The 70,979-nt window shown below is 51.9% G+C and overlaps 1 protein-coding gene across 1 annotated transcript; it reads right to left on the reverse strand.

Moving 5' to 3' along the window:
• Positions 1–13,203: 13,203 nt before the first annotated feature.
• Positions 13,204–52,086, reverse strand: LOC143167961 (heparan sulfate glucosamine 3-O-sulfotransferase 3A1-like). Its single transcript, XM_076353952.1, has 2 exons — positions 51,512–52,086; positions 13,204–15,628 (listed from the first exon to the last, which is right to left on the reverse strand). Exons 1-2 carry the CDS (start codon positions 52,084–52,086, stop codon positions 15,010–15,012), a joined length of 1,194 nt encoding a protein of 397 aa, XP_076210067.1. The 3' UTR covers positions 13,204–15,009.
• Between the last annotated feature and the right edge of the window lie 18,893 nt (positions 52,087–70,979).

Below are 70,979 nucleotides of genomic sequence, written 5' to 3' on the forward strand. Positions count from 1 at the left end.
GACCTTCCCGGTGTGATGGAGCTTCCAGCCTCCACCTCCCTGGCTAGCAGGGCTGTGGCGGCTGAGCCGCATCCCTGGGTGCTGGCTCCGTGTCCTCCCTACCTCGCCAGTGCCACACTAAAAGAGGTCAGCAGGGAGTTGAGCGCTCTGCGATGATGGAGACCTCATGTTTGTTCTCCTGTCTTGCTGGCGAGCTGTGCATCTCCTGAGGAGCAGCGCAGGAGCAAGCAGCTGGTGGGAACCAAATTGTTGTACTGAAGTAATGACAATCTCTGGTGTATGAGCTCTGAGAAGCTCCTCTGTTATGTGCTCTGCCCCCAGAATGAGTAAATAAAAGCCTCCTCATTTATTTATGATGCAAATAGCAACTTGTGCATTCAGCTCTAGGATTTGTTGATTATTTATTTAGAGTCGCTTGTCTCAGAGGCATGGGCTGTTTATGTGCAGGAGGCATCTGTCTGGGTTTATTACCCACAAACAAACATTTTGCTTCTCGGGCCGTGGCTGCTAATGTTTTTGAAAGCCTGCTGTGGAAACGGAAATCCTTCCAGGGAGACACAGATCCCGTGGTCCTTCCTCTTCAGAGTCAATAGCAGCTCATGGTCCCACCAGCCCCTCTGAAAATCCCAGCTGCACCATATCCCGCTCCTATGGAGCAGTTGAACGCTGAGCTCCTTTGGGCATGAAGGTTTCTACTGTGATAGCACCAAAAAGTGATGGCTAAAATCTGGTTGCTGTAGGTCCTTGGCCTCAAAAAGCTAAAGGGAAGATGGGTAGGAGATGGATACAGGCAGACATGAAAACAGTAAGATAGTATTTGGCCTGATACACTAGTAATGGTTGCTTGGGACCTCCTTCCTCTCCACCCGCAATGGGAGACAGAGTGTCACTGTGTACCAGAAGTGTTGGATTTGTCTTGTTCCACAACCAGACACAAAAGGAAGCTTCACTGGGTTTCCGGAGACCTGGGGAGTGAATCGGTGTTCCTCTGTGACAATGTGTCTTTCAATACTCCTGGTTCTTCTCAGGTTGGAGGCTGATGAAATTTTAGCACTTGGCTTTAGGAAGCTAATGACACTTTTTTGATACACCCTTCTCAGGTCATCCCTTTGGCTTTGACAGTTGATGGAGCGCAAGTGCTTCTGCAGAGCGCGCCTCGTTAGTGATCCATGGCAGGGACCCGACCTCAGTTCCAAAGCTTTGGTGAGTACAATCCTGGACAGCATTTTCAATGAGTGCAAAGGCAAGGAGGGAAGGGCTTGTCCCAGCAGATGGACGAGCCCAGAAGGGTTAGATTATGACGAAGGAATTCCATCCATCCCCGCTGGTCGCAGTTGTGGCACCATCACGGGACTCCGGGAGGAAAGGCACCGGTGGCTGGCCCTGGCCCACTGCCATTATCTCATTATCCACCAAGTTCTTCCTTGCTGAAATGTTCTGTCTTTAATTACCCTGTGCAGGAATCTCTTCTTTGTAAAATGATGCCACAGTCAGAGTTTTAGAGGAGAGAGCTGATTTTTTGAGATTTCTTTTCAAAAAGCTGTATCTACCCTTTTATTTGACTGCCTGTCTTGCAGTCTTAGGGCCCATGGGCAGGAATTATGTTCTCAGTACTCCCATGGTCTGTTTTTGCGGGGTAAAATCATTTACATCCACTAAGTCTCAGAAATGTGAGGTAGAAGCAGAAGAACTAATTCATACTCCGTAGTACAGCTGGCCAACCTGCAACAGAGGACGATTAAGTCCAGACTTAGACGATCAAACTTAGGCACCTAAATGAGTGACCAAAGGCTCTGGTCCAAGCTCAGATCATTGTAGGTCTTGGATCTCTTCTCTTGCACTCTGAGAAAAGATTGCTGTTAAGCCAGATAGATTTTGCTTGGCTCCTTCACTCAGAGCAGGATTTCCAGGGCTTTCCAGGACTTCAGCCATTCTCATGGGTCTTCTCTGAATCTTCCTCCAGCTTTTCAGCCTACATCTCAAGGTGTGGCGCTGCCTAGGACCTTACAGGCAAGTTCCAACCTGAATTCTGGATACCTTGTGCAGGAAGCCACCCCAGTGGTTAGTGGCGAAAAGTCTTTTAGAGCTGGCAAAGTCTAGAAAAAGGGGGATATCTAGGAGCCCCTGGGCTTGGAGAAGGCATTTAAGGTTTGAAGTGGTGCAGCACTCCTGTAGCAAATAATCAGCGTGTGTCCTGGAGGGACAAAAGGGTCCGGATACAGATAAACAATGGAGTGGTAAATATTGTGCCTGCTCTGTGTGTGTGTGTGTGTGTGTGCCCAGATGTGTACACATCTGGAGTGATTTTGGGAGGTACTCAAATACCAAAGAAACCTACAGAGATGCACAAATGGGGCCTTGGTGACTATCAGTGTCTCACCCGAAACACAATATCAGCTAACGGGAAGGAGAGCTGGGGATGGGTCTCAGCTCTGCAGCGGGGCAGGACACAGCCTGCGGCTGTTTTCCGCGGGTGGCTGTGATGCACAGCCGGAAGACCCCTGCCCCGGTACCGCACTGGCCACTGGGGCTGGGGTGGGTTCTCCAGCCGCTTCGGTCAAGCCAGAGTGAATCTCATCGAGGGGCAGGGATGAGGAGGGGGTAATGAACTGTTTGGAGGGCCATGGATAGCAGCTTTCATCAGCTGTCATTTCCCATTACAACTGGCTCAACATAGAAACGCAGCGCAGGGCCCTGGGAGGAGAGGTTCCCCCTGCCTTCTGAGGCCCAGCCAGCTCCATCCACAGTCTCCTTTGGCTCTTTGGAGACTGAACCTTTCAGCTTGAAACTGCTACAGTGACTGCTAAAGGGCTGGCTGTACCCACCAGCTGCAGGACACTAGCTTGCCCTTCGCTTAACGGCATGGAGAGGGGGTCAGAGGTGACCAGGACCTTGCTGTGCTTGATGTGAGTTGATGTGGATGATGCGCAAATACAAACCCTTGCAGACTTGAAGGAGTTCTGCAGCACCTAACCTGAATGCAAGGATGCAAAGTGCATCAATCTTCAAACAAGACCTTATGTATAGAGAGCCTTCTACCAAAAGGGAGCAGAGAATTTGATGTAAAAACAGAAATATGCTTCAGTTGCCGTGGAATACAATATCCTCCTGAGCTGGCTTGCATTTCGCTTCACAAAGATCAGCTGTCCGCCGAACTATCAATACCTCCCAAACTTGGCTGCATTTCAGTGCTTGTGGGATGTAGTATAAAAAGAAAAGGAGGACGATCGAGTGTCTTTGTTTCCAATTGACCATGGTGCAAAGTGCCTAAATTGAAGCCTGAGGATGGAGCTACGCCCTCTGCGTATGGATGGTTGTAGGAGTTCTTGGTGTCATTTCTGGTTGGAGATGGGTGTGGTGGTGCTGGAAAGGAAGGTGAGCTTGGAAAAGGAGTTTCCGACAGGGAGTAGCCAAAGGAAACTGATTTATGCCAATAAATTGGAACTGGGATTACAAAGGCAGAGAATAATTCTTATGCTCTGAAGCTCATTCATTTGCTTAATTCTGGGTTCGGGTGGTTGGTACAGGAAAGGATGGTGGCCAAGGGCTGAGCACGGAAATCCCCAAAACCCATATCTGACAAAATTATTCACTTTTCTTAATGAAGCAGTGTGTGCGGGCAGCTCTGAGCAAGCAATATGCCAAGCGTGATGGCTGGTGCTCGCCAGTGCCCAGAGACGCTGTGGGTGTGCGTGGCGGGAGAAGGGCTGGGAGGAAGGAGGGGGTGGAAAAGCCGCATTGCTCCAAAACCAAGGTGGGGCTAGAGCAGAGAAGGGGTGCGAAGGACAAATAACACTTCTGCAAGAGCGAGCCTTATAGAAACCGCTGCTGCACTCCAGTTCCTTGGTGTCTCCCCACCTGCAGCTCCCTTGAACCTTCCCTTTCATCCCTTCAATCTTTATTTCATTTGATTAATAAAAAACTTCTTTCCTTCTCTCAGCAGAGATACTGGAGCACAGCCCACGGGTTGGGAGTGGAGGGAGGGAATAGCTGCAGCTTGGCTTCTCCTCTCTGACCAGCAGCCAGCTCCCTATCTCGGGATGGATCCAGCAGGAGCACGGGAGCTCGCATCCAAGAAGCCCCGGTGCTCTGCCAGGGCCACACAGGTAGCAAAGAGCCTGATAGAAAGTTAAGTGCAACATCTGGGAGTCTTTTCTTTCTGTTGCCTCCCCTGTGTTTCAGAGCAGTAACTCTCTGATGTGCATGGAGGGCTTGCCAAAGCTCAAAATGCTCCAGTCTCCCACACAAACACCTCTGTGTGTGCACAAACGTGCTCCTGTGTCTGTCTAGGAAATCTGGATCAGAGGACAACCATATTCTGGAGTAATATGTTGCCTGTGAGACCCTGAGGTCCTTTGTAGGTGAACAAGTAGTAGGTTGTTCTGTTTGGCTCTTTGTTCAGCCTCGGTGCTGCCGCCCCAGGGCAGAATGGGCCGGGGACTACCGATTCTTCCTTCTCCTGCTTCTCCTGCATCCTCCCCTAAGAGTCTAAAACTGCAGCTAGTAGATAAAGGAAGACGAGCCAAAATACTCCTGTGAGAAGGAAATGGATCCAGGCAAGGGGGAATTGGTCTCCCTTGCTGTTCATCAGTGATGCCCCACAGACTGCCAATTATTTGTTTTCCCATCTGCATCCCGGATGGTCTCGGGCAGCGGACAGCTTTGCAAGGAATGGGAATCTGCACTCAGGCTCTCCCCATGAGCCCTTACCTAGCAGCATGGCTCTGATCTGGAAACAGTCAGCATCGCTAAAGGGCTGTGCAGTCTTAACAGGTTGGTTGTGATGGTTTTTCCTGGTGTGTGAACAAGCTACTGATGGCCTTGGTGGGATGGAGACAAGCAGAAACCTTCCTGATAGCCAGTGCTCAGGCAGGGAAGCAGGATGCTGCTGGGAAGCAAAAGGGAAAACAGAGCCTGGGGGAGAGGAAGAAAAAGGCCAAGGCAGGCTCAAGATACGGAGCATGTTTAGGGCAACAGAGTTGGCCATCATGGTCGAGGATAGACGGGTTGGTTTCCTGAGCCCATAGAGCCCCATTCCCATAACTGGGCATTTTGGGCCATATTTACCCCCTACATAGCAGCAGAAAATGATTTAGTTCCCACTTGTTCTGTTTTGGAAATCAAGTACCTTAATAGGAGCCACAAGCTTGGAGAAGGGGTTTAACTCTTATTTTCTTGTCCAAAGGCTGGTCTGGTGATAAAAGTGTGGAATGAACCTTCCTTAGTCTGGCGGGGACAGGGCTGCCTCGTGCAGGGCTTCCCTTGCTGCCTGCTGGGCGATTTGCAGCACTGCGGGTGCCCAATTCTGTTGTCTTTTGGGACATTCAGGAAAAGAAGTGCAGAATCCGTTCTTTGTGCATTCAGAGGGCAAGGATTTGATGCCAAGGACGGGTTCATACAAAACTTGGCTTCAGTTTTGGTGATGGTCTCTGAATTCTACTCTCGTGAAACCATTGGTAACAGTGAGTCTCTGCCACTGGGCAAACGCAGCCATGGATTTCACGAGTGGATTTGAGGCAAACAGTCGCAAACCTCTATCTGGATGCTGCACCGTTTGGTGTTTGCTTTTCTTACTGGTGCTATTCCTGTTCCTGGTCTTACTTTGCATTATTTTTCCCGGTCTTTGGTGGCTGTACTTAGGAATCATTACAGAGATGTATACAAAATTTTAAGAAGTCCAATATTTTCAGGAATGCAATCACAAAGTAGAATTTGGTGATTGGAAAGTGTTAACACTAAATACTGGTTCAGGAAATGAGCACGTGCCTCAGGTCTGATGCATTTCAGGAGGGGCAGTTAAGCATCTAAGATGCACCCAGTAACGTTTGTTAGTAACTATCTCCAACTTCTTCGTTCCTGAGAGATGTGTTATCCAGCCTGGGAATGGGAGTACTGCCGCGTGACTTGACTGAGTAATCACTGATACCAACAAATAGTTTAAGTAGATAATTTCCTAGCAACAGAACTAGCAAATTATATTTCTGTGAGCCATCCAGCTGAGAGACAGTGACAAAAGTGAAAAAACTTATGTCAGGAATTAATTGTGAGCAGAGGAGGAGTCCAGTGTCAGTGATGCAGGAAAGACACAAGAAAAGGAAAAAAAAAAACCCTACAGGAAGATATAATTTAAACATCCACAGAAGACATGCAAATGCAGCCATTTGCTCGATGAGGGGCCTCTGGATTTTTCCTAATGAACTCTAATGCAAAGAGGAAATTAAAGAACTCTGTTTTCCACTCTGCCCAGTTGCAAAGCGTCTGCACGGGGAGCGGTGGCCAGTGCCAGGGAGGAACACTGTAGTGCACGCTGACGGGGGAAGGATTGGGCCAAGGGGGAAAGTTTCTGCTCTCAGGCTGACAAACGGTACCTGTCGGGATTTTTTTTTTTTTGACAGAGTATTGTTGTTTGTTAAACAAAGCAAACAACTAATTCAACAAAACTGAAACTTTAAGCAGGAGAAGATCAGCCTGGATAAACATCTTGACCAAGTGTTCTTCTTTTTTCTTTTTCTGAAAGGGTCTTCCAAGATGGTCCAATATCTGAGACCATTTCTTTTTTGAAATAGAAACATCCGGTTTTCTAGTCCATAATACTTTTAATTTTGAATTGTAAGCGAAGTATAGCATGACTGGGGCTTCTTTGCTGAAGGTTTGGGAGAATTGAAACCAAATGTTTAAAAATTATCTATCCAAAATGCTTGGCTTGACGGAACTCAAACAACTGTTGTTTTTTAAAAGCTATAAACAATATTGAAATTCTGACTGTTTATCCCCATATGACTTGAGAATTGTTTACAATTTTTAGACATTTTTCAGGAACTGAAAACCTGTTCCTCATGTATATTTATGCTGGCAGCTGCTATCTAAAGGACAGCTCAGCTCCTCGAAAAGTAGAAGCATATGACAATTTTCCCTTTAGTAAAGCTGGTAAAATACGGGGTGTCAAACCAGGATGAATTCCCCCGGCCAGTTTGGCCAGCCGGGCAGCGGTTGTGTCCGGGCAGGCTCCTCTGTGGCATTTCCCTCCGGAGCGCCGGTGCTGAGGGTCCGACGTGCACCGCGAACCCCACGCTCTCCCCACGAGCTCCCCGGCTCCGGGCCGCATTGTGTCTGAGATTGAAATGTGAGACTTTGACTTTGGATGGGCATTCCCGTGCTGCCTGGAAAACGAGCCGCAGCTTCTGTTTGACTGAGGCAGGATCCGCACCCGGGATCTGGCCACGCAGGGGTGCGGGGTGCTGCGGCCAGGGCTGGGCTCCGGCTGGAGACCGGTCAGCTCTTCCATTAATAAGCTTTTCTGAGGCAGTGAAAGCTCAGATTTGATCCTGGTGGCAGATGTGGTGATGTGTACGGGCAGCCCATTACTACACCAGCAGCATCTTCCAGGCACCTCTTACATGAGTGTCTGCTCCGGATGACACGGCTTGTGCCAGACGGGGCAGCTGCGGACCAGGGAGAGCTCGTATGGCACCTCTTGCTCACCGAGACATACAGGGGCAATATCCAATTTATATGGGCAGAGCTGGCCGTGTCCTGAGCCCCAGCCCTGCCAGCAACTCACATGGGTAGCCATACAGATAATTTCTTTATTTAACCTTGAATCTTCTCATTGTGGAAAACGGAGGAGTTTGGTCTCAGGCCAATACTGGTTTTGAGTTACAGGGAACCACAGTGGCTTTTTTTTTAAATCATGGTGTCGTGATGCCGTTGGTTATATCTTTATAATTCCCATGGCAGGTGGCTAGAGATGTGTCTGTGGGATAGGATGTGCCCCTGAACTGTGGTCCTTGGACTGTGGCTTCACTTTGGACAACAGACCCTGACTGAGCTTAGCAGACAGGCTCTTTTGGTCAGAAGAGCTGATTAAAACAACAAGTAGGAAATGGCTCCTGGCAATCGAGCAAATCCTGTGATGCTGCGGAACTGATAATGTGCTTGGAGGGCCCCGGCTGGATGCTCTCCTCTGCCTCCACCAGCCCTGCCCAGCCCTGCGCCTTGCTGGATCCTGCCCTGATTGCAGGGGGAGCCTGCGGTCAAAGCACAAACCCTTTTGCACACCCTGATGCTGTGGGTCCCGGGAAGCCGCTGAGGCTGTTTTTTCACCAGCAAAGTCCCGGTGAGCTGCAGACAAGGCAGTGTGCAGCTGCAGGCGTGTGGAGGGGCAGGTAATTAGATTCGTGACTGTGTTTGCCCTGTCGATACGATGCATTTGGCTGCTTTCCTCTGTGCTCTTAAACTTGTCCTTCTCGGGAGAATTTTTTCACTCCGTTGCCATCTGTTCTGTGCCCAGCCATGGGGGGTCTCCAGCAGTGAGCAGTATAGAAAATCTATTGATTCTGTTCCATAAGCCCTGTACAAGGGAAGGTAAGTGCTCCCCAGCCAATACCTCTCAGTCATTTCCTTTAGATGTTGCTCACATGCCCTAAATCACAGCTGTTGGTGAAAGAACAAAAGAAATGAGTTGGAGAAACTGTGGTCGAGCGGGTCTAATCCTGTCTACAACATCACCATTGCCCGGGCGTTAATGGAGGAACTCACAGAGGCCAGATGCTGGTGTGTCTGTGAAGAAGGACCCTCCGTTACCAGGACTGTTCTGAGTTGGAGGAGAGGAAATAGCAAAGAGGTTTGGCAAGGGAGATGTACTTGTGGCTGATAAGCTGTGTTTGAAGTTCCTCTGCTGCACTGAGGACCTCGAGTAACACTCACACCAGTGAATTTGGCCTCCAGAAATTACACAGTTGTCTTAAGAACCGTGAGATGATTATTACCATTATTATTCCTATTTAACGATACTGAAATGCAGGTGCTGAGTCTTTCTTGAAGAGCTCTGCTTGGCTCCCAGCAGCTTTCGCCATGAGCCGGGCTGTCCCTAGGGCATTTCTTGGTCATCAGATTTGGAAGGTCTCTGGCTGAGCGGTGCGCTTGAGGCTCGGCACGGTGTTGGCCTTCGCTAGCAACTTCACACCCGGATAGACAATGCATCCAAAGCTGCATTCACACGGTGCGGTACTGAGCCTGAGGGCAGCGTCGGACCTGAATTAATGAGAGCTTTCCCCCATGGAGCAATGAGCTGCGCTGCCTCCGGGACGGAGCGAGCTTGAGCGGCGCGCCAGCCCCTGCGCAGCGGTGTGGACAGGCGTAAGATGAAGGATGTGTAATTTTTTTCAAAAGCTATGGCTGGCCAATGTCTTAGGTAATAAATGCTATGAATTGAGGAATGCAGCCGCCTTATTGCCTGGCAGAGGGGAATTCATTCTGCACATTGGCTTCTCCAGAGTTTTCCGCCCAGGCGTCGTTGACTCCTTACCACCACATAGATATTTCTGTATTTCAGCAAAATTCCCCACTTCTAATCTGGATAGTCCTTGCTGGGTGGAGTGCAAAACCCACATTGTTAACTCCGGATAACAGTAATTAAAAGAAAATAAAATCAAAGGTGCTCAGAAAAGAAATGGAACATTTTTCTGTGGAAGCCAAAAGATTATATTAAACTTCAGCGGTTTAATAAAATATTATGAAGTTTGGGAGCATATTTTCCCTGGGACTTAATCTGTTTATACATCTAAAAAAGTAAATAGAATATCACTTTACCTGACCACACAGAAAACCTGATATACGGGGGCTGCTCCGCTGTATATATTTCTTGGTGAATTGTTTCCACCTTGGGTTTCACGCAATGCACCGTGAGTTGGGTCCGTTCCTCTCCTACCGGGTTGGGGGAAAGCAGGAATTCATCAAACTCGGTGGCGAAACGCTGTGGACGTGGCAGGGCCAGAGACGGCTGAGGGAGTGAATGGCAGGGGGAAGCCGCGAAGACCTGACTTTTCAAGGTTTTTTGCAATCTAAAGAAAGGAGTATGACATTCAGCTTGCCGGAGAAACATGCCAATGACGCCGCTGGGGAGTTCACAGCAGGCAGAGCCCCCCCCAGCTGTCGCGGAGTGCGTTAGGTTTAGGAGACTAAAATCAGACACAAGTGGGTAATTCTGTGTTTTCCCCTCTTTTATAAACCTGCCCACTCTTTCCAGGTTGCTGCCACCAGCAAAAAGAGAGCACAGCCTCTCAGTACCCGTAAACTTTATTAAATGTGTGCTTTTTCATTCTTAAATTAAATTAAAATCAGTCTGTTTCATACTGGAATAGCACCAAAGGGAGAAGGATGACAGTATCACCAAGCAGGGAGAAGAGAAAACCCAGAAACCATTATATAAGAACAAGATTTTTTTTTAATGGTTAAGAAAATGGGCAATTTTTTTTTTTTTTTCCTAAACTGGAGACCTAACATTGTGTATGCTAGTGTGTATGCGGGAGAACCGAGGAGGCTAAGGATCAGTGTTAGTCAAAATAACTGCATGCAAGGTAGGAACGGCCAAATCTTTGCTGGAAATTTAACTTCTTAGTGCTGTACCCCAAAGACCACCCCGAATACCATGTAAAGGAGTCTCATACACTGATCTCCGTGGCACAGTGGTGTTTTTAACTGTGTAAATTACTGGGTAGCAGCATTTCCTTAGGTGTTGATTAAATTCCCCACAGCACGAAATCAGCATCAACTACAGCGTGGACGCAGCAGCCACCGCGGTCCTTGCCCTTCCAGAAATCGCACAGATGCGAATCACCGCAGCAGAGGGGCCGGTTTTTGTCTTGCCAAACTGCACTGGTAAAGAAAAACCCGTTTCTCTGAAATTTTCCAGGTGTGGCCGGTTGAAGCAGGGTGCAAAGAGCCTTCCCACAGTTTGGGTTTGGCTGAAAGCTGCCGCTGCAGCGGGCTATAGGCAGGTCTCATGTTCAGCTGAGACTTTCTGAATTGGGCTCTACAAGCTTGTGCCAAAGCATGTCACTACTATCAGTGGAAAAAAACCCTGATTTTTGCAGAATAAGTGCAATACTTGTGCTCAGCACCCCTGTACCCAAAGCTCATAGAGGTTGCTGTGCACCAGGGCTGCAGTGCCCCGTTTGTGGGGCTGAGCTCGGCAAGGTGCTGTGCAGACCCGCAGCAGACCCACTGCCTGTTGACCAAGGGGCACCCGTGCAGTGCTGCAAATGGGGGGGTGAAGGAGATGTGTCTGTCTGCTCAAAGTTCATAGGATCATAGAATAGTTTGGGTTGGAAGGGACCTCTAAAGGCCATCTAGTCCAACCCCCCTGCCGTGGGCAGGGACATCTTCAACTAGATCAGGTTGCTCGGAGCCCCGTCCAACCTGACCTTGAACGTTTCCAGGGATGGGGCATCCACCACCTCTCTGGGCAACCTGGGCCAGTGTCTCACCACCCTCAGTGTAAAAAATTTCTTCCTTATGATGAATTTGGCACTTGACGTTGATAGGATGCTATAAACCTTTAAAAAAAGGTTTTTTTTTTTCCTCTTAAAACAGATGTTCTAAAATCTAAATGTTGCATGGCATGTAAGACTAAGCTTCATCAGTGCCTAATGGCACATTTGATTATTGAAACCAGAAGAATTTTAATACACCTAATCAGTTTCTCATCGTTAATGTATTGATTTTCCTGCTTCGAAAAAAAAATCAAACTCTATAGGTCACTTTCTTTTTTATTTATAGCTACTTTTGCTTTCCCCTTCTAATACACATGCTCAATACTGTAGGCCTAGGCGGGGGTGCAGTTTTCAATAGTTTACTTCCAATTTTTCTTAGGTTAAGATAATCTAAACTTCATGGCTGGATTTTAAAATAAGCCTAAAGAGTTTAAAGGCTTAAATGTAATTAGAGTTCAAAGCAATTTGATTGCATGACCTCTTTTTAAAAGCCATTGTTCGTACGTGGAGGGATTTTCAAAAATACTTATGGCCCAGATCAAAAAAATCAATTACAGTCTCAGATCCCTAAATAGTTTTACTAGGTGTGCATCGAGGGATCCGGACCCTCAGAAATTCGTGGAAGTAAAGCATTCAAGCACTTTTGGGAAAGTATGCTTATGTAGCTGAGTTCAATGTGCTGGGAAGAGTTCTTTAAAGGCACGTATGATAGTTAGGCTTGTGTACACAGCGAAGCTATACTGATTTAATGACAGTGACTTGGTGGCGGTTGTAGAAACTCATTTGTATGAAGGTGCTTTATATTGCTATAGCTAGTTCAATACGGGAAGAACAATCTGTAGCACTATAAAGCTGCTTTATACTAGTCTAAATGTGACCGTATGAGAGACAATAGCAATATAATTATATTGATTTTTTAAAATCATACTCTTAAGTGGTATTTATACTTGTCAAAGGCATGTACAGATTAGCCCAACCTTAAGTCTCCTTGAAATACCAAAGAAACTACATGCTTAAATCTTCTTTTCAGCTTGGAAAACCTCAGATTTTCTGCCTCGGTAGTGTTGGCACTGTTCAGTTGTGCCCGTGAGCAAGTGACGCCTTGTCCTCGCTGCCAGCTTGGCTTTTGCACTTGGATGGAAGAGGACAGTGCAGGAGGGATGGTGGCCATCTCCCATTCCTGCCCCAACAAGCCTTGCTGTTAGAAAGGTTTTCCCAATAATTAACCCCCATCCTTTTGGCTACACCTTAAGCCCATTCCCCTTTGATCTGGCCAGCACGGGCAGAGAGCAGATTGCTCCCCTCGTCTCCAGTGGCACTTTGGGGAGACCGCTACCAAGAGCCCAACACTCTTCCAGCTTCTTCTGATTTGGGAGCTTTGAGCTCCAGCAATGAGCTGCAGAGATGCTGGGAGGGACCATGACCCCATGAAGCCAAAGCTGCTTGACCATCTCTGATTTTCTCATGTCATCTCTTGCATGAACGTTGAGGGGCTGATCAAAGGCAGGTGAGAGAAAGGGCTGTTGGGGGTCTGTGGGATCCCTCATCTGCCTTTCTGCTGTAAGGTGTTTGCAGAAGGCAATTATGTAAAACGTTTACCCAGATGTGGCACAGGACGTTGCCAAAAAGGGGCTTAAAATGGGACACACTGGAACAAGAATGCTGGGAAGGGGGTGAAGGTATCAGTGGAGGCAGCAAGGGTGGCACCGCGCCGTGCCAGGCCAGGACAGACTGCTGAGCACAGCCCGGCTTTGGTGCCGCCAGCCCATCGCCACCGCTCCACCAGCCGGGGCACGGAAACCTGAGCTCAGGTAAGGCTTTGGGGCGACAGTGGTGGGAGAAAGTCCTGGGGCCTCACAACACTAATGAAATTATTTTAATTGCCTTGGGAAATGGGCCTTGCATGCAAAACCAGGTGGGTTTTTGTCTTCAGGGGATAGGAAGGTCCCAGGACACTGCATCCTCGGGAATGGAGGGAGGCGTGTAGGGATGGGTAGGAAGGAGGAGGCTCAGGTCAGCCAGGCGGGAATGTGGCTCAACCCCTGCAGTGGAACTTGCTGCCATGAAGTTGAGCAGGTACCAAGCTGTTCTCCTAACCTGCCAAGCAGGACAGCCTAAGGAGAAGATGACTCCCTCTTGGGTTAAACTGTAATTTCAGATACAATTCTCTTTGGACTCCTTGAAATCTCTGCTCTGCTGTGATTTTATTAAGATCTTGGCCGGTGTGCAGGCAGCCAGCAAGCTTGGTCCCCAGGCTTCTTCCTAACCAGATCCCCCACTTTGTTTTACCCCATCAGGGGCTTTTTAAAGTTAGACTCAGGAGAGGGAGCATCATCGTGTTGTGTTTATACAGCACCAAGCGATAATTAGGTGCTCCGATAGTCCAGAAAATGTTGCAGATAAAGAGCCAGCAGGTAAATGAGCCCATGGTAATACAAGATCCTGCTTCACTAATAGATTTCTGTTGCCGAGACATTTCTACCAGCCAAAAAAGGTGATAAGGATCAAAGCAAAGAATTTAAAGCTCCAGGTTACTGCAAACAGGAGATTCGTTTTGCCTGACAATTTTTAAAGCCCTGCAGAACTAATGCTCTTGCTCCTGCTTCCCCCTCGGTTTTCCTTTAGGAAAGGACAAGAAAACTTCCGTCATCTTCTCCTCATTCTCTCCCCTTTCTGGACGTGATTTTTGTTCATTTTTTTTTCCCAAACAACCCTTTCTCCACTGTTTTAAGACTGGCCCAACTTAAAACATTCTTCATTATGGCTTAAATAGCATCCACCAGACACTGTGAACTTGCTTCCTACATACGAGTGGTGGGATGGTGGGTCCCCCATCACCTTCAAGACAGGTGTACCATGAGCATCATCTCAGGGTGGACCTTCCTTGGCCATCACCCAAATCCCTTCAGATGGGCCCCCCTGGGAAAAGCGCTCTGCTGTCAGCGTAGCAAAAGGGGTGCACGTTGCTGGCAATGGGGAACACTGGTTTAGAGCCAACTCCTGTGAATGAGGCCTTTTGACTACCTGGCAGTTTTCATCATAGAGTCAAAAGAATCATTTCTTTCCTTTCACTTTTGGCTACCAAAATTGTTTTGTCTCAAAACAAAACAAAGGAATATTGGTTTTGGCTTCTATAAGATGAAAAATAAGTTTGGTTGATGAAAAGAGCTTGATTTAGAGGGGGGCAAGAGTCAAACAAAAATTGCATAAATTAAAAAAATTTCACCAAAGGTTTCATGCAGTAAAAAAATCCCCTAAGGTAAGGTTTTGAAAGCCAAATTAGATATTAAGCCTCTTTTGTTTCATTGTCAAAAGTGATGAGGGCTGGTCTAAAATGGCATTTGCAAGCCAAAATCTGGCTGACCTTCCAGTAAGGCTCTGAGCTCCCTCAAGCACCCCTGTCACTTCTGGAGGTGGACATGAGGACATCTAAAACTTTGCACCTGCTTTTTTCTTACAGAGACAGTGCTAAACCTTGGGCCCATTGAAGGAAGCAGCCAAGCTGCAGGTGATGTCCATAGGACCAGGTTGCTGTTCACAGCCTCCTTTTCTGGTCAGACACATCACCTCACCTCTGAGAGAAGAAAGAAAACAAAGCAGTGTCAGAAGAAAAAAAGAACAAACCATGTTTCAGCACAACTATTTTTTTTTTCTGTATTTCCCCCCTCTCTACTGATACGTAAAAAAAATATATATTATATTATATTTTCCTTTTCTTAAATTATTTTTTTCAGCCTCAGTCCCAGCCAAAGTCCTGCCCCGTCATCTGGTAGAACTTCATGTTGAAGGGCCGGTAGAAGTCCCGCAGTCTCTGCACCACCTCCTGGTCTATGTCGGGGTGGGTCCTGCCTTTCGTCTTCCCCAGGCAGTGGGGTTTGCTGCTGCCTTCCGCCTTCTTCAGGCACGGGAACCCCTTGGTTTTGTTGAAGTAGAAGTGTTTGTCGGTGATGATCCTCTTGAGGCCCAGAAAGTCCTGGACCCTGCCCAGCTCCCCCGCGGGGTCGCTGATCAGCCTCTCCCCGCTGACGAAGAGGATCTGCCCGATGGGGAAGTAGAGGAGCCAGTTCTCCAGGTGCTTGGCGTAGATGCCAATCTGGATGGCGCTCCACGAGGTGTCGATCAGGCCCGTAGTCCTGTTTTTGAAGGTCAGGCTCTCAAAGGTGGGGATATCAGGCTTCTTGGAGAGCGTCTGGGTGTAGTCCGAGATGGCTCTGGTCACGGGGTCCCGCACCACCACGATGAGCTTGGTGCCCTTGGACATGGAGGAGATGCGGGCTGGGGCCTCCTTGGTGACAAAGTAGCTGGGGGTCTTCTCCATGGTGATCTGCCCCTCCAGGGTCCTGGGCATGAGGTCCCTGAGAGAGGAGGAGAGAGGGACACGTTAGCGCCGAATGCCCCTGGGCAGGGTTGGGGGAGCTGAGCGCAGGCAGTGCTCCGGGGATGTCCCGGGCACCGAAGGCAGGATGCTCCTGAGCCTCACGCCTCCAGCCCAGCTTGCTTTCCCCCTTGCGCAGACAGTCAGGAGGCTCCGATTCAGCAAAGCATCTAAACACACTCCTGATTTCCCACTTCCTTTGGCTGCCTATTTACCTAGAATTAGACCTAAACTTATTTTGCCTATTCAAGGCCTCTAAGGGGCTTCTTGAGGGGGATCCTGCCTCCCTTCTTGCAATGGCACTGTAAGAACAGAGCACATCTCTATAGTCCTAATGTCCTACCCCTTTAAATTCCTCCCTGCCCACACTGGGGTTTCCTGCACATTGGCTTAAATTCCCTGGAATAACAGTGAATTTCTGGAGTAACAACACTCCCTTCCTGCAGGGCACAGGGGATTTTTCAAGGGCCAGGATGTAAGTCTCCATCTTTTGGTATTTTCAAGGTGGCAGCAAGCTGATGTCACATAAAAATGTGCAATATCAGCCCCCTGACCCCAGCGATTTCCTTCTTCCACCCAAAGAAATCCTACACTCAGGCTGCTTCGGGAAGCTCTCCCAGCTGGGAACGGGAAGGGGCTTGGGGCTCGTGCCAGGGTGCATCCTGCTCCATGGTCCCCTTGAGAGTTCAAAGCCCTCCTGGGCCAGGCCTTGGGTATGATTTGCTAAAGGACTGCAGGATTTGGCCGCAGGATAACCTGAGCTCCTCCGTGTTAAAGGCGGCAAGCCAGGAAGGTGTAGGAGCCATATGAGCGGCCGTTTGTCTGCTCCTCCTGGGTGCTCCCAGCTCCTCTCCTCGTTCCCCCTTGCCTGCCACACCACGTCCCATCCCCTCACATTCATATCACCCCCGGACAGCAGCGAGCATCTGCAAAACACCAGTGATTCACACCATCACCATGTGGTTACACAAACCCATCCCTCCTTCCAGGCTCTCAGCAGAGTTTTCCTCTCTGCAGCTTGGTCTCCTGCCAACGGTCCGGTCCTTCCCCGGGGGAATGGGAGATGGATGGGAGGTGGCGGCAGCGTTGGCGAGGTTCACCGCTGTGCCACCAGCAGTTCTCATGGCAACTGCGGCCCCGGGTCCCGAGGAGCAGGGACCTGCATCCCCCTCACGCCCTGACCCCTCGTCTTTGACCTCGCCACGGTTGCGACACCCACGTGCTGTGATGAACTGCTCCCTGCCTGCGTTACTGTTACCGTCTTGCAGCAGCAACATCTGGTTTGCAAACCTGTGCAATATGCCAGCAAAATTAAACTCATCTATCAAAAAAGCAACAATGAAAAGCCAACAACAGCTAAAACACCAATAACAACCAAACCCCAGGCTGAGTCGTTATGTTACAAATGAGGCAGCGAGGACTGACCCTTCCTAAAGCAATTCTTTCCATTTGCAACCACATTACATAGAGGCTGAGCAAAGATACGGTCCTAGAGAAGCAAAATGTTTGCTGGTCTTTGCTGAGGCTTTCTGTTCGGGGGAAAAATCCCTGAATTAGGGACATTCAGGCTGGAGAAGAAACAAGCTGAGGGGTATGAGAGAGCTCTCGCACATCCTGAAGGCTGTGAAGACATAAAGGTAATCACTGCTGACGCTAAGGATGGAGATGGGTTGAAAACCAGCACGAGGACGGCCTTTGCCGAGCAGACACATAATTCTACAGTGGGATTTGCCATCACCTGACGCTGCAAAGGCCAAAAGCGTAAATGGTTCAGAAACAGGCTGGCCAAATTCACGGTGGATAAAATGAGTTGGTGGCAATGAAATGTGAGAGTCCCAGAGCCACTTCAGCCACAGGGAGTCCCCAACCCCAATTGCCCACAGCTGGGAGGAGATAATGGGAGAAGGAGCCCTACAAACCACCAGCTTTTGCACACTCTTCTGTAGATACCTGATACCAGCCACCATCTGGAAGAAAGCACTGGCCTGGACGGCTCTTTGCTCTGGCCCAGTGCAGCTGTTCGTATGGTTTTTTGCTCAGGGCAGTCTCGTGAATCATCTTTTCCCCCCGTGCGCACCAAGCCCACATTTCTCAGGTGTTGTTGCCCTCTGGTTTGGAAACCCTGCAAGGACTGAGTCATCTGGAAGCACCTGAACCCCTGAAAGGGCGCAGGAACCAGGTTGTAACCCCCCCCACACTTCCCCACCACCTGCCGGCTCAGTCCCCAGCTGATCCCTGCCCCTATAACAACTGCAATTTGCTGTTGAGCAAGAGCAGCAGCCGCTGAAGCAGCAGCGGGGTGAGGGCAGCAGGAAGGCGAGCTGACTTCTGTTTGTGTTTTGATAAGGGTTGAAATCTCCGCTGTGTCTTCCCAAGGAGGACAGTAACCCCTTTCGTGGCGAGGCTGCAACACAAAAGCTTTCTTCGGTGCCCAGGAATGAGCACGCACCTCCACTGCCAGGGCCGGCGGGCAGGGACACGCCAGGAGCCACGGGGAATGTGCTACCACAGCTTTTGGGAGATTCATTAATTACAAAGGGCATCTTTCATGGACGTAAACAGTTGCCTGGAGGCCTCCCTGGACTAATGGCATCTGGGTTTTATTGCAAAAGAGCCACTTGAAAAGACAAGAACCACAAAAATGTTTTTGGCAAGAGCAGCCACCAGTGGGCCCTGCCAGAATAAATGGATTCTGTTATTTTAATTTTAGTAGAGCTCGGGGCTTTATTTAATTACATAATAGGGGAGGAAGACTTTCCTCAAAGGGAGCATTTCGGCTATGCATGCATATTCATATCTGGCCTTTTCTAGGTCTGTACTTTCTTCCCAGCAGCGGTGTCCGAGACGGCCGTTCCTGTGTCTGACCAAAGCCCCTGGAGGTAGCTCACGGGGCTGCTGCTCACGGGGGGGTTGTGGCCCCTTCCCCACCCCAATGGGCTTTGGGGGACTTCACTTTGGTAATGCAATGGTTTGGATTTGTCTTCCCTCAGAGCCGCTGCAGCAAACCCTCCAGCACCCGGCCAGGGTGGGAGAGGCGCAGCTGCAGGGTCGGCTGCCTCGGAGGGCCGGGCTGGGGGGGTGATGCTGTGCAAGGGCTGAGCACCAGGTGGTTACAGGTCCCAGCGACGCACGCGGTGCTGCTCTGGGATTTCCTGATGCACCCTGGTGTGCCGGTCCTTGACGTCGGCACTTTAGTGCTGGGGTCCCATAAGGACGTCCCAGTAACAGTCTCCCAACCCTCAGACACTCCTGGTGTGGGAACTGATCTTTGGTGTCATGTTTGTTATGGCTTTTATATCTCCTTATTGACGGTACAATGATGCCTTTAAAAAGCTTGACTTTAAGTTTCCCAGGGCAAGCAGGGTATTGGCTCAAGCCCGGAGATCAGAGTCCACAGAGAGGCCACCCGATCTCAAGTCCCTGTTCTTAGCAAGAGCACAACTCTGGGGAAGAAAGCATCACTTTATGTCAAGAAACCAGAATAACATATCGGGCTCCCTCCTTACAAGACTGAGCATCCAAGGGTTGAGTCTTTCCGGAAATTCAGCTTGGAGGAATGGATGCAATGATACGTGCTGGTGGTGTTTGCCACCAGCCCACACTGGGTACCCCCCCAGCTCCATCAGGGGATGGGAAATGGGTTAAAGCAGCTGTTTTGCCTCAGCCAACTTGTGCTGCTGTCCCACCAACTCAAAGCAGCAAGAGAAGCTGGTGATTAGTGAGAAAACAAGCATTGGTGGTTCCAGAAATGAGATTTTTGGGAGGGGACAGCCTGTTTCATGTAGGAGAGGCAGCCCCGTGCCGCTGTGTTTCCTGCAGAGGTGGGAGGTGCTCCTGGTGTTGGGTCCAGAAAACTCAAGGTGAGCTTGCTGTGTGACGTCCACCTGCTGCTTTGCTCCCAGCTGGACCAAGCCATGTCCTGCTCAGGACCTCCTGGGCTCCTTCACAGCATGCAAGGCATTAAAAGCAGTGTGGATGGACTTGCTGCAAGGCTTTCCCACATAAATCTAGTCCAGCTCTCTCCCGGAGGGAGGCTGAAGTCAGCAGATAAGGGCAGCTCTTCACCAGGCCTCACACCATCGCAACCCAGAGCGATAAATAAAGCTGCTGTGGTTACAGCGATCAGCCCCATGTGCTCTCCGGCCTCTAGTAAAACCTGCCCCAGTCACGTGCTAAGGGCAGGACTCATCTCTTTTTAACCCCAGGTGAGTGCCTTCTCCCTGGCAGTCCTAGTACGACACTTTTTAAGTAATCAGCCTATCAATCAGAGCTGGGGGGATTGAAACAATCATCCAGAACAAGGTGTGCCAGCCTGATGCCATAGAGAGGAAGGATGGCTGTGCTGCCAGGGGCAGCACTGCCCTGCATCGAGGCAGCGCCTCAGCTGCGTGGTCTTGCACACCCTTCTCCATCTGAGTGCACGGCCAGATCTACCTCAAGCTCATCTGCAGCAGAAAAGTGAGTTTCTGCACTGCCTGAAATGGCAATTGCAATATAACTGGGCCAAACTGAGGTTTGGCCCAGCACAGGCGTGTGCTGCTTCATGCAGCAATGCAGCTCCTCGGTGCCGGAGCAGGGAACAACCCAAGGCAAATGAGCAGCGAAGGAGAAAGATCAGTCCCCTGCTCACCAAATGCTGATGTCCTGGTCCCAGCACCAGCAAACTGGGGGTGGCTGAGATGTGGGCACACGCTCAGCCCATTCCTGGGGCAGTCACAGCTTCGCTCGGTGCAGGAGGGGCGAGCAGAGCGGGTAAGCAAGTACCCCAGCAAACACGGCAGATGTATTGCCTGAAAGTGCAAAACCACCATCAACCAAGACCTGAGATGTAGAAACACCCGCAGCCGGGGCATCTGCATGGCAGTGACAGCTTGGGGACATTGCTCGTGTCCCTGGACCCCTCCAGCATGCTGCTGGGCTGACTTAGTGCTCTCCCCACGTGTTTGCAGCAGCACAGAGGCAGCGAAGGAGGAGCTGCCGCTGCAGAGCCTCCTCTGGCATGTCGATGTTTACCCTTATCTTTGGCCGCATTCCCACTGACCTGGCCACAGCCCCGAAAGGGCACGCAGGCCAGGAACTATCCGCTGGATAAAGGATGGGAATGAAGCAGAAACGTGAAGCCGGAGTTTCGCACAGCCTGTTTACACAGAGCTGGGCCTTCCCAAAGGTACAAAGACATGAAGACGCTGGTGATTTTAGCTATCAGGACCTTTCCGTTAACCCCACTGCAACTTGCAGGCTGTGTATGAGACACAGCAGATGCAGAAGGGCGTTGCTTACCCCCACCCTGCACCCCAAGACACCTTCCCCGGACAGCCTGGGCTGAGGAGCACCTTGCTCCAGCCTCCAGGTGCCTTTACCATCTGAGCCACAAGTCTAAACTACAGGTCCAAGCAGTGGGATACACACAAAGAAATGGTGGGGAAGGAAAGCCCCCGGGGAAGATATTAGAGAATCCAAGAGGGCTCACCGGGACGTTTCCATGGCTCTAGGTGAGCTGCCACTGAATGGGATAATAAACACCTTAGAGCAATCTTCAAAGAAGAAACCTGCTCTCCGTTACTTTTTGCCTTGCTCAGCTTAAACCAGATGCAGTTTGCTCTTGCTCCAGAGTCAACGGCCAGGGTTTGGCTGGGGTTTGGAGCACCCCAGCCCACAGCAGCGGTGGGAAAGGAAGTCTCTTGTGATGGCAAGTGTTGTTATTAAGGAAGTGCCACCGAAGAGGTCATCGCAGGAAAAACCATATCAAAGAAATGCTGCTCTTTCCGAAAGAGCCCAACAGCTCTGCAGTCAGCTGCGGGACCTTGCATCCCACGGAAGAGCCCTTCTGGAAAGGAAGAGCCAAATCTGCTCCCAGAAAAGTAACACGGGGTCACGGGGAGGATCGGACACTCTCCCACCAGCAACCACCCGTCCCGAGTCCTGCCTTTGCACCACGAAGCAACAGCATGGTTAAAAATGAAATTGGCTTGTTCGTGCAAAATTATCTGGTCTTTGTGTATGGGAGGAAGAAGAGAAGGAGGAGAAAAAAATACATTCCTTTCATCTCTGGGAGCCAGCACTATTCAAGGCTTGAGGGGAACCCCCCTCCATCAACCACCCGAAAAACCAAGCAGCAAATGAGATGGGCGCTGGCACTCTCGTGCCCTTTAGTCCCACTTGATGGCATTGTCTGCCCCTCTCACTTGTGTGCTGCCTTCTGTATGTCAAGCGTTAAGTGACTGTTACAGATGCTATGGCAAGGCTAGAAGAATGGAGCAGAGAGGGAAGATTAACTGTCTGAGGGGGCTTATTTCACCTCTCACTTCTCCATAGAAATGCTGCCAGAATTTCTGTCTCTGGGACAGGGCACAAGTGTGGACGTAACACAGCTGGCAGTCCTGGGGGAACTATGGAGCCTTCTCCAGCATGAAGCTATTGAACAAGGAGGATGGGGAAACTGAGGCACAGCAAGCACCGCGGCTTGATGCAGCCTCATGCCCCCGAAGCGGTGTGCATTGCTCCCTGTGCTACTGCAGCCACCAGCAAGTTGCCTTCTCCTCCCCCCACCCCCCATTTCTCTTTTTCTTGCAGATCGTTTTAAGCAGCGACTCTGCAACAGAGATTTCTAAAAAAAATCAAAACCTGCTATCACAAGTGGTTGCTTTTCCCCCACCCTCGAGCCCACACTCCCAGAAGTACCATTACAGTGTGTACAGGAGATGATTGAAAAGAAAGATGCTCTGGCAAGAATGATAACGTGATGTAACCAGTAGCATGTATGCATATATAAATTAAAAACTGCTGGCTAAAGAGACGAATGTGTCCCTCCTGTGAGGCCGGTGTCTCAGCCCAGGGGCTGTGCTGCCCTGGCAGCTCTAGCAAGGCTCTAAATTTGCTTTGATGAGCTGTGAGGGCATGTCGGAGTTAGTTGAGCCTCCTGCTTTGCCCTCCTTTAGATGTCAGGTGAAATCAATAAATGGAAAGATGCATTTCAAGAATCTGTTAAAAATTTTTAAAAAACCTCCAAGAAAAGCTGTGGGACTGAGGAAGCTGAAAGGAAAGTGGCAAAAGATCAGAGAGGTCTGGATGGAAAAAAAGAAAATCACTCATTGCATTGCTGGATGTAAAATCCAGTCCAACTGACGTTACATCAAAGGGAGACTCTTGCCATTGGTTTTAATGGAGGATGGACTGGGCTGAGGTTGGAGCAAAGTCAGAGGCAGGAATGGCCCTGGGAGGGGATAACGAAGACCGCGGGTGTCTCCCATCCCTACCCATCCTCTGGGTAAAGATAACACTCAGGAAGATCTAACTGTTATTTGGGGGGATCTACAACACAACTGTCATCTTCCAGAGGACACCTGCACCCTCGCGAAGCAACTGCAGTGGGGTCAGGGGCCTTGGGTTTTCTTCTGGCTCTGCTCTTCTGTCCCCACTGAACCACTGCAAACCATGCAGGATGAGTGCATCACCTGCTGGGATAACCGTGGTTCTGTTCCCTTGGCCGTGGTCGGAAAGGTGGCAGGACTGCTTCATTTCTACAAGGGGTAAACGGTCCCTGGGTTATTTGCCCCCCGAGATGTGCTGAGGAGCCTCCTGCCACCTTGGCTCAGCGAGGTCCCTCCCAGGACACAGGTTTTTTACTATCCCCAAGACTCCAGAGGGATTTAAAATCAAAGCATGCATGAAAACAGGGCCTTGTTGTGTTGAGCTGTGCTGGGATGAAAGGGCAGTTCTCAAAGCACACGGGGCGTATCATCACTTTTAGGCACTTAGAAAATACCCCCAAAACCAGACCTGGTGGCAGGCAGCCGGCCCTGAGTGCAGGCACCTTCACCTGCACTGGAGCCCGGGCTGCAGGGACGGTCACTGCTGGGTGCTGCAGGCACAGCCCTGGCCGCAGGCATCGCTGCAGGGAATAAACGTGGCACACCGTTAATATGCCACCTTCCTGAATAAAATGCTCTCACAGAGGCAGGGCCTGTCCTCCCCCCCGGCCCCCAAATCAGCCTGCTCTGTGCTTGCTGCTGGTGCACAGTTAGCGTTGTCGGGAGTTCCCGAGCTCGTCCTTATGGTGGATGCCGGCGTTTATTTGAGCAAGTCTTGGTATTCATGTATCTCATTACATTTGCAGCCGGTAGCATCTGTTTCCACGCTGTATCTGTCAAGCAGCATCTTATCAGCGGAGCTGCCTTCCCGTCCCTCCCTCCTCTCCTTTCAGCTAAGCTCCCTCTGAAGTTTAGGAGACGGCTGACAGCCCGACACGGGATGCAGCCAGCACCCAAGGTGCAAACCTCTGCCTAAACTGCAGCCCGCAGAGACACAGAGACCCCCGGGCGTATGCCCTGTCCCCATCCAAACCCCCAGCAGCAGCCAAAGCCAAGCGTCCCAGCCGCAAGGCAGGGCCTGTCCGGGGCAGGGTGAGACAGAGGGATGAGGCAGGCGGCCGTGCCCATCTGGGCATCTATGCCATGCCATCAGGCATCCGGGCAAAGGTGTCTACGAGCAAGTCCAACCCAGGGGCTGTGCCAGGCTCTCGGGGGGTCCTCAGCAGACCCCTCCCCCCCCCCCCCCCCCCCCCCCCCCCCCCCGAGTTGCACCCCTGTTGCATGCTGAGCACCATGGGCAGCTCTGCTCCCTGCCACCAGCGGGTTTAACCACTTCAGCGTTTAAGAAAAACCACTCCAGCAATCTCACTGCCTCCAAAACAGGGACTTGGACGCTAAGCTGTCAGTGCCATGTCCATGGGAGCAACAGCCGGTGTCACCCCGTCCCAAGGTCACAGCCAGGAAGCCTTCTCCTTCCTGAGGAGCTGGGAAACCCATCAAAGACAGGCCGTGGAGAAAGTGGCTTGCTTGCATGGGCCGTTGCTGATACCTCTGCAGGTAGATACTCTCCTTCCGGATCTCGGGGCCGTGACCTTGCTCGGGAAGAGCAGGAACAATCCCTGGCCAAGGGCAGGGCGGCTGCCGCCCCGCGGACCCGGGGCCGAGGTGACCCGGCAGGAAGCGGCAGTGTCCCCAAGATAAGGGGTTCATTCTGCCCCCGAGAGCCACCCATACGAGCAGGCACGCGTGTAACTTCACGTCGGCTTCCCCGGCTCCGGAGCGATGGGGCTGTGGGGTGTTTCGAAGGGGCAGGGGAGCATTTGCACACAAAGATGAGCTGCACGGGAGCCTTTGCTCAACAGCACTGTCCCCCTGCTGTGCTTTCAGTGCTTGGCTCCTGCCTTGCTGCCCCCCCGCCCAGGGAAGGGAGATTGCACTGATCAGAGCTAATTACAATGTACAAGCCTTCTGCCTAATTGTTCTGATTATTGACAGGCAGAGCTGCTGCTTTGAGGGCAGCAGGTAAGCGGGGAGCCCTGTGCTCAGGCAGGCGGCCGGTGGCCTCCTGGCTCCTAGCGAAGGCGATGCCGGTGGCGAGAGGCAAAGCCGCTGTCCTGGCATCCCATGACTGGTCTGGGAGAAGGAACCGTGCCGAGAGGCTCCTGAAAATCTGCTGTGCTGGGAGGCACATCTGGACATCTCCCGGAGACCGCCAGTGCCTAAGTGCTATCGACAAGCAGAAACTCTCTGATGCCATTAGCCGTGCAAGCCATTGATTTTCTTTGCTGGAACAAGAAACTCATTGGAGCTGAGGCAATCATGGGTGGCACCGCCGCTTCCTCCAGGCTGACCAGCTGGGATTTGGAAAAGGGGCGGTTTTTAGTTGTTTTCTTTCCAATGGCTAAAAAGCCAAGTCATTGTGGCACATTTCTGCATCCGTCTGGGAGGATTCTGGGTCCTGCCCAGTGGCGTCGCTGGTAAATCCCAGCTGGCAAATCCCAGCTATGGAGCCCTTGGCCATAGACCCCTTCACCATGTCTCTGTCCTTTGTATGGGAATGGAGGCACCACAGGCACCATCTAAAGGAGCTTTCTCTGCTGGGCTTGGGGATGGCTTCATCAGCCATCTCTGCCGCCGAGGAGTCCTGCAGCGGTTCCCCTTTGGCCTGGACACAAGCCTGCTCTTTAACCCAGCCTTAGAGCTCCTCTCAAGGCACTCCCAGCAGCTTTAGTGAGTGCAGTTTTGGGGTATGCCATGCACCGGGGAGCACAAACCCTGCCCTTCCTCAGCAGGCCTGGACCCAGCGCTCATCCCAGCGCTCATCACCTCCGGCACTGACATGTATTTTTTTGATCCCTCATGTTTTTACATCTCAGTGGTCTCTCCAGCACCTGGTGAAAGCCTAACCCCGGCAGCGGTCGGGGGTCCAAGTGTAGGGCATGAGCCGTTTATCAAATCCCTGCAGCACCAGCTAATTCTTACAAGGGAGTAAAATCAGGGCCACAGTGATTTCATCATATTTACAACGTAGCTCCCAAATGAAAAGTGATTCCTCATTTCCCGGATGGATTTGCTTGGGTAAATTCAGTCTTGAGGTGGCTGGTTCTGTTGGCTTTTTGGTGCTGTTTTTTGTTGTAACTGTGGTGCCTCTTAATGAAAATGGACACGAGTTCTGCTCTCTTCTACAGATGCCTCTATCATTCTGCAACCTGCTGATTCCCCTCGATGCTGTATTATGCAAAAGGAGGATTTTCCAGCTGAGACAATGGGCACGATCCTTTTACAGCCTTGCACCCTGCCTTTCTCCCTTGCAAGTGCACGAAGTGCAAACCAAGAGCTCCCAGTCCCACTCCCACTGCGCGGGGGAGTAAGTCACCGCTGGAGGCGGGTGGCAGAGGACAGTCAGTGCACAGCTGGAGATGAATCCTATGAACCCAGCACTCACCCAAAGCAGCAGGTTTGCTGAAAAGTGCATGGCCATTTACCCACTGCACAGCTGCGCTGTGGGGAGGGAGCTCACAACCTCCTCCCATCACACAGAAGGATGCGGAAGAGCCACAGCCTTCGTAGGGACCGGCGTGGCCTTCAGCCTTGACCTCACCCTCCTCAACTGGGATGTTAAAATAACCAGTTTTGGGACCTGCATCGCAATTCTGAACGTGCACCGCATTTTTTGTTCATATTAAAGCTGTGCCTGTATGGGCTGATCTTTATCCCCGGCTAGTACGTGAACGGAGCAGGAGATGGCACGTGCTCTGAAAAGCTTACAGAGTAAAGAGAAAAGACTGAGAGACGAGAAAAAAAATGGCATAAGTGACCCAGCATCTGATATAATTAAACCTCAAGCCTTTTCTTCTTCCCTAAGGGCACCCCTGAAGTCTTACACATGTATATCCCCCCAAACATCCTCCCAGGCTCTGCTGGGTGGCCTCGGAGGGACCAGAGCTGCACCTTCCCCTACCTTGTCCCGGGTGAACCCTCCTGATGGGCTCAGCCTTGGGGTGCCAGGGCAGAGGGGTTTGTACGAGGGCGAACACGGAAAAACCTCAACCCCCAAACCTGCAACCATCTCTCTCACTCAAGGATCTTCAAGACCACACATTTCAGCCCTGACTAAGCAAATCACCTTAAAGAGGAAGGTTAAAGAACTGTTTATTATTGGAAATGTCTCCCTCTCTAGGACTCATTTTTTGATAAATTAGCTTCAGCTTCATTACTTCATGATATATTTCCCTTGACATTTAATTATACTTACCCCAAACACATTAAGCCAATCAGTCTGAACAGCTTCTTATTAATATGCAAATTTCTCCTTTGAAAAGCCATGAATCTGTGAAAAATCTCTTTAGGCTTCAATTAGGCCCATTTGGGAAGTTGGGAACCCCTCGAAATGCCATCCTGGTCCGAGGCCGGAGGGGACTGGGGGGGCCGGGGGGCCAGTGCCTGGTTTTGGGATGGGAGAAAGGGATGCTGCCATCCACTAAAGCACCTTCAGGGGCCTGGAGCCATGAAGATGGGAGGCTGAACCCTACAAACCAACATGGTGTTGGCGGCTCGTTGCCATCCCAGCCCTTCTCCGTGGGAGCTGATGTTTCTCCTCTCCACCAGCCCTGGAGATACGGTGATCCTCTGCTGCGGACCACAAAGCCTTCTCGCTGCAGGGGAGCTTCATGTGGGAGCTGCAGAGGATGCAGTGAGATCTCAGCCCAGTTTTTAGCAAAACAAACAGGAATCCGGTTCCCCTGGCGCCATGGGCAAACGGGACGTGATTTGCATTTAGGCAAATAAATTGAACCACACAATTAACCATCTGCCCTGGAACAGCTTTAGGTTTTGCTTTAAAGCATCACTTCCAGCCTCCCTCTGTTCTCTTATCCGTCTGAACACCACAGGATTTTCTACTCAGAAACCAACGGGGAATAAACTCATTGAATCATTCCTATAAGTAATTGGAGACAACCATCAGCATAGGTACTACAGCCCCGGTGGCCTTTGGCCTCCCGGATGTGTTTCCCGTGGATTACACCAATGGGCAAACCGCAAAACTGCTTCAAACCCTTCGAGTCTCCAGTTCCCACCAAAAGCCTTTACTTGCTAAAACGAGATGATTTCCTGGGAGCCGCTGAGTGCCACAACATCGTCTCGAGAAAAAGTTACTCATTTCATCTTACTTAAAAAGAGGTTGTAGCTTTTAAAAAAATACGATTTGGTGTATTTTTTTTTTATCCCCTACAGTTAGACATTAAGATTGGAAATAGTCTGCAATCAGTGCACTATATAAATAGTCCAATTTTGGGAAACAGCTCTCATGAGCAATAAAGAAACCCAATTTATGCACTATAATAAAAATATCTCTTTTAGCATATAAATCAAACCAAAGTGAACAGATAAAGAAAAATAAACTCAACCCCCCTGGTTTTTGCCCGAGAGCACAGGCAGCCGGCCCTGGGGAAGGGCTTGCCTGCCCTATATAAATATATGCAAGAGCAAATCTGTTAAAAATTGTAGCCACCACTTTGTTTTCTAAAGGTCCCAGTTTATCCTTTGGCAGAAGAAGGAGGGCTGGGAAGAGGTCGGCGAGAAACACAATCCTTTCCTGTATAAACAGCATAGCCTGTGCTGATTTTAAGTGCATCATATGGCATATATTTTATGTGTGTATATATAGACAGAGAAAGAGAGATTTTTCAAGCCAGCCAGAGACATAAAGTGATCTTATATCATCTAACACCAACAATCTTACTTGGGCTTCTGGCAGTTTTCCTTGCAGTCGCCCCTGCCACCCGCCCTGCCACTTCCCCCACGGGCTGCCGGTGTGCGCTGCTGCCTGCCCCCATTATTTTTCACAAAGGCATATAAATCACTGTGGAAACTCTTATTATCTTATTTTCCCTCTGCTTCCCTCTTGTCTGTTTTGAGAAAAATTAATGCATTTGTCTCCAGAAAAATGTGCAGTCTCTATAATTCAGTTTTAAAACAAGCACAACTAGCAAATGGATAGACCTCGGTTAGGAGACTCATTTTTCATGCGAGTAATTGAACCCTTCCCTTCGATTTTTCCTTTGGGTGTTAAAGACAACTGATGCCTTCCTGGAATTTGCTGAGGTCTAAGAAAGGTGGAAAGACAGACAGACAGACAGAAAGAAAAAGCAGAAGAGAGAAAGAAAGAGACAGACAGAGAGAAAGGAAAAGAAAGAAGAAGAAGAGGAAAAGAGAAAAGAAAGAAGAGAGAGAAGAGAGAGAAGAGAAGAGAAGAGAAGAGAAGAGAAGAGAAGAGAAGAGAAGAGAAGAGAAGAGAAGAGAAGAGAAGAGAAGAGAAGAGAAGAGAAGAGAAGAGAAGAGAAAAGAAAAAAGAGAAGGAAGGAAGGAGAAGGAAAGAAGGAAAAAGAAGAAATGGAGAAAGGGAGGAAAGAAGAAGGAAAAAAGGGAAGTCTGAAGCACATCTCAAAGCATTGGCTGCCTCCGTAGAGGGAACTTTGGGGAGCCCCCAGGAGAGTGTCCCGGCTGGGATTTTTCCAAAAGCCGGCAGTGCTTTGGTTTGGAAGGCTCCTTGCCGCCTGGGCTGGTGAGGAAAGCCATCCCCATCATGTACCCCGACAGCCTCTGCCTTAACTTGGCCCTGCGCCCCCCGCTCAGCCGCCTGCAAACCTGGGGACTTGTTAGCCCCGTCGTGTCCTGCAAGCACCCCAAGCCGCAGATGCGGCGTAGGGGGGAGCACCCTGCACGGTTAATGCCAGCGGTTTCATCCTGATGCCTCTTTCTGCATCCAAAACTCAGGGACTCTCTGCTGCTTCCCCCACACCGCTAACGGCACCCACCCCTAAATGGGAATGCAAACCAACACAGCTCTCCGGACAAAGCCCCTCAGACAGCGACGTGTTTTTCCAAACCACAAAAAACCACAGCCAGATTTAAAATAATCCCCATCCCTTGTGCTGCGGGGCTCCTGTGCGGAGCAAGAGTCTCCCCCTAAGAGCAATATGTACGACGGGGGCTCCCAAACAAAACGATGCACATCCCCACCACAGCCCCCGGACCGCATCCTGATCTCTTATCAGCTCCCAGGCCCGATTCACCACTCATGCAGAGGAAGAATAATTCCAGAAAAGCCACAATCAAGTGAGCGCTCAGGCCAGCGAAGTCTATTGTTCCTTTGTCTCTCACTATATTATCTCTGTCCCCTGGGAGCTACATTATTGCCTGCAATATATAATGTGATTTGCTTGTTTTCCGTGTCTGCCTCATTTTTCTCAGGCACACACACACACACACCTTCAGCCATGCACACTCACAGTAATGCATGCGTTCTTCCCATGGAAGAAAAGAAGGATGGGAGAGGAGCTAGGGCAGGAACCGGAGCAGGAGAGAGGGGCGGTGGTTGAGAAGCTGCAGGCAACGTGAAGGGGAACGAAATATTGTCTGGAAATTGGAAGTACACATAAAACCACTGAATGGAGGTGACTGGGGAAAAAAAGGTGTTCCTCCTTCCCTCTGGAGAAATCCCGCCAGATCTCAGAGATCAAAAATCAGGACCTAGTGAGTGCAGGAACTAAATTAGTTAAACTAAGGAAGCTGAAGCCCAAGGTAGGGAGATAATATCCAAAAAAGGCAGTGGACACAGCAGGCTGAGACCCACTTGGGCCACACAACCACTTTTGGGGAGTTTCAGACACCCTGGCAGGTTAACAGCCCAACTGCTGGGGTTTGTTGGGAGGGGGGAGAAGGACTTTCTCCCTTCTCTGCAGAGATAAAGGGATCCGTCCTCTAAGATATTGTTGTGGAGTCCTAAATGATTCAACAGCGATTATTAAGTTTGGAAAAACACTGTGACATGCCCTATACTGCTGGAGATGCTTCATGTATAGTGTTGTGTGTGCGTGTGCGTGCACATCAACGGGGAGCTTTATGAAAGAGCCAGATGCCTCAAAGGACCCTGCTTTTGAGAACAGAGGTTGTTTCTTAAATTATGCTGAGAAGTGACTTCTTCATATATCACTCCACATTTCCTCCTGCTGCAAGGCCAAAAAATCCTCTATCTGTATTACAAAAAAGGGAGCCTGACCTCAGGCTGTGATCTAAAATATATGGAGTCACACAAGTTTACCCTTGCAGTCATTCTTCATCCTTCCCGTGCCAATTCTTTGTCCTTTTGCTAAATGAAACCTTAATGGCTGGGAAAGGGCTGCCTACTTTCATTCCTGGAGCAAAGCACTCAAGTGCAAAGAGGGCAAAAGTCTCCAGAAAATAGAAAGCTTAAAAAGATTCCTCCTAGCCTAATTTGCAAGTTCTGGGCAAGGCAGGGGCTAGTGCCAAAGAAACTGCACTGAGCAATCGCACCCTGGCCTCCTCCAGCCCCGCAGTCTATTAAGGGATTTTAGCCACAGCTCACAAGGTCACGCATTAAGAGCTCTTTTCTGTGCTTAGCTATTCCACCTCCTCCCAGGGAATGCATCACTGTCTCACCCGGTATCAAACAGAGTCATCTGACATATTTCAGGAAGTTTTAGTAGATAGCAGATCTAAATTTCGTGAGTAAATTGTACAGCAAGCGGAGGAAGAAGAAGTCCCAGCGTCCAGCTCAGGTCCGGCTGGTCCGTACGTTTGTACCGTGCTCACCTTCACGTCACTGCGCAGGGGAGGCAGGGGGGACGCGGAGGCTGTTGCCTGGGGATTAGCGTGACACCAAGGTTTCTAAGAGTGAGTCCAGCTCATTAATGTAAAACAAAAAAAAAAAAGAAAGAAAGAAAAGTGCTCTCCAGAATATGAATGGATGAAAAAAAAAACCCAATTAGTGACTTCAGCTTCGTGAGTCAACTTGAGTCATTTGGATCCAGGCCAATAAAGCCTCATCTTCCTCACTCAGCACCAAACTGGCACGGGCTGGGTGTTTCAGATCGGCTCCTGAGGATGACCCCCAGTCTCTCGTTTTCCAGGGCTGCCCTGCTTAGCAAGACCAACCCTCCTTCCCCTTTCATTTCTCAGCATCCACAGAGGAGAAAACCCAGTCTGGGCGTGCTCCCTCTTTCATCGCGCTCCCCCAGGAAAATGTAGGAAAATGCAGGAAAAACAGGCTAAGCCCATGCTGACACCATGGCCCAGCACTGCACCGCAACAGTCGGGCATCGCCCCGTGGTTGGGGCACGGGGTGTCACCTTGCAGGCCAGCAGCACCGCCGGGACCATCGTTTCATCCCAATATGGAGAGCCACGCACGGAGGGGCTTTGAAAAGTGGTTCTGTGTCTTGGGAGCCCAGGTCTCCCTGAGAAGCAGCGAGACGTCTGCTCTTAAGCCACTTTGGAAAGCCCAGACAGGACCCCTGGCATGAAGATTTTGAAGTGTGATCAAAGAGACTTGCAGAGATAGCAAGGAGGATTAATGCTTTTGCAAAAGCACAGTGAAAGCTTCTTAGTTATTCCAGTGGGGCTTTTTTCAAAGGGGCCTAAGGGAGTTAGGCACTTAAATCTCACTCGGATCCTTTCTTTAGTTTGCAAATCCTGCGCTGGAGTAGTGCAGAAGTGTGACCCCTGAAGCATTACTTTCCGAGCGTGTCTGCTTGAGTGAAAGGCTGAATTGATTCTGGCTGTGTTGGTGGCCTCCTGCAGCTGCTCCTTCTCCGTATCGGAGGGAGCGAGCTTGCCGGTGGAAACAGTTGAGGGTACAATGTATTTAAAGAGACAAATATGGGACCAACAATCCACTGAACCCTTGTGGGCTGCGTGTTCAAGGGAAATCGCTGAGAGCGGCTCCGGGTCTGATTCCTTCCACACGGGTTAATTCTGGACATAACGTGCTGGAGGATGCTACCTGTGGCAGATTCAGACTGCGAGAGCAACCTCCAGCTGGGCGAGCAGCGTCACTAGTCCTGTCCGTTGGGTTTCACCACGATCTCTAAGAAAGCTGTGGGAATCACTTATTTCATGAGTTTGGTTATTTTTCACTGTTCATGTCTCCCTGTACTTTTTTCCTCCATTGCCAGCCTTTTACAGTTAAAAAACGTAGAAAGAAGACCCGTGGGGTTTTGTTCCCCAGACGGTTGCATGTTCACGGTGTCTTAATCATTCCCACCACCATTGCTAATGCTGTCGTGGAGGGTTACAGCTCCAGGAAAGCAATATGTGGAAGCCGGAAAAAAGGCACAAACAATAAACAAAGAACCTGTTCTCATGCAAATGTTCCTCACAACAACAATAATAATAATAATAATAATAAAAAAGAAAAGGGCAGATGAGAAACGCACACCATGGTCCGGCCGCGGTGAATGCTTTCCAAGCCTTCTGGACGGGTCCCCTGGCTTTCATTTCATCTCCCCCATCACCGCAAACTGGACAGGGAGCCCCATCCGCTGAGCCCCCGGCACAATGCGAACGGGTTTGGTATTGTTGGGAAACATGGCACACATGTGACGTGCTATTGTCCCTAATTTGATTAATGAAGCGATCACGCTAACGGGGCATTCCACACCCCCCAGCACCTTGTTACTAACCCACGCCAGGAACTTCTCATCAGAGCATTAATTCCCCCGTACTTGCCTTTCCCAACCTTGTCAGGTAATTGTTTATGAAAAGATGAATGTATACAATAATACTGGGTGAAGGGAGCTGATGTATGTGGTGTTAATGAATGAAATAATCAGTTTGGTAATAACTGGCATGTGTATTTGTCAAAAGGGAACCAGCAGGACATTAGCATTCTGCAGCCACCGAACCTTTATCTCCCGGGCTTGTGTTTGACAACCGCCCCCAGATAGTCCATGAATAAAATACAGAGTAGTACCCAGACATAATTAAACTGCCAATGTGGATGTACCTAAATGAACTTGATATCTTAATGACACTAGATAGCATGCGAATAATGAAGGCGGCATGAAAGGGATGTGCATAATGAACACAGACATCCCTGCTGTCGCTGAGGAGCCGCCTGTAGGGACCGTCCTCGCCAACGGTGGCTCCTGGTCCTCCTCGTTAGCACGCGGGGCATCGCCTGCGCTGCCACGCCGCGCCAAAGGGACCCGTGCCGTGGCCATGGGGCTCATCCATGCCAGCACTGAGGACAGAGTGCTGCCCCTGTGGGGGCAAGGGCTGGCGTCCTGCAGCGCTGGCCGGGCTGTGGCCGTGTAGGACAGGGCGGCGTGCGGGGACAGGGCTCTCAGACCTGCCTGCTGGCACATCTCACCCTCCCTCCTCCAGAAATCCCTCCTTTGCCCCATCTCTCTGCACCAAATCCTCACCGGTCCTCCTGCATCTGCTCCTCCAGAGACCTCTGGCATACTGTTGTGCAGCACAGACGTGATTTTTAGGAGCACTTAATATGATTAAATTACCAGACATCTTCCTTTTTAATTTTTTTTCAGCATGGAGATTGTTTTCCAGCGGAGAAACCACTCCCTGGGGACCGGCTGCTCAGAGGAGCCCAACCACCAGATAGGGAACATGTCCCAAGATAACTCAGCAGCACGTGCAGAGCCGCAACACCTCCTCATCCCCATTATCCACGGACATCAAGCCAGATGCGTCCTCCTCCAGCACCCATGGGTGCAATCCTCCCTCTGGAGGATGCCGGGCACTCCCGACAGGCACCCAGCTGTCCCTACAGAGCCACCCGGCATTACACTGCCGCTCGCGGGCGTTTGCTCCCGAGAGGCAGGTTTCAGCCTCCTCCTTTGGGGAGGCACCGCGCTGGGTTCACACGCCACGCCGCTCAGAAGGTAATTGCCACTTATTGCTCTAATTGCTCCAATTTTAGCAGCAAATGAGCGATGTACAGTAAGTATCAGTCTTATTAAAGAAATAATAATGGGAAATTAGAGCACGCACTACAGGGAAGGAACACTCCCCTGGTTACACAGGATACAGCTGTGCTGGCATTTGACGGCAGCAGAGTCCCTGCCTGCTGCTGATATAACTCCAACATATTTGAATACAATAAGTTCAGTGTGTAGGAAAGCAACTGGCTCAATACGGCTCGGCTTGCTCCGTAATGACTGAATCGACTGGTGGCTCAGAAATTGCTGCGAAGCCAGCGTGGGAAATGTGAACTGGAACAGGTCCTATCTCCCTCTAAAAAGGAGATAAGGAAAAACCGCTTAATGAAAATGAAAAAGTACAGCAGGTTTGGGGGAAAACATCTTAAAAACCAGCAGACAACACAGCCCGGACCACCACAGGGAGAGCCAACACAGAGAGCAACCTGCTGGGGGTTGCACAGCAAGTCATGACACATGATGAAGTATTGAGATGGGTTAAAAAACAGACTCATTTAGGTTGGAAAAAAACTTTAAGATCATTGAGTCCAACAACTCCTGCTTGGGCCAGAGAAAGGGGAAAGGCGGCACTGGTGTGGCCCAGCCTGCCCAGGTGTCCCAGGGATGTGACAGGAGGGACCTGGGCACGTTCTCACCACCAACATGTCTTCAGCAATGACAGCTACCGTTAGAAAGATGCCAGAGAGATGCAGCCAAAGAGCCCTGGGTCCCAACCAGGTGAAACCTTCAACTTACTGCACCCTGCCCATTTACCCCCCCTGAATATTTGGCCCTGACTGCCAGTTATTTAACCATTGCCTTCCTTCCCAGGAAAGACATCCCCGTGGTGCACCCTCATTAGACAGTAATGGTGATTTCATTAGATTAAATAACTCTGATGATCCCCAGAGACCAACAGCACTTTAAACATAGAGCCTCGGAGTTAGAATTACTGTTATTTAACGTTGATTAGATTACGAGGCAAATCCAATTTTTCCCCTAAACATGATGGCTATGATTTGCCTAGCAGGAGATGTTAAGGACGGCATTCCTGGAAATCTGTGCTGGGGGGGGACACCATGCCTGAATCAGCAATGTCGGGGTGACCCACGGGCTTGTGTCTGAAAGTCACTGCGGAGAGCGTGAATGGGGCCCAGGGGGTGTCCCCATTGTCCCTGCCCTCATTTTGCTCCAAAGCCGAGGGGTCAGGTGGACCTGTATCTGCCGTGTCAGCTTATCGCCCCCTCCAGCAGGAATATCACCAGGAAATAATTGGGCCTCTTTGACCCATGGCCCTGCTGCGGCTGAGGCCGTTAATCACTCCCTAAAGCTCCCTCCCGACTCTTTTTCCCCCGGGAGCCCCATGGCCCACAGCTCCCAGCAAGGGATGTGCCTCTTGGCTGCAGCTCTGCCCACCACCGGTCTGCCGGGAATGCCTGCAGGGAGAGGAGGGAGGGAGAGCGTCCGGGTCTCTCCCTTCTCCTCATCCCCAGGATCCCATTGGAATCCGTTTTACAGCTCTGGGGACCTGAGGGCTTGGAGTGGGCTGGGAAAGGTCTGTCAGGGCAGGAGAGGGACCATCTCAGGGTCTCCACTCCTAAGCACAGGGGTGCAGTAAGTGCCCCCTCGCTGAGGACAACGCAGTAACGGGTTATCTTTCAGTGCACGGTGCACTTTGCTTCCAAGCCCTTTCCTAGGGTATGCCATGCATTTAATGCCTGGCTTAGGAGATGAGCCAGGACAGAGCTTCCTTTGGACCCCTTGGCTGATGTATCTTTGGGAAGCCAAGGGGTCAAACAACTCCTAAATGCATTCCCCACATTGGGCAGAGCCACCTGTGGATCCAGGGATGCCGGGCAACCCCAGCAGCCGCAGGCAGGCAAGAGCACAGCCCACTCAGACAGACAGACAGACAGACTCCCACGAAAGCAAGCTCAGCTGCCAGTGCAAAAATGACTAGTCTGATAAATTTGGCTTTATACCGAGGATGTGTAAGGAAAAGGGGAGGCTCCACGAAGAGCTGGCTCCCAGCAACCAAGGTGACCATGAAGGTGACCATGAGCAGAGGCCAGATCCACCAGGACACCCACCCTGGGCTGACCATGGGCTATTCAGCAGAAGCTCCCAGGGATGGAGGGGAGAAGAAGGATGCATGCCCCATCCATGCTGAAACACCCAGTGGGCTCCAGTGTGGGTCCGGACTCCTCCATCCCACTCACCGCTGGATGTCCCCAGTGGGGTGATGGCCAAAAAAGCCCCTGGGAACGGCCAGGGTTGAGCATGGCTCTGCAGGTCACCCAGGCTTGGGCTCCTTCATCTAGGTGTGGCCTTACACCAGCTTTTACAATGCTGCTGGATTTAGCCAACAAAGCCAAGGGCTGCTTTCAGGGCTTTAATAAAATCCAGAGCCGCTCATAATTTTAAGTCAGATTTACTCCAGAGGAAACACACCCAAATTCCTTCCTCGCCTCTGCGATCACCACCCCGATGCCTTTCCCATCTATCCTCCCAGGGTTATAAGTGACCGAGCCCAGGCAGCTTCCGAGTGAGAGTGGGGCTCTGGGGTGAGAGCCGAGAAAGCAGCAGAAGCATGTGCTGGGGAGATGCTTATATTGTCCAAAAATAAATAATAATTTAAAAATCCAGTGCTGCAACAGCATATTTCTCATGTACCAAAGAATCCAGAGGTACACTAGGAAACCAGAGGTTTTATGTCTGGCCTGGGAAGGCTGGTGGGTCCCAATGGATACATCAAGCCCATGGCTTCTCCTCTTAGCTACTGCAGGAAACTGCCTGCGATGCCAGTGCCTGGCTCCGGTGGCTGGGGAGGCGAGCTGCTGCCCCACTGCACCACCCGGCAGAAGCAGGCAGTGATGGGGAAGCACCAATTTCTTCCTCCCAGCTCTGTCTTGGGGCAGGCTGGAAGGGAGGGCAATTGTCCCAAAACAGAGGTGCAGGGATGGATACATCAGAAATGGGGACACATCCAGGCATCAGCTGCAACCCGGCAGTTCGCTGTCACTAGGCCAAATAACTCAATTGCAATTAGGAAGCAACGAGCAGATGAAGCCTATAAAACTCCGAGGCGCAGCCCCCTTGAAGACCCGCAGCTCACGGCTTGGCTCGCTGACCTGGCCGCATCGCGCCGCAGAGGCAGCAGGTCCCCACGATGTGACAGAGGGCCACGACCCCCCGCGCAGGCAGGGCAGAGCTCAACCTGTCCAAGTGCCAAACAAAGCGGCTCCGGCGCCTTGGCGGGCTTCACCGCCGGCGCTGACCCCGACCCGTGGCACTGGAGCCAGTCAAACTCAATTAAATGCTGTGCGCTGCATCTGGGTCAGGCCATGAAGTCCTTCCCCCCCTTGTCTAAGCCCCTTTGGAGGCTCCCGGGCTAACCGCTTGCGTGTCCTACTAAATTCTTTCTTTCTGAGGCTCTTCCAGAAGATTTACTGCTGCTGGAAGGGAGAGCCAGGAGCAAGCAGGCGGAGCGGCATCACGACTCGTTACGAAGGCAGCTCTGGGGGCTTGAGCGCCTCTGCCCCAAGCCCAGCTGAGCGGGGATCACACTGCGTGCATGCGGAAACAACATTTAAACCTGATGTGACTTTCCGTCTGACCCTCTGTGCATCCTCTGCATCTGCCCGTGGTCGGAGAGAACGCAACCCAGAGAGGGCGACGCTGGAGGGACAGATCCTGGTCCTCACCAACTGCAGGAAAGCCAAGTCCCAGCCCCGCTAGGTGCACCTTTAGCAATGACCTTAGTATTTTGTGAGTGAGCTCATCAGCATAACCCCATTTCACACATGGGGAAACTGAGGCAGGGGACATAACAGGCCCTTGCTCACCACTGCCCAGCCAGGCTGAGTGTGTCCCAAAGCCTCCTCAGCTGCCCTGGACATGACACAGGAGACAAGCAGCACATGCTGTCTGTGCCATGGCAATGCCCATGCTGTCCCCGGGAGCTCAGCTCTCCTGTCACCGCAGGTGCACAACAAAATCCCATCCTCTGCCCTAAGGAGGGTCCAGCCCAAGCCAGACCCTGCTACGCTTGGGAACAGCGAGGTGGGAACCGGCCATCCTAGCTCAAACAAGGAGCAGCTGGACAAGAAACCCCTTGGTGTTTGGTGTGAGGCATTTAATGGCCAGGCTTTCGTACCTTCACCTCTTTGCTATGAAATGGAGAGAGTGCTCCTGGCAAGCTGGCATTCCTGGTCTCCTTGGAAAGACAACTGTCGGCAGAAAGTCTTCCTCGCGGCAGCCCCTGCACGCAGCTCTGCGCTCCCCCCTCCCCTCCAGCCTGCCCCGCGCCTGCTCCCCAGGACGACACCCCCCTTTGCTACGCGACCTCATGCCACAGGAAGCAGGACCAGGAGATGCAGCCATCCCCGCTGCATCTCTCCTGGGGCACATATCGCCTTCCAGCCATCCAAATCCACGGATGGGGTGGGTTTTTCTGTGCTTGCTCAAAAACCTCTGGCAGCCCTTTAAACCCAGGCAGGTTTGCACAGGGCAGAGGAGCAGGGCTCACGCCCTCCATCCAGGCAGCAAAGCCCTCCAGCAGACGGGCAGAAATGAAGAGCCGGGGCGGCAGTCGGACCTTAAACCACTCCAAATGTTTGCAAAGCAAACATCGGTCCCGGCGGGGCTGCCGCAGCTCAGCCCACAGGGCCGGGTCGCTGCCAGCCCCTGCCTGCTGCCACTGCGTAGGGGGAGCAGCCTCGGGTACCTTAGAAGCATGTAAATCATAGAATCATAGAATAGTTTGGGTTGGAAGGGACCTCTAAAGGCCATCTAGTCCAACCCCCCTCCCGTGGGCAGGGACATCTTCAACTAGATCAGGTTGCTCAGAGCCCCGTCCAACCAAATCTGAAGAGATGCTTCAGAAAGTTAAGCTGTGCTTACCCACCTCACTAGCCTGCAAGTGCTAAGAGATCTCTTTCTTTTTTTTCTTTGCGTCTGGTATGAACTAACACAGTTTTACACACACATCCAGGCTCTTCAGCACAAGAGCTGATGGGGGGCAGGCATTCAATGGTCATTTATGCTGAAATTACCCAGACCATGGGTGCAAAGTGCAATGCTCCCATCTTTGCTATCAACCACCGGCCATTCGATGCCAACTGGAAAATTCATCCCCTTCCAGAAAGTGTATTTCTAACCAAATAACACTGATCATATTTTCGCCCGGTAACAGTTATGGGAAATTGAGCCTCCCTGGGTCACCCTGGGGTCCCCCTGACCCACGAGCTAATTCCTGTGCCAGCAGCTGGAGCAAACCCCTGGGTCCCCAGCCAAGGCTCGGGGACTCCCTCAGGTGGACTTTGCTTCTGGTCCCTCACGCTTAACAGCTCCTGATGCATCTTTCTTTGCTAAGCACTTCTGGAGCCCTTTTAGAGTCTTCTAGCCAAAAGCCTCCCGTGGCAGCCAGTTTCACAATTTAATCTCACACTGATTGAAAAAGTACCTATTTCTGCTTCTTTCTAACCTGTTGCTGATGGTACAGCTGGAGACATGAGAACGACGGCCTCTGCCTTCTCAGCTGCCCCATGAAATCTCCCTCTCAGCAGCTTCTGGACCCAGGCTGCAGGGAGAGTCTTTAGCAGAGCTCAAGAGTTCCCTTCCTGGGAGAGTTTCACAGCTCACGGCCACTCGCTAATACAGCGCATGAGTGCAGGGGAGGAGGAAACGTAAGATGGACAGTGAGCACCCAAGGAGATAAAGATGCAACTAAGTGCACTTGCAGACGCAGCCAACCCTGCGACAGCAGGGGAGCTGGAGGAGCGATGGCCCCCAGCCCAGAAGCAGGTGGAAAGGACCTTCCCAGCGCGTGGTAAAGCTGTGTCATCTCTAACGCGTCAGCAGAGCGAGAAACCCCGTAAACCCCTCCAGGAGCTAAGGCTAAGGGGAGAGCTGGTCACTGCCCCCGCTGCCCCTAATGCAGCCGGGCTGGGGAAGAGTGAGCACCGAGGCACCAGCGCGTCTGTGTGCACACATGCCTGTGCTCAGCATCTTCCTCCTCCTCTTCCTCCGTGTGGCCCTCCCCTGCTGGGGAAGCTGGCTGGGACAGGGCACACAGGGCAGCCAGACGTTGGTGGAACCAACATGCACGAGCCGGGTCTCACCAAGCCCTGCACAGGAGGCGGCTGAACCAGCTGTCGACCCCAACCCACGCTCCTCTCACCCAGCTCTGCGTGTCACTACCTGTGCTCTGCTTGCTGCATGCAGTGAGATTTGGCTTTGGGTTTTTTCCTTCTTTAGAGATGATGAAGGAGCTAACAGCCATTGTCACACAGGTACAAGACTGATAAATACCAGGCAAACATTTATAGGCAAATATTAATATTCACACAGCGCAGTTCAGCAGTGCAAAAGGGCAGGAATATTGCACGTTAGCTTTATCCCTTGCCGTGACACGCAGCTTTTGCACAGAGAAAAACCCAAATCATCTTGCAGACCAGAAGAAAGATCACTTCCCAGCCATCAAAAGCCAACAGCCCCGAGCCCCGTGGTGGGTCTCTGCCAGCAGCACGGTGCCCAGCCCGGGAATGGGGAGCAAAGATGACTGGAGCCAGTTAAAACTGCAGAGTTAATTTTTAGGGGCAGAGACTAGAATTACCTGAGCTGGAAGTTAGCCCGGACATGGGGATTAGCACCCTCAACCCTTGTAAGAGGAGTCAGGGGAACTTTCCATGACCTTCAGCACGAGGAGCAGGTTGAGGAGCAGAGCAGCACCGGGGGGGAGGGCGGGGGGAGCGCACAGCTGATGCCGAGGGAAGCTCAGCACACGCTGAACACCCATCGCTGATGCTTGTAGCAGACAGTCTCCCTTCCTACCACAGTTAGAAGAGATCAACAGCAGCATGGAGCTAGATGCCAAGAGGTCCCATGTGCTAAGCCTTGCTCTGCCAGACGCTCTGGGTGCTTTTCTGCCTGTTTCCCCAGTGGCAGAGTGGAGTGTTCTCCATTCCACCAATGCTGCTGACGGCCGTGGCACCGCACTAACCCAGGGACCGGCTGCCAGACCTGTGTCGGGGGGAACGGTTGTGCCGTGGCTCTGCCAACACCTCCTAACAGCATGGTTTTGGAAAGAGAGAAACACCACAGCTGAGGCCACTGACCCAGCATTTGTCTCTCAGAGGAGGGAGATCTCCCCCACTTCTGGCTTTGGCACGTCATACAGCCTCCTCCTGCCATCACCAGTTTTCCTATGCAAATCACAGCGCGTTAATGGCACAATACTAATTGCACCCAGGGTAACCCACTGCTCCCCCCGTCCAGGCCAGGGGACCCCCCATGGGCACAGGTCCAGCAGGAGCAGGGGAAAGCCATGCCTTGCTGCACTGGGTGACCCAGGGTCCTCCCAAACACCGTTTTACTGAGGCTTAAAGCAAAACTTGGCAAGGCACAACCTGGAGTCCAGCAATGTTTGAGACCAAAGGGATTTAAGGAGCAAATTTCCAGCCGGGGAAGGGACTCTGGAGCCAACAAAGTCCAGATGCAAAATGGCAAAAGCGGCATCTCCAGCTGGCGTGTTACAGGGGCTCTGAGCACGTCAGCACCGTGGGGTCGCTGATCCTGGAGCATGTTTTTGGAGGTCTGAGCCAAGCCAGGCCATCTCCTCAGGCTCTCTGCACACCACTCCTCCTGGGCCATCGCATCTCCTGCCTTTCACTCGCTAACCCTGTGCCGGAGGGGTCAAGACACAGAGCTCCTCCCAGGTGGGAAATCCAGATGTTTCCTCACTTGTTTCACTCTGAGCTGGAACATGCCAATGCTTGGGAATTTCTCCCCAGAAAGGGCTTCCCAAACAGTCCAGTTCAGACAGTGCAAAAGCGTTTAAATAATGTTGAAAGCTGCTGGTATATGGTACTCGATGTTATGATACAATACCATGAAAGCAGAAATGAAATGTTAATGACAAAACGCAACACTTGAGAGCCTGAAGACGCACACGTAAGCATACACACACACAAACCATCAGATAAACACGGAAGTCAAAACAATTGGATTTGGTATTTTCCCATAAAAGGCTTCCCCAGAGAGCACGGGCTGCAGGAGGGAGCCCTTTTCCAACAGGCGATGTCAGAACAAATCAGCCTGGCTTTTTGAAATTTTCAGCAAAAAAATATCCCGCTAGAGAGAGATATAAATAAATAAATAAATAAATAGCCAGCCTCCCGACGTTGTGCTTGAACCTGAACATCTCTCACCAGGGGAAGGTGTGGGAAGGGCAGTTGTGGTCAGATCTGATCCGACTGTTCACATCCCAGTTTCCAGCCACCGGCTGTGCTCGGGAACTGGAGCCAAGCGGTGCAGCCAGGGCAGAGGAGGCTGCTCCATCTCCCTCTCACAGCCAGGAGCTAGGCAGGATCCCGCTGAAGCTGCTGTACTGGCATCCACGATCTGCATGGTTTTGTGCAAGGAAGGTCTCCGCATGCCTGGAGTTGCCCAGGTGGGATTTTCTTATGCGACGCTTGGGCACGGCTGCTCGACAGCGGGGAAAACAACCACACGAGGTTTCCGAAGCTCCCCCGGGGCAGCAATAGGAAGTTTCTCCTCATTCGCCCACCAGAGACGTACCCGGTGGCAGCAGCCTCGAGCCTGGGGGAGTTTGAGCAGGGATCTTTATATCTCTGCAACAGATGGTGTTGCAACAGAAAGAGCACGTTATGCATCTCCTCACTTCCAGGAAGCAAGAAGGATGGTCTTGCCATGCACGAAGGGAACCGGCGATTTCTTTTGCTGAAAGATTTCCTCCTGCAGAATCACATCACTCGATGAAAGAAACACCAAGAATAATTCACTTCCTCAGGCAACTCTTTATATTCTCACTGTGGGCACCGTCCAGCTCACGTACCCCCCAGGGCGTCGCAAGGGCTCAGGAGGGCGCAGTTTGGACGTTAACATGTTTAACTCCAAACCATGAAAAACTGAATTTCCCAGAAGCTGGATTATGCAGGAGACAGGCAGAGACACTGGTCACTGTCACGGTCCCTGGGATGGCCCCATCCTACAGACCATGCACGAACAGCCCCACTGACCCATACGGGGCTTTGTAATGGGGTAAGACCCCAGTATCCAACCCCAGCAACGCAACTTTAACTGCAACCTAATCCACTTCCCTTCCATAATACCTGCACATAATGAGAGTTTGCAAAGATTTATGGCCATAACAACCGTCCCTGCTCCCCCTCGTCAGCCTCTGCTGTTTCCCTGCGAAAGCAGTTTGGGTTACCTTGATATTCTCCAGGGGAAAAGCATAATTAGCAGCTCAGGAGTTTTAATGCCTACATCGGGGAGGGGGCTCACGGCGGGTTATTCTCAGGTTTTCTGATCACTTGTTGTTTGTTCTGAACTCTTTGGAAAGGCACCAGCTCCCTTCCCCCTCCCCAGACCTAACTGCTCTTATTATAGACTTCAAAAGGTTGGGGTGAAATCCTAGCTCGGCTGCGGTGAACAGACATATTGGTGGTGATGGTGTGGCCAGAGCACGGCCCCGGACCCCAGACTCAACATAATTACTCCCAGGAGCCCCCCCAAAGGCAGCAGAGCCGATGGCAGGAGGATGGGCTACATGCATAGGTGAGGATTTGCAAGATCCGACCTGAAAGGAGGACTAGTGGTTTAAGCAGGGTGAATCTGCTTAAAGTTCAAACTACTTCTCTAAAGAGTATCACAATTTTTGCCATAAATGGGCTCTCGCCCCAGCCAGCTGGAGCTTTGCGCTGCTTTTCATGAGACCCGGCTCTATCAATTCAACTGACAAAATCTTGGACAGTTGAGGCCATATTTTCAAGATTGCTCAGCACAAGCAGGCAGGGCCAGGGGAACCCCAGTTTCCAAGCACCCCATGCCAAGGTAGAGCCATGGGGTGGACGAGGATGGTGCCGATCCCCTCCAGGCTCCCGCGCCCCAGGGACTGAGGCGTGAAGCAGTACTGAAGAGGAGGACGGGGTCTATTGACCATCCAGAGGTACCTGGACAAGCTCCAGAAGTGGGCTTGTGTGAACCTCATGAGGTTTAATAAGGCCAAGTGCAAGGTCCTGCACCTGGGGGGCAACCCCCAGTATCAATACGGGCTGGGGGATGAAGGGATGGAGAGCAGCCCTGCCGAGAAGGACTTGGGGGTACTGGTGGATGAAAAGCTGGACATGAGCCAGCAATGTGCGCTCGCAGCCCAGAAGGCCAATCGTATCCTGGGCTGCATCACAAGCAGCGTGGCCAGCAGGGCGAGGGAGGGGATTCTGCCCCTCTGCTCTGCTCTGGTGAGACCCCACCTGGAGCACTGCGTCCAGCTCTGGAGCCCTCAGCATAAGAAAGACACGGACCTGTTGGAGCGGGTCCAGAGGAGGGTCACAAAAATGACCAGGGGGATGGAACAGCTCTCCTGTGAAGAAAGGCTGAGAGAGTTGGGGTTGTTCAGCCTGGAGAAGAGAAGGCTTCAGGGAGACCTTATTGCAGCCTTTCAATACTTAAAGGGGGCTTATAAAAAAGATGGTGGCAGACTTTTTAGCAGGGTCTGTTGCAACAGGACGAGGGGGAATGGCTTTAAACTAAAGGGGGGTCGATTTAGACTAGATATAAGGAAGAAATTTTTTACACTGAGGGTGGTGAAGCACTGGCCCAGGTTGCCCAGAGAGGTGGTGGATGCCCCCTCCCTGGAAACGTTCAAGGTCAGGTTGGACGGGGCTCTGAGCAACCTGATCTAGTTGAAGATGTCCCTGCCCACGGCAGGGGGGTTGGACTAGATGGCCTTTAGAGGTCCCTTCCAGCCCAAACTATTCTATGATTCTATGACTTCTGAACCTTCCCAGTATATCCCTGTGCAGACCACAGGATCTGCCGAGAGAAGAGTCCAATAAAACCCTAAGTATTTATTTTGATGCTTTCTAATGGGAATGGGGTTGACTTCTCCTTATATGCCAACTCAGGAGCTCACTCCGTCATCAGGAATGGACACGAACCCTGGATATGAACTTCGCCATTAACAGAAAATAGATGTGATATGTATAGATGCAAAATGCTTAAAAGAGCCACCAAAAATAACCACCCTTTGGGGTTTACTTGAGGAGTAAGAAGGGAAAGAGCCCAGCCCCACCTCTTCGGACTTAGATCTTGCTAGGGGTGTGTGTCTGGACAGTGCCATCCCTGGATGGTGCCACCCATCAGATGTGCACACTAGGTGGCACTCCACCTCGCCACAAGAGGACAGCGAGCCAAAGCTGTGCCAAGGCTGCAGGACCTCTGCCAGCAGCTCTGGTGGGGTTCACCTGCTTTGGGTGTTATTTAACCCACAGCAGGCTCAGACTCCATATAGCACCTCATCTCTGCGCTGGAGAGAGGTGCCACAGAGTCACAACCCTGCTGTCCCACCCCTGCAGCACAGGACAGTGACTTTACAGATGGGCAAACTGAGGCACACCAAGACATAGAATCATAGAATCATGAAGGTTGGAAGAGACCTCTAAGATCATCGAGTCCAACCGTCAACCCAACACCACCATGCCCACTAAACCATGTCCCTAAGCGCCGCATCTACTCGTCTTTTAAATACTTCCAGGGATGGGGACTCCACCACTTCCCCGGGCAGCCTGTTCCAATGTTTCACCACTCTTTCAGTAAAGACATTTTTCCTCACGTCCAATCTAAACCTCCCCTGGCGCAACTTGAGGCCGTTTCCTCTCGTCCTATCGCTTGTTACTTGGGAGAAGAGACTGACACCCACCTCGCTACAACCTCCTTTCAGGGAGTTGTAGAGAGCGATGAGGTCTCCCCTCAGCCTCCTTTTCTCCAGGCTAAACAACCCCAGTTCCCTCAGCCGCTCCTCATAAGACTTGTTCTCCAGACCCTAACATCTCCCCAGTAGCAGGGTGCCAGCCTTCAAACTATTTCAAATCTTTACCGAAATGCCTTGGAGCAACTGAGTCCAGATCACGCACAAAGGCAGCGGCAAAGCACATGAGCACCAGAACCAGTTACTGTCTTTTTATAACGGACTCAATGACCCCAGCCCTGATATCAGCGTTTCCAGTGAGCTCCTTCTCCCCCTTGCTCTTCCCCAGCAAGGAGAGGTCCCTTCAACCATGCATAAACTCACCTCATCCTCCATCTCCAATGACCCCTTGGCCAGCAGACCCACGCTGCCCAACCAACCAGCACATTCTCCACTGTCTTTACGCCTGTCTCAGCCTATCTCCACCTGTTGTTTACAGTGAATTACCTGCGCTTTGGGGCCAAGACCATCTTTTGTTCCCTTTTTATACAGCACTTGGCACCATGAGCTCAGTACGGGGAGGTATCTGATTACACAGCTAATAAATAAACAAGGACCTTGATCCTCTTCAGCATGTGGTTGTCCAAGGCTGCAATTTCCAAAGAAACTGCTGCAGGCTGCGCTTGATCCTATTAGTAATTCAGATGTGTTTGGGAGACGAGATGTTCCCAGGATGAGGAGCAGGCGCTGCTAAACCAGACCCTCCTACAAACAGGCATGAACACAGCAGGGAGTGGAAAACCCAAACTGGCTCAAACTCGATGTCCAACGGCACAACCCATGTTCTGGGCTGGGCACACCCTGAACACAGTCAAAGACCTGGTGTTTCTTGCAGAGGCTGCAAGGTTGGCTGAAGAAAGGTGGGGGAGAAGATCACTTTAAGGCAACTACTGCTACAGCATCTCTCTCCCGCGGGGGGGTTTTGCAACAAGGTTTTTCCTCCTGATGGCCATCTGGTCCTGCTCCACCTTTCACGACTTGTACTCACTCCCCCAAAGTCTCCCCGGCATCTTCCACACAGTCCTGCTCCCCGTGCCTACGTTCCCATCCTCACTTTCATGCTTACAAAGCACTCACTGACTGCGCTGTTGAATTACGGTGACTGCAAAACCCCATGGACCTCCAGGCCATCCGCTGCTACAGGAGTGGCCCGACTCCTGCTTCCCCAGGGCTCCGATTTCACCATGATTTGAGGCACAGAGGATGGGAAACGGCACGAGGTGGGATGCAGCTGCTCCAAGCACGTGTCCCCCTGCTAAACGAACCTCCTTTTCCTCCCTCCCAGACCTCTTCAGCAACTGAGACGTTCTCTGTTCCATTTGACTATTTGACTCAGAAACATCAATGGTTGCCTAGATTAGAAAGAAGGAGGGGGAAAAAAAAAAAGCCTTGGAGAAAAATCCCAAGAGGACATTAATTATGAGACAGAACCCCCCAGCTCTGGAAGCATCGGGGAGGAGCGATACTTAACTCCCAACCTGACGGAGTAACTTTGAAACATCTTTCATCTTCCCCTGGATCGGGTGTAATCTAATGACATTAGCGTGGCTTCGCTCTAGTGAAATTGGCATCGGTGCTACAGAGGCAGGGAGATTAAAACATATGAAATAAACGTTCCTGGGGTGACTGACAGTATAATGACATTCCAACAGGCAGCTCAATCAGCGCGAGACTACGAAAGGATCAGAGGGAACCAGCCAGACTCGCAATATCACCCGCAAATACAGATTTTTTTTTTTTTTTTTTTTAATCCAGACATTTTTTTTTACTTGACTGGCTTAGCCCTATTCTTGGAGTTTTCCCCAGGCTGTATACGGCCATATTCGGGGTGGGGGATGGCAGTTGAACTCTATTACAACCCATGCTCACCTGCTATTGAACTCTGTTAGCTCAATAGCCTTGTTCAGCGCTGGAGCGGAGATTACTGCGCTGGGAAGTCAATGTGAGCATTGTGGGCTGCCCCCTCCCTCCTTTTGTCCCCGTACGAAGAGAGGACTTGCAAACCCGAAACGGAGAAAGCTGCTTTCGGCACACAACCTCCTTTGATATTCAACCCACACACGAGCACACACGGAGGTGTCACACTTACCAAATTAAATCACTCAAGTTGTTTTTTTATAAAATCAGCCTCTCGGTAGGACAGCAGCCTTCTTACCCAGGCACAGCGCGGGCTATAAGAGGCGAGCGATTATTCCACTTGATTTAACGGACAGCGTTTTCGTGCATTGTGTGGCACCCCAGCAGGTGACAGGACTTTCACGCGCCAAGCCCGTGCCTCGCGAGCTGCTGCCCTACAGGTACCACCATCTAACCCGCCGCTTCGGGAGCATCATCCTGCTGCTGCAGCCAGGGCTCAGCCCCCTGTTTATCCACCCTCATGCCGTGTAACAAGCAGCTGTTACCGGAGCTGCTCTTTTGTTTCCAGGAGGAAGCAGGGTCCCCCTCGTGCCTGAGACCCCACAGCCACCCTGCCATGGTCCTGGTGTGGCATCCTTGTGACAGCCCACCTCCGCGCTCCAGTGACAACGGCAGCGACCATCAGCCGCGAAGGCTGGCTGGCTCTTCTCCGTTTGCAAGCCTGTGTCGCTGCAAACCGCCAAGAGCTTTTTGTTCCCTTGGACAGGGCGCTCGCTGCCCGCGCCGGCTTCCTGCGGGCGCTGAAAGCAAACCCAACTGTTTATACCTTGTAATGATGCTGTTTAGTCTGACTGCTGGGAAACAGAAATGCACGTGAAACCTAAGCCTCTGATGCCAAAGATAAGAAATCAGGACCCCTGGCAAACATCTGGCGATTTCCCCGGCACTGAACCCTCATCAAAGATCACAGCAAACCCGTGGAGAGAGACAGTTATTTTTTTTAAATGAGTATTTATAACAGGCTGGTAACTGGTTACCAGCGGACTGACACCGCAGCTCTGCCATCACGACAGGACTCTGTGTGTTAATAAAGATTACTCATACAAGCAAAGCCGGCAAGATTAGGTCTCAAAGGAATAATCTCATACAAAGAATTCACTGTACCTCAGCCTCCACAGAGCTAATAAAAAAAAAAAAAAGAAAAAGGTGAAATTCAGTACATCAAATACCAGAACAAACAAACTGCAGCAATTAATGGGAGAGCTCATGTACCAAACGCTAAAACATAATGATTACACAAACAGCCTGCAGGGCAGCACCTTGAATGAGTAGGAGCTGCAAGATCAAGACCAAACCTCTGGAAAATTAAATCCCCTACACTGAGGACTGTACTATGCCCTAAACGCCTGTGGCTCTTCCTCTGTCTAGGTCTGCACTCCTTGCTCAGGCACTGTTTCCAGAAGCGGGTCTATTCCACTGCCATCTGCTCCTCAAGGCTTCGAGAGCATCTTTGATAAATGAGCTTTTCTGCATATCCACCATAAATTTCAGTAGATGCCACCCCAAAGCCATGTGTTTATTTTTCAAAGTCAAGACTTGATTAAAGTTCTTGAGGTTTTTCAGATTCGTTTTTAATGTTTCCTTTCTGATACAGGGTCAGCATGCGGAAACTGGATAAGCGCACACTAAAAATACAATTCTGTAGACAGCTTCAGCCCACACGAAAGGAAATCTTTCTTCTCGGAGAGCCCACACTCTGCTGCCTGCAAAATCCCAGCGTGTTTCTGACACCGGCGGATACACAAGGAAGCTCATCACTTCCACGTGTTAAGACTTTTACATAAACATTCGGACTGTCAGTACTATCCTACTCCACATTTCAATACTGTCACTGCAAGCTGAGCCAAAATCATCCTCTCCTCTCTGCTAATAGCTGGGCTTAACATGGAAGTAAAACAAGCTCTGGGGGTACCCGAAATTCTCTTCTTTTTGCTTGTTCATTCAAGAAAGCCACAAACACAGACACACTCTGCGGAAGAGCAGTTTCGCCCCCACCCTAACCAATGCTTTCTATAGGAATCTGCCAGAAGACGCTCCCCTATTAATTTTAAAACACAGAAGAAAAACATCAAAACAACATTAATGAGAATCCTGTCCCTTGGCTTTAACGTTTACTGTTTTGTTTTAAAGGGGATACCTTTTATTTGATTTAATGAAACACTAATTGAAAGGAGAACCCCATCTACCTTTTTGCTCGTTTCTTAGGCAAGGTGAGCATGTGGGTTGCGCTCCTGGAACTGATATTTTAGGTTATTCATTATCGGGCTGCTGAAACATTTGCATGAGAAATACGTTTTTTCTCCTCACCGAACACAGGGAAGCTGCTTTTAACGGCTGCATCTCTGGGCTGGGAGTTGCGGGAGGTGATGATACGATGCTTTGCAAGGGGAGGCAGCCGGGGCTGCGGGGTGGCTCGTCTGGGAGTTAGATCAGCCACAGGTTTTGCAAAGCCACCCCCCAAAAGAGCCAAGGAGCAGCAAGATGTTGGGGGGCCTGGGCTCCTCGGGGGGGTTTAGCTCTGCCTCAGCATCCCCGTGCAGTCCCCAGGGCGATGGGCCACCCACTGCTCCTCCCATTGCCCCCCCCGCCTCTGCAGGCAGCACCCCGGGCTGCGGGGCGGCACCCCCGGGGGGACCCTGCACCGGGGCAGGAGGGGCTGGGGGATGCGCTGTGCAGCGAGGCTGGGCGACGGGGGGAAGAGGAGGGGTGGGGGGTTAGGGGATGGGGTGGCGGGGAGCAGGGAGGAGGATGTGGGGAGCGAGAGGGGCTGGGGGATTTGGGAGCAGGGACGGGAAAACGGGCGGAGAGAGGGGATGGGGGGAGAGCGTCTGGGGAATCGGGAAAGGGAGACGGGGGCTGGGGGAAGCGAGGCTGGGGGATTTGGGGAGTGAGAAAAGGGTCGGCGGGTGGGTCTGGGGAGCGGGGACGGGGTTGCGGGGAGCAGCGATGGGGCTTGGGGGGTTGGAGGGGTTGGGGCAGCGGGGCTGGAGGGTCGGGGAGACGCGGGTCCGGGAGACGCGGGTGGGCGGCGGAGGGACTCCGCGGCCAGCGGAGGGCACTGCCGGCTCGGCCATGGCCCCGTCCCCGCCGCGGTGCCGCCGCCCGCCCCAGCCCGTCCCGTACCTGTACCAGGCGAGTCCCCGCTCGTAGTTGCGGTCGAAGAAGTGGGGCTCGGCGCCGACGGCGCGGACGTCGGGGTGCACCCGCAGGAACTCCAGCAGCGCCCGCGTCCCCCCCTTCTTCACGCCGATGATGATGGCCTGCGGCAGCCGCTTGGTGCCCTCGCCCAGCAGCAGCGTCAGGGTGCCGGGCGTGCCCGCCGCGCTGCCCCCGCCGCCGCCCGAGCCGCCGGCCCGGCTCCCGCCGCCCCCGGCCGGCACCTCCTCGCCCGGCGCCGCCTCCTGCCGCCGCCGCCGCTGCTTGAGCCGCTGCAGCAGCCGCTTCCGCCGCGCGGCCGCCGCCTGCCAGGGGGGCAGCTCGGCCGAGCCCCCCAGGTACCCGCCGCCGCCGCCGCCCTCCTCCTCCTCCGAGGCGGCGCCGGCGGCGATGATGGGTCCGGGCAGGGTCTGGCAGCGGTCGGCCAGGCAGTAGAAGACGTAGAGGGACATGAGGAGGGAGCAGAGCATCACCAGGAACTTCTTGAAGATGCTGCGGGGCAGCGGCTCGGCGGCGGGGGCGGCCGCCGCGCTCACGGCCATGCTACCCCGAGGCGGCGGCCGGGCGCCTTGGCCATGCTCCGCGGCCGCCCCCCGGCGCGGCCCCTCCGCGCAGCGCTCAGCGGTGGCGGGGGGCTGCGCGCTGCCGCATCCCCGGCGCGGGGGCCACGCCGCGGCGGCGGCGCTTCAGGGGGGGCATCCCCCGCGGGCGGGGCGGGGGCGGGGGGAGCCGCCGCCGCCCCCGCTGCCGCTCCGGGGCCGGGCGGGGAAGCGGTGCCGGGAGCCCGCCGGTGCCGGGGGCTCGGCGCGGGGCTCCCACGTGCGGCGCCCGCCGCGGCAAACTTCGGCGGAGACATCGCCGGGCGCGGGGCGGAGCGGGGCGGGCGGGGCGGGCCAATGGCGCGGCGGGGGCGGGGGGCAGAGCCGCCCCCGGCCCGGCCCCGGCGGAGCCGCGGGCTGCGGGTGGCCGTGCGGCCTCCGCGGGGAAGCCGCTTCCGAGCCCCTTCGGGTTGGAGCGGGGTGCGGGGGTGCCCGGGAAGGCTGTCCCGGGAGGTGCGGGGATGCCCCGGGGGGCTGTCCCGGGGGGTAGAGGGATGCGGGGGTGCCCGGGAGGCTGTCCCGGGGGGTGGGGGGATGCCCCAGGAGGCTGTCCCGGGGGGTAGAGGGATGCGGGGGTGCCCGGGAGGCTGTCCCGGGGAGTAGAGGAGTGCCCGGGAAGGCTGTCCCGGGGGGTGGAGGGATGCCCCGGGAAGCTGTCCCGGGGGGTGCGGGGATGCCCCGGGGGGCTGTCCCGGGGGGTAGAGGGATGCCCCAGGAGGCTGTCCCGGGGGGTAGAGGAGTGCCCGGGAAGGCTGTCCCGGGGGGTAGAGGGATGCCCCGGGAGGCTGTCCCGGGGGGTAGAGGGGTGCCCGGGGAGGCTGTCCCGGGGGGTACAGGGATGCAGGGGCGCCCGGGAGGCTGTCCCGCAGGGTGCAGGGATGTCCCGTAGGGCAGAGAGGAAATCTCAGTTCTCAACAGCTTCTCTCTAGATGCTGACTTACTTTCCAGCCGCCCGCTGGAGCTGCAGTAGGAAATCCACCTCGCTGCCTGCAGACAGGCTCATTTGTCAGCCGCACTCCGCAGGACTTTTCCGTTAAGCGTGTGCAGTGCGATGAGACCGTGATGTCCGTCTGACCGCACTCTATCCACCTTTCTGTCCGTCCACTCAGATTTTTGAACTACTCCCCCTCCCATCCCCCTGGTACCTGAGCACAAATTCCTGATTTGCCCAACGGTCATATCCACCCCCACATACACAAATACCTTTACATGGAAGAATAGTCCCCCTTAAAATCAGTGAAACCACTGACATGCGTGTAAAATGTATTTGCAGGATTACAGCCAACAGTTACACTAAGCACTGTACTGAGTACGGCACAGAAAGACCTGAAATCAGACTTTTCTCCACTCACTTGAACAAATTACCCCTAGGCTGGCTGCAGAATCTGGCCCACAGTTGGTAAGAAATATCTACAAACACAACACGATATTGCTCTCAGAATTTGCTCTTCTCCTTTGAGAGTACATAAAATGTGGAAAGAGCTATCAGCTTCATGCCTCGGCTGCCTGATTCTAAGGGCTTCATTATTTCATTGCCTGTGGGAATGTCCTTTTAATTTGAAATGTTTGTCATAGATTATAGAATTTTTAAACAAACTTGCACATGAAACACTTGACTTAGATCTTTTTTTTCCCCCTCTGTTTGGTGTGGACCTAGCTGAGGAATTAAACTTCAACTACTTGGAAATAAAGCTGGTGTATCCACAAATTAAATGAAAAGGGGGGGAAAAATTGCAATGAATAATAACCAGCCATCTGCAGAGCTGGCTGGCTAATAAAAATGTGTTTCCAAATAGTAAACAGGCCAAAATTAATAACAAACATTATTTGCAATAAATTATTCTATTAGATCTTCTCCCAACTTTATATTTTTTCCTCTCTAATGAAGAAACTTATCTTGAATATATGGCTTTCCAAATCCATACCCACCCCAGCTGCAACGCAGTCAGATCGCTTTACCTAAAATTAGTGAGCGTAATTCCAACTCGGTATGTTTGGTGACTTCAGGATACTGTAGCGTTTCAGGTATTTCAATGCTTCAACATGTAAGGAGATGCCTGGTGTGATTTACAAAAGGCTATAAGCAGGTTAGGCCCCTAACACCTCTAGGCAACTACTTACATCATTAGGAACCTAAATGCCTTTATAAATCTGCGCTGTGATCTGAAGCTCATTGAAGTCAATGAAAAGATTTTGCTGACATCAATGGGCTTTGGAGTGGGCCCTGCAGAAGGAGCACGATCAATGCAAAGTGGTTTGACTTCTTTATGCTGGTTATTATGATACGTTTTTCTTAGACACTTAGAACAATGCTACATTTTCTGTTTGAATAAATGGTCATTTCTAGCAGAGAAAACAAGAAAAGAGAAGTGAAATCGGTGTGAAAGAGTGCAGAGGGACGATCTGTGTGTATCTGCTGTGATCGTATCGCAGGACTCACATTTGCTGCTTTTTTTTCCTGGAAATATTGGTGAGAATCTCAGCTTTCTTTTAGAAAGTCGCTAGCTGCCTAGGGAAAATATGACCAGAGTCTAGAAAGCAGTAAGCCAAATATATCTGTATTTAAAACAGCCTTACGATATTTAAGGCAAGCTTGTGATTTTTTTTAGAACCTGACTCATTGTTTCTGCCTGCTGGGGCTGAAGGCACCGGTGGCTCCGGCAGCCAGCAACAGCTCTCCGAGAAGGAAGGTGTCTTACCTGGTAGAAAGGGCAATACAGGGAAATCCAATAGTGAATAGCTTCACCCCTCTGTACCCCATATTGCTGCGGACTCTGCTAGTACAGCTGCAAATTTGAGATTCCATAGAGGTTTATTAGCAGACTGGTTTTGTCCTTATTTTTAGATGAGTTTCTCTCGGTACAAACACCGTTTGGTGAACACTGTACTATAACGCCAGAAAAACTGGGTGGCTGGCGTCATGACATCCAGTTCTGAGAATTTACACCTCTTATCTGTTTTAGCCCTAATGCAAAAATAACCCTTCTCAGGGATAACGTGGGGTTTTTTTAATGACTTAGAGGCTTGGAGCAAAAGATGCTTTCCATTTTACTCAGCCTCTTACACAACTGACAACATTTTCAGTGCAGCCTCTTTCTTTTCCCTTTAAATTTCTGCCGCGTTGATCGATCTACCTATTTCAAAGCCTTTCACTACACCCCATCACAGACACCAGCGTCCCTTTCCCGAAGCCTGGCAGCAGCGGGGTGCCTCGGGGTGCCGGGATCCCCCGCAGTCCAGGGGAGCTCTGCGTGCCGCGGTGGGTGTGCGATCACCCTCCCCGGCGGGCTGGCAGGGCGGAGGCGAGCGCGGCCATCCCAGCTCACAGGGCTGTGCATCATGCCCGTGACTCACGGCTCCCTGGCACCGGCCCTGCTGCTGGCATGGGCTCAGCCCGGGGATGGTCCTGGCAGGCTCTCCTCCATGGTCCTGTTTGCACTCGTTCCTTACCTTGCTCGGTTGTTCCTTTCTCTTTTTACCTATTTATTATTTTATTGGTTGCTCCCCTCCTGCCTCCTCCCCCCCCGAGGAATGCTCTGCTGCACAAGTCATTTCTGGTGCTAATTCTGAGAGCGAGCGGGGCTCTTCTCCCAGCACGGCTGGTGCCAAAACCCCCCTCCACCGCCAGCAGCAGCCCATTAGCAAGGTTTCCTCTTCCAAATGGGCTGTTTTGGGATGCCCTTCTTTTGGGATCCCTTCATGGGACACCAAGGAAAGAGACCTGCTTGCCAGGAGAGCCCTTTGGCAAGCGAGTCTGCAAAGGCTTAAACTCAGCAACCCAAATCCTTTGTCGCTTTGGCAAACAAGAGCTGAAGACTTCGCTTCTACCATCTGATATTTCCAGGTGGTCCCGTACAATCAGGAAAGTGGAAGGCTTCCAGCTCGGATGCTTCGTGCATGCACAGCCCGCCCCAGCCCCACTGGGACGGCTGTATTTTTTCCCCTTTCCCAGTGACCCGTAGCGTAGATGGGATCAGGGGTTAAACTGGGAGTATGGTGGAAAAGGGACCGGGGAGCCCGAGGCTAGCGCAGCTTAACAAGTGATTATAAGGTCTGAAGGCAAAGGGAACCGCTGCCTGTCAGGAAGCTGCTGCCGAAGAAAACATCCCATTGTACCGGGGAGATGGAGTATGGGACAGAGGAGAGAGAAACAGATTGATAACCGAGGGGCGATGTGACCCCGCATGGGCTCCTACAACAAAAGCCCCTTCATCTAAAATGAATAGGAACAATAGCTAATGGGGACAGGCCAGCAGCGGTCGAGGATTTGAGAGCCTGGAGGAGAGGGAGGAGTCAATGGCGGGTCCTGTTTTACCCAAATCCTCTATTGATCTCGGTAATCTCCTGGGCTTTCCCCCCCTTGAAATCACACAGAAAGTTCAAGGACTTTTTGCCTTTGGATTGTAGGGACATGCATTGTCCTCGAAAGCTGGCGGGACCAGCAGCCAGCGAGGTGTGCCGTGGGGAAGGCTGGTGGAAGTGCCCCAGAGTGGGGCTGGGGTGCCAGGGATGAGCCGATGCTGTCGCCTGGGCAGCCCTGGGATGTCCCCAGCCCCAGGCTGGCAGCGGTGGCAGGAGGACCGTGGCTGCTGGCCTCATCCTGGCGCTCTCCGGCTTCCAGGTGGGTTCCGGCTCCACCAAGCTTTTTGGGGCAGAGTATGTGTGGACGTACAGAGCCTGGCGAAGCGAGGTCCCAGCCGAATGCTCCCGTATTATTAAAAAAAGGAACTGTGGTCTTTCTCTTATGGGATCTGCAGAGCCCTCATTAGGCGCAGCATGTGCCGAGGGTGTACAGGGCAGCAACAGAGCCATGCGAGCACTGGGATGGGAGCTGCATCCCCACGGAGCATCACCGCGGGGGCCGAGCAGGTAGGGGCAGGTGCTGGAGACATGTTGGAGAACCGAGCAGCATCTCTAGTGATGGGGGTTTTCTTGAAAAGGTATCCTGAAATATTAAGCCACAGACACTAAAAATGTAGGGATGGGATTTTTCTTTTGGTTTTAATATTTTTTTTTTTTTGGAAGGACAAGAGTATCCACAGGAAATACCATATAGACCAGAAAATAAAAAAAAAAAGGAAAAAAGGTTTTGAGGGAGTATTTTCAGCCTGCACTCACTTAATCTGACAAAATGACTTGGCCGGTTGCAGAAAATGCAATGTCTGCACCTAGAAAGCAAACAGACCTGTGACCAGAAAGTGGATGAAATCTTAGTCCTGTTTTGGCTGAGGCAGGAGGCAATGTATCTCCGTACCTGATGTCTGGACATGGCACACCGTCCACCTTGTATCTGATACCTCCTGCCCAGCAGGGATGGAGAACAGGCCAACTTGATTAGAGACCTGGCACGAGATGTGAGGACATCTGGGAGGCCTCAGATCGGGAGCATGAATTAATAAGAACCAGTAAGAGGAGGAGACTGAATGCGATTCAGAGCCCCGACGGGAGCTCGGGGCTGCCAGCTGCAGCTGCCTGGCTGCTGCAGGCAGGGTCCTGATTTCAGGACCTGCCCTTCCCAATGCAGCCATCACACTCAGGGTGATGCCTCTGCCATAAAGGAGGGGAGAGCATGGCCTGGAGCGGGGCGCTTCGTCACGCACAATATAATCTAGGGGGCAAAAGGGCTGACGTTTAAATGACCCCTGTTTGTCCTTCCCCGAGATATACGGGCTGATGATTTATCTGGAGGGCCTCCGCAGCTCGTTAATGGCTCAGCCTCCCATGAAAGCAGCTGCATCAGTGTTTCCCAAAGACTGGAGTGGGCTATGGACCCCCCAGGGCCAGCAGAACCGATCACGCCTCTCCCCTCTTTACCGAAGACACAGCTCCCAGTTGAGTTTTCAGTGGCCTACCACTGCTTCAGGCTGCTGTGATGGTGGAACAGGCTGGGAGACAGCAGAGCCGGGTAGGGCGAATTCGGCAGCCTTGGTGCTTCGCTGAGATGCTCAGCTGGGTGCCTGCTCACCCCAGCTCCTTCTGCAGCCCATGAAGGGAGCGGGGGCCTCGCTGGTGCACCGAGCCCACCTCTGGTGCTCATCCACGGGCAGGTGCAGCCCTGTGGACCTCAGCTAGTGGCACTTACTGCAACCAGCATCCTCAGGGGACTGGCACTGCATTTGTTAGACTCCTCAGCCATCTAAAACACACAAGGCATGTGGGGTACGTTGCCAGTCACGGGCAACGTACCCCACGGGCAAGCAACCACCCATCTTGTCCGCATAAGGGAGGCTGTTTGCACCACGATAATGGCTGAAGCCCCCCCAGTGCACCCCCAGAGCAGGCAAAGACCCCTTTACACCAGGCAGGCCGCTACCGTGGGGCCATGGTGGGAGTCGCTTGGCTGCAAAGGGCTGTGAGTCTGAAGAGCAAGTGCATGCAGAGGTCTGGGAGCTACATTGACGGGTCTGGGTGGTACATTGAGGGGTCTGGGAGCAACAATGAGGGGTCTGGGTGCTACACTGAGGGGTCTGGGTGCTGAGCCCCGCTCTCATCTTGGCTTTTATCAGATGGGGAAAGGCATTATGTCATTCTGGGTTGGCTCGAATGACACCCACCCCTCCCCAGGTAGCACGGGCTGTGTGCAGTGATGGATTTCCACCTGGAGAGCTGGGGCAGGCAGCAGAGAATGGGGATGCACCACGCTCAGCACAAATCCGCACACAGGGGAGTTGCACACCTGAAGCGAGCTGTTGCACCCAAGTGCACTTATGCGTCAGGAACTCTCATCCATGGAAAAATCACTCTTGGAGTAACCCAGCATAGGGCATGTCCTGAGAATAACGGTGTCATGCCCTGTCTACATCCATGCCTACAGCCCGCGGTGCAGGGTGCGCTATACAGACATCCCAAACAGCGGGTTTGTTAACTGGGCTGGCAAACCGAAATGATGAACACCTCCCCAGCGTTCCTCAGCCACTGCAGGCAAATATTTACAAGAGCTCTCCAAGGGAAACCCATAAACTGCTCCCTGGTATAGCTTTCTGAGGATCACTCCAGACAGCTATATTAGCTGGAACATGAAGTAGTTACACTCCTGCTGCTCTTCCAGTGCTTTTGAAACAGATACTTGTCTCTTTTATTACTTTTGTTTGTGTCTTGCTTTATTTGTGCGCTGCGTGCTTCGTTGTGTGGGTTTGATACAGTTGTGACTGGCTACGGGTTGGAACAACAATAAATACCTTCCAGGCCTTTTGTGCTTTTTAATATTATTCTCTACTTTTAAAAAACATGCCAAGCCAGACAATGAAAACAATACAGGGAAAATTAAACCCTAAATCTGTATTTATGGTTCTATATTAAACACACAGGGAAGGCTGGTTTCAAACTGTTGATAAAACTTTTTTTTTTCTGTTAAAAATGTGATTTTGGGGAAAGTGGCATGTTTCATGAAGGAGGGCTGGCTTTGAAGATATGAAGATATCTGGTAAAGATAACTGGTAAAGTTTTCCCAGTCCAGGATGGATATGCCAGCCGGAGAAAATGACCCCAAGGACCGGACTGGAAACAAGGCCCACCCTAAGTGGAGGTGGGAGCTGCACCCTGGTTCACTTCGGTCCTCGTGAGAGCATACAAAGCCTTGGCTCTCCCCAACAGCTTAACCAAGTGGCTCTGAAGTTAAGGGCAGTCTTTTCATTGACTTTATTGGATATCAAGCAATGCTTGGAGAGCATCGAGGGCTGAATCAGGCTCCCGAAGGACTGGGACAGGGCAGGCATGCTGGGCAGAAGAGCCAGAGACCCACTGATGAGGGCTGGCTGTAAAGCTCATGAGCTTCTCCCTTCACAGCAGGTTTTAAGGGATAACTTGTCCTCTGTACAGCGATGGTACGAGTGGGGGTTGAAATTGCCAATTTGAGCCTCATGGCTTGCTCCTTCCATGGGAACCCTTTGACATATCCCACCTCCCCTCAGGAGGGCTGAAACCACAGCTGGAAATGACTGGTCCAGCAACAGAACCTGAGCTCGGAGCCCCACGATGCTCCCGGGGCATTTGTAACACCCAGAAAACACCGAGCCCTGTGGTGTAACCAGCAGCACCGGGCAGAGAGGGGCAATGGTGTAAGCCCAGCAAACCAGCGTCAGAGCCAGCAAACCCCCGGGGCCTGCCAAGGGAAGGGCACGGGCTTTGCCTCCCTCCCTGGGAGACCCTGCACTGCTGCTCCTGCTCCGTCCTGGCTGAGCGGAGCTGGTGACAGCTCTGCTTATTGGCTTTGCTGGGCTGAAGAGAGCACTTTAAAAGGAAGCAAAGCAGTAACACAGCATTAGTTCCTTCTGGAAGGGGGAATGAGAGACGCACATTCCTGCCTTGTATGGGAAATTTGGCCTGCTTGCATCACCCCAGGAGTTTGGGCTGAATACTGTATTCTTAGCATCCCATCCTCAGACAGCCCGCGCTCCTGCTAGGCAATGCTGAAAAACACTGCCAGCTCTGAGATGGCTGTGCTTCAGTGGCGGGTGAAGTCACGCCTGGATAACTCGCTGAGGCTTTGAGATAGGGCTGGGTGATGGCCGAGCAGTGACAATCGCCGCGCCAAACCCACCAGAAAAATCCTGGGGGGGCAAACCTCCCCTGTTGTGTCCACACCCACCTGCCAGTGTGCACCGGGGTGTTCACGGGGATTCACACCCACACGCCAGCTGGTGGATAAGCCCATCGCCCCGCTGGGATGCGGTCTGGATACCACCGGAGTGGGGTGCGACTCATGACCCCGAGAGCCAGCTCCCCCGGGGAGTGCCTGGCCGGTGAGCGTGTCCCAGGCGCTGGAGGGTTTTGGAGGCAATCCCAGGACTGAGCTTTTGACAACTTGGGAGCACAACATCCCGGTGTCATTTTAGGCCTAATCTGCATGTACAGCACGGCGCCAAGTGTGTAATTACTGAGCTGCGCAGGCAGTCATCAGCTCGGCTGTTTCAAAACATGATCTTTAGTGCTTTACAAAACATTAGCAGACACCTTTCCCTCGATGCAGCTGAGTGTGAGGTTTGGCTAAGAGAAGCGGTGGGGTTGGGTGGCGATTAGACAGGTCCACCTGACCAGCCTTAGTTGGACAAGCCCAGGGAGACGTGATCACCTCCTCTACACAGGGAAGAGGGATGAGATGAGGTCAGGTTAGTCTGAACATGTTGATAACCAACAACAGCTCTTCTTGGCCTCCACATCTGCCATGCACTAACCAGATCTGCCATTTCTCAGACCCCCAGACTCCACCTTCCCACTCTCTCTACTTCCTTCCTGGCCTCCATGTTCATCCATGAGCCTTTCCCTCCCTCCTGGGAGCTGTCAGAGGCATCTGCAGCAATATGCTGGGAGGGCTCAGTCACTACCAAAGGCGGGAAAAACTCAGCCTTGAGGTTCCCCTTCATTTTGTGAGCTTGTGTCCCAGCTCAGACGTATCCAGATAGACAAAGAAGGGAAAAGTCAAGCTCAGGATCCAGCGTGTGTGTACATGCAAAGGGATGCTCTTGTCTGTGTATAAGCATTTGAGTTGCATGCACGCACAGGAGAGCAGACGGAGATATGGGTGTGCGTAGGGTTGGGGGGTGGCATCTGCAATGTGCAAGCTCTGTGCATCTGCATGTCACGCATATTTTTCACTGAGGGTTGCGTGTCTTCATAGGTTTATCTGCATGGATGTCTGCAGCAAAAGGGCCTCACACATTTTTGAAGACATATCTATGTCTGGACAGGCGTCCCATGCCAAAAGACAACAGTAACTCTGTGGTTCCAGAGGAATGATGAAAAACGGCAGAGAAGACTGAGCATCGTCGTGCATCTGTGCCACTACCAGGTTTCTTCTCCCACTGGCCCCGTTTCCCCATCCTGTGCGCTGAACAAGGCTGTGGGGAGGGAGGTGACAGACGCCCCGTGCTCCTTCCAGCCTGGGCTCAGTCAGAGCGTGTGTTGTCTTTTCGGCTTGCCTGTTTCTTTGCGGTGGTGGATTTTTTTTCTTTCCGTCTGCTAATATCAACAAAACCTGCCAGGGCACCTCATCACCGGAGCTCCCTGAGAGCAAACGCGACATACTTGGAGCATGCAGTCAGCTTTTCCAGCCAGTCCACACGGCCGGAGTAAACTGTCTAAGTACCATCAGAAACCACTTTATAAACTCAGGATGGGGAGGAGATGATTGATGGCTCCACATTGGACATGACACAGCTTCTACACTTCCCTGTATTTATAATATTTGTGTATTGCCCCTACCTCAAAGCTTGACAGGGCTAGTCCCATTCACTTAGAGATATGAATTTGGCACAGCCTGACATAAACTCCATCACTTCAGGCCACCAAGGGAGAACCATTGTTATAAACTTTCTCCCCCCGCACCCTGCTTGGCCCCTTCCCCCCCCCCCTCCAGTTGCATTATTTCTTTACAAGCCAACAAGAACAGAACCAAATGTTTCACATCTGTTCTCGCCGTCCGGCCATTTGCATGAGAATCGCGGTCACTGTTTCAATGAGCACAGCTCGCTGGCCGGCAATGGGGATGGAGCCGTCCACCACCGGCACCTCGTGCTTCTGCCAGATGTCTGGGCTCCACACAAAAGAGACCGACCCACAGCGTTAACAAATCACCTTCTTTCGGGTTCTAATCGCTCTAGAGATATGTAAGGTGATTTTTCTTTCTGGATGGTGCCGTGGAGCTGATCCTCACCCTTGGATCATCCCTTTTGAACCTCCCATTTAAGGAGTTTGAGGATGGCGGTCTTGTTTTCCAACACCGCCTTCACCAAGGGAAGGTGGTGCATCGGCTAGGCTTAAGGCGTGAGTAGTTTTTGTTTAATCAATCAGTAATGGTAATTTTAATGGTAGATCATGTCCAGTGATATGGCACCACTGGGAAAGGTCCTTGAAAAATATGCCCGCGTTTCACAGGAAGTTCCCATTTAAAAAAAAAACCAAAATCTCCACTAATTCGCTCTTTTTCTGCTTGCCAAAAGCATCTTCCTCCCTGCCTGCTCTTCCCCTGCATCCCCTGCCCTGCCCCTTCTCCAGGCCTGTTTGGCTCCTGCCCCTGCCCTGAGTGCTAGTGCTGGCGGCGAGACTCGGGGCTGCGATTTTTGGAAGCTGCTTGTTTTCCTTCCAGACGGGCTGGGCATTACGAGCTGCTGGTTGACTGATGCAGCGGTGGATGAAAGACTTGATGTTGACGTAAGCTGGCAAAACCGCCTTGGACATTGTAGCAGGGAAGTGTAGCAGCAGTTGAAGCCCCTCCATGCCATCCACATGAGCTGCTCTGAGTCTCCCTCCCCATTTAGCTAATGCTCTTATGAACCCTCCAAGCCCTGGGGTTCTCCCAGGAAAAATAATGTGTAAAGAGAAGTTTTTATGGCATCACAGCCTGCAGGGCTGTGGCTCTGACCTCCAAGCAGTTCTGTACAGCCCTGGCAAGGGCAGCTCAGCCTTCGCATGGGGGATGTTGGGTGGCTTGGTGCTTTCAGCTCTGCTGGGGCACTTGCACATCCTAAAGGCTTCAAGGTGGGAATCATGCTCCAAAATGAAGATTATCCCAGGTGGTAGGTATTGAGTATAGCCCGCTGGGTCTATGCACAAGGCTGTCCTGCCTTGGGATGGTAAGCTGATATCCATGTGCTGTCATCTGAGCGCTGTCTGTGCGGTTCACAGTCATTCCCATGAGCTGGGAATCACCCCATGGGGATATTTGGGAAAGGCAGGATGGCCCCACAGGAGCAGGCATCTGCTGGGGTCATGATCCCCAGCTGCAACATCCTCCTTTGGGCCTGTCCAAGTATTTAACTGTGTTTTGGAGGATTCCCAACCACAAAGGCAATACAGATTCTGTATCGATCCAGCTCCCTTCAGTCAATAGCTACAAACCACCTACAGCCACGGCAAGGTCTGCAAGCAGAAAGGGCTGCTCAACATTATTGAGAGAGGGCTGGGCTGGGGCACAGCCACGTTAGGGAGGGTAGTGAAGCACCACAAACTACACTCTGGTCTGAGCCCTTGGCTCAGCCTCAGCCCTGTCAGGGTGGGCTGGATGTGGTCAGCCCATCTGAGCAACTTGCACCGACTTTACGCCCACCTCGACCTCCAATCCACGGTACAGGCTTTGAGAAAGGGTGTTTTAGCGGCGTGAAGGGCTACATTTACCAACCCTGCACATCGATGGTAGAACAAACAACAGCTGAAGGATCGGCACTGTGTTGCTCCCCCACGCTCTGCAAATGCCGCTGTGTCCATACCCTCCCCTTATCTGCGGCAAAGCCCCGGCAGCTGTGGATGTGCTGCCCTGGGGCAATGGCAGTGCCTGGGAAAACAGGCAGCCCCAGTACCTGCCAGTTCAGGGGTGGCTGGCAGTGGAGATGGATGCTCTCAGCAAACCCCGGGAGCGTCTCCACCACCGTGACAGTGGTGATCTGGGCAGAGAATCATAGAATCATAGAATCATAGAATCACAGAATCATTGAGGTTGGAAAAGACCTCTAAGATCATCGAGTCCAACCATCAACCCAACACCACCATGTCCACTAAACCATGTCCCTAAGTGCCTCATCTACTCGTCTTTTAAATACTTCCAGGGATGGGGACTCAACCACTTCCCTGGGCAGCCTGTTCCAATGTTTCACCACTCTTTCAGTAAAGAAATTTTTCCTCACGTCCAACCTAAACCTCCCCTGGCACAACTTGAGGCCATTTCCTCTCGTCCTATCGCTTGTTACTTGGGAGAAGAGACCGACCCCACCTCGCTACAACCTCCTTTCAGGGAGTTGTAGAGAGCGATGAGGTCTCCCCTCAGCCTCCTTTTCTCCAGGCTAAACAACCCCAGTTCCCTCAGCCGCTCCTCATCAGACTTGTTCTCCAGACGCCTCACCAGCCTCGTTGCCCTTCTCTGGACACGCTCCAGCACCTCGACGTCCTTCTTGTAGTGAGGGGCCCAAAACTGAACACAGTATTCGAGGTGCGGCCTCACCAGTGCCGAGTACAGGGGCACGATCACTTCCCTAAAGTGATGGAACACAGACCTGGCTTCCCTGACACCATGCAAAGCTGCCCGTCCCAGTGCTGCCATGGCTGTATGGACCCACCAGAGCCAGACTTGTGCTGCAGGACATGGAAGGTGATGCAGATTTCCCTGCTTGGACGTCATCTCCATAGGGCATAGTTGGATCGGTGGGTCAGAGCAAATCCCTGGGGGGATACGTGCTAACATACACCCCTGTGAGCACTCCCACACTTCAATATCACCACGTATGAAGGACAGCATCGGGAAAGCCAAGCAATCCACCTGTGTGTTCAACTGTAAGATGTGGGACATGCAAGAGGGCAATTGGTGTTGATGCCGCAACCTTTACGGCAGGGAAGGAGAAAATTTCCGAAGAGAGCATAGGTTGCTGGCTGCATAAGCAAGAGGGGACAGCGCAGGGCTGCAGGTCACCTCCTCGCCACAGCTGGGGCTCATCGAACACAGAAGGTGCTGGCTGCCCCCACACTGCCGTGGTCCACCCCACAGGGTTCAGGTAAGCAGGTCCACGGCACTCAGACACCAACCATGGAGGCAGTGGCATCTGTCCCAAGGTTTCCCCATCCATCACAGGGAGCAAGGTCTCACTGCCATCAGCACTCCTGCACTTGGAGCCTGCTCTGCTCTGCGGGTGGGTGTCGCTGGCAGATGCGGGTGCACAGCATGGCCGGGGACAGGGCTTTCTGTCCCAACCCGAATGCAAAGGGGAACGAAAACGGAGTACACCGAGACAGCAGAGGTGTTTTGGCAGGGGATTGCTGGCGTGTGGCACCTGTGGCCAGTGGCAGGACCTTCCCTGCATGTCCCTCAGCTGTGCCCTTCACTCCCCGGCTGGGCCACTGCTGTGATGCATACTGACCTTTAGGGACTGAGTATTTTTTCAGGCTGCTGCCTGATGGGCCAAGGGTCTGGAATGTGCCAGGGGAATCCCTTTGAAGCTGACATTTCTCAGCGAGCCGCATTTTCTGCCTTTCGTTGGAGACATGTTCAGAAAGGCTCATCTGCGCTGCAAATGCTTTGGACTGTCCTCAGCTCATGTACAAAACGTTGCCAGCTCCCAAGGCTCATGTGCACACTCAGTTGGGCATAAATGATAGCATCAAGCTCAGCGCATCGGACAGTCTCTGTCTGGTCTGTTTTGCATTTTGTGCTTGCAGCAATGCCACAGGACTGAACCTTCTCAGTGTAGCTGCCCTGGGGTGATGCTTGAAAGGATATGGGCAGGTATATGGCAGCACAAAAGCAAGTCCCTGAGACATCTAGGAGACCACTATGAAGAAGACAGGAACACGGGCATTTCCACTAGTGTCTTAGAGCCCCAGTCAAGAGCTTTTGCTCTTTGGGCTCTGTGGTCCCACCTGGCAATTCAGAATCTGTTTTGTCACGTTGCAGCTTGGGCGTTTGAAGAGAGGAGGCTGTGGGCGATGGGTCTGCAGCTGTCATGGGTCTTTACCTCCCTCTGCACAACTGCTGGAAACACCCTGGGCATTGCGTCTCACTTGCAAACAAAACAGCTCCATCCCTCCACCTGCCCCAGTCCTTTCTCTTTCAGATGGTCTGCATTTCGGAAGTCCTCCTTGTCTTAAAATAAAAGTAGTAGAAGCAGCTACAAGAGTCATCCACTCCATATTTGTGCTGATGGTGATGCCTCAGATGGCCTCCTGGTACCTAAACTCCCCTTTCTTGAACATCCAGTGGGAGCAGATACGGCAGACTGGGAAGTTGAATATCATGGTAAGGTTTGTATTTCTGTTTAAAAAAATAAGGTAGGTTCATTGTAACTGGTGCTGGCTGGAAGCAGGAAAGAGGACATGCAGTATATACTTGTGAGCACAAGAGGGAGAGCAAGGAAGGAAGAGACAGAACGAAGGAAATGGACTTGATACCTGTTTGTAAACTAGGTCAAGTTTAATAATGATTTGGATAGTCTTGGATCTGGGCCCAATTTTACAGGTTTTGCAAAGGCATGTAAAGAAAAGACAATTCCTGCCTGGAAGAACGAGCAGTCAATGGCTCCGCTCCAGCGGTGATTTATACAGTCTTCACTTTACACATGCCAGGAGCTCAATTTCCACCCGCATAAACCTAACCACATGAGTGAGGATTTGCAGGCTCTGGGCCCGGCAGGTTAAGTCAAGGCTCTGGTTTAATCCTACTTAGGACAGTCAAGGCAAGTCTTACCTAAGGAAAAAAGAAACCCTGTCTTGTGAATTGACTATTTTTATTTCACTACTTTATATTTTATCTGCCTTATTCTGCCACTCCCTCTCATTGCTGTGTTCAAGCAGACATGAAAATGATTGCTCCAATGGTTTAACTGATTTAACAGAAGTGATACAGAAGAGAAGAAAAATTGAATGCTGGGGTTGGTATTTTGCAAGACCAACTCAGCGCTTGCTCCCTGGACACAAGATGCTTTAGAGTAACTGAGCAGAAAGTCTTGTAAAAACCCTCTGGAAAAAAGGGAGCAATGGTGCAAACACGACCGGTGTCCGCCAGTGACAGGGGGCTGGCGTTGGGCAGAGCCGGGCAGGACTGCCCTGGCAGAAATGCAGTCCCAAGGCAGCGTTCACCAGGCAGTGGAGTGCTGGACAGCCTCATGAGAGGTTTTGAGAACTATTTAGCAACACAGAATTGGGACTTGAAGCAGAATTAATTGAGCTCAAATTGCATCCTCCTAGCAATCCGCTAATCTGCTCCAGCAGGAGGATAATGACATCTCAAGAAACCAGCTTCAAAAATTGAAACTTGCCGAGTTTTAGTAAATGGGCTGCTTAAAAAGAGGATTAATACTTGCATATAAAATATTGCCATACCAAGACTTATGTTCATATGGGAACCTTTTGCCTCCAAATGGAAGGGGGATCTCAGGACAATTTGTGAACTACATGCACTTGTGCACGCGCGTACACACACACACGCAGGATTATGCGCCCAAAAGCACACAGAACCAAGCTGCTGTCATGTCCCCAGATTACTTTTCTTAAACCGTGTTTATTAGTCCTAGGCAGTTCTTAGCATGCAGGAACTTTAATAAAAGCTCCTTTCAAGCAAAGACCTCAAAATGCTCTGCAAACAGCAACAAATCAAGTGTCACATCATCCCTGGTGACACGGGGACAGCACTGCAGCCTCTGGGAAATCAGTGGTGTGTGGCAAATACATGGCAGAACCAGGAACAGAAGCCAAAAGTCTTTTCGAGTCCTCCACCCTCTCCCAGTTAATTTAATTTCTCCCATTTTCTGAGATCTCCGTCACTGGGAGACAGTTGAGAAAAATGGGATTTTTGCTCTGATTGCAGTAGCAGCCCTTTGGGAAAATACCCTGTTCACAGCATCCATGTGCAGCACGGTGGGGTTTCAGGACTGCTGTTCAATCCAACAGCAAACGGGTTGGATCTCTGGAAAATATTCCTTTACCCTCCTCACTCCGTGGCTCCCGTTTGGGTGCAGCTGGCTGAAAACACCGCATGCCTTTATGCCAAGTGACTCCCTTTGCATGTCTGCCTGCACCTCAGAGCAGCGCTTGCCTCTGCAAGCTTCACCTTGTTCCCTAATGTCTGCCTCTTTGCTTAGGTTTCTGTGTTAAGTGAATAAAATGGAGAAGCAGCTCTCCACAAAGTCTTAGCCATCACCCTCAATTTACATATTATTAGCATGGGTACCCACAGCAAAGCAAATAAAGTGTAGCGGGTTGTTCTCCCTGTTGCTGTCAATAATATTGTCGTTGCCGCTGACCCAATTAGAAGCATTTGTTGGTGTTCAGTAATAAGCTCAGAGCTGGCGCTGAGGTCTCTCTGTCTTTCACCGGGTGGCTCACAGGCCGCTATGAAATATTTATGAACAATCTTGGATGACATCTGTTTGCTATTTTGCTGGTGATGTTCCCAGCGAGCGGCCGGCCTGGGGAGCACACACCGGTCCTGGCAGCGTGGGCATCAGATGAGCCCTCGCTGGTGGATCAGCAGGAAAACAAAGTAAACCAGGGCTCAGCCACTCCGTCCCGGAGCAGGTCCCGGCTGCCGCATCAGAGCATGGCCCCGGGCTGGTCCAGCCATGTGTGGCTGGAGAAGCATCACCTGGGATGATGTGTCTGAGGCTCAGCAGGCAGCACTGGGGACGCTGGGGCTCCAGCCCAGCCCAGGGCTGGTTTCCTTCACAGCAACGTGCTTTTGACTAGCTCTACTTCTGGCTGTGTGTGAGATGCGTCTCTTCGCTGGACAGTTGCGGGAGGATGGGAAACTTTATCTAAGAAGCAAATATTTGAAGGATGAACTACTTCAGATTTGGCCAAGGTGCTGAAATATTGTGGCCAAGCACCACAGCATTTGGGCCAGGAATGAGAGTTACGCCGCCGGCGCAAATTTGTGCCTCATGTTCCCATGTACAGTGGCCAGGGCAAGGGGAGGGGGTGGTTGGACCCTGTGCCCATGGGAGGCTGACCCATCACTGGGGCTGGTACAGCACGGGTCGAGCGAGGAGCAGCCGTGGAGGAGACGTTGCACCTCCACTGAGCTCAGTCAAATCACCTTGCTGGCCGCGGAGTAAAAGTCTGCGCAGTGAATCACAAAATGCTTAGTACGATCCACAGCTCGCCATATAGTTTATCAATGTTGTTAGGTATCCGATGAGTGTTCAAAGGCTTCCTACTTATTCTTTGGTGGCTTGTCCATCACGAGATGACTGGCAACTGCCCAGCACGGGCCAGAGCTGCGCTGTCAAGATCCCCCCGTGGTCCTGCCTCCCTAACACCCTTCGACTACATCATCCATCTCCTTCCCACAAAGCCCACAAGTGACCGTGTGCTTTAGCCAAGCCACTGAAGCAAGCTCCGACCCTTGGCAGGGAGGGGAGGAGGGCAGTGGGGGAGGATCAGTTCTCTGGCCGGAGGGGCAGGGTGGATGCACGCTGTGCCCCAAGAGCCACGCTCATGGGACTAAAGGGCTGCCCAGCAGGGAGGCTGGCTGGACACATGGTTGGGTAAAAGCTTAGCAAATGCCCCAAATTATACCCTTCTCGCTGCGAGGAGAAAACAGAGGCTGGGTTGAAGCTGTAATTTGCACAGGAATAGCAGGGTGGTTGTATTTATATCACATCATGATTCTGAGTGCAGCTCGTTCCCCAGAGCTCTTGGTACCACCAGCACTTTCTCCTGAGACCCTGTCCACACGCCCTGAGACTCCAGCCCACCCCCGAACTGTCCCTGAGGTCACACTGGGGCTGTCAGCAGCAATACTCATTAGGAGGGGAGTTAACGACAGAGGTCTGTGTTCCCAATCTGACATGCTGGTGACACTTTGAGGGAGGCGTTAGCTTGTCATCGGATAACCCTGTCACAACCATGCCTTGGAGAGATGCTTTTCTGCAGGACAAGCCCTGGCAAACCCTGCAATGCTGCAAGCGTACGAGGTAGGTGTGGTGCTGGGGGATCAATGTGGGCACTGAGGTGCTGCAGGGACATGCCAAGGGCCACGGGGTGAGTTGGTGTCAGAGCCAGGACTGGGCTCAGCTCTGGAGACCTCAGGAGGGGGCAGCCCTGCACACCACAGGGCATGCGGAGTGACATGGGGCAATTTCCTCTGGCAATATGAAGCCCAGGGTCTTCTTTCTGTTTATCTCAACCATTGTTTGCATCTCAAGTGTGGAAGGAGCAAATGGATGATGCTGGAACTAGGGTCAAGTGAAATGACCTACGAAGAGGTACCCATCTGGCTATTCCTTGGACTGAATCTCCCCTGGGAGCCAGAAAACCTCTTGGTTAAAGACCTCCCTGAAGCACCTCTCCATGGTCACTTTTCTACCCAGGACCATGCTGTTAAAGATGCTCTTCCCCTTGCTCCTGAGCTCTATTTACGC

Source organism: Aptenodytes patagonicus, chromosome 16 (genome assembly GCF_965638725.1).
Source record: "Aptenodytes patagonicus chromosome 16, bAptPat1.pri.cur, whole genome shotgun sequence".
NCBI lineage: Eukaryota > Metazoa > Chordata > Aves > Sphenisciformes > Spheniscidae > Aptenodytes > Aptenodytes patagonicus.

Coding starts and splice junctions, on each gene's coding strand:
- LOC143167961 (XM_076353952.1), bottom strand. CDS start 52,086: ATGGCCGTGAGCGCGGCGGCCGCCCCCGCCGCCGAGCCGCTGCCCCGC. Junction 15,629..51,511: donor CGGGGACTCGCCTGGTACAG/GTACGGGACGGG, acceptor CTCCTCTCTCAG/GGACCTCATGCCCAGGACCC.